Genomic DNA, 72,089 nt, shown 5'->3' with positions numbered 1-72,089 from the left:
TAATATTTGATGAAATCGGTAGATATTCTTGTTAATATCATAATAAATAAATAAAAAGTGTTATTCTAATGAAAAATAAGACACATGCTGCAACCAACAACACATTAACATATAACAAAAGGAACAGGTAGAGTTTCTAGGGCATACAAAGTATATTTAAATTATACAATGTGAGACTTGATAGAATTAAGAAATTTGTGTTGCCACTGTACTAAGATTCTTAATCAATGGGCTAAATTGAATTTAACTCAACCACCCCATGAGAACCCCTGTTTGACATGATTATGATCCAATCATCAAAGAAATTAAAATACAATTCGTGTAATTGAATTCATCGATCATATTAATGATATTACCCCGATCGACTATATTCAAGTTACTTTTAGGCAAATAATAAAAGTATATCAAATGCACAAAACAATGTTTATTATGAATAATCCAAAAAAAAAAAAAAATTGAAGCAGAAAGGGCTTTTATTGTTTAGTTGTTCAGAAAAGGACTTTTTGTTTTATATTTGGTTGGCATTTTTATTTTACTTTTTTTTTCTTTCGAAAACTTTTCTTTTTTCTTTTAAAAAAGTATAACAAAATCTGTTTATCTTTCAACTCAAAGGCCCAATATATAGTAGCATTGGCCCAATCTTTCTCGAAACCAAACCAAAATGGCCCAACTCGTTTGCTACTATTCAACTCTAGTGCCAGAAGCCCAGAACCCACCTCCTTTGCTACTTTCTCATTAATTGCTTTCACGATAGGCAGATTAATAAGTTTAAGAAAACCTAATGATAGAATTGTAAGAAGTAATTTATTCTAAATTTTTTTATTATTAGTTAAAATTTATTAAAACATTGAAAATTATAAGTGAGACTTATTGAACATGAAAATTCATCAAGAGTTAACTCAATTAGTTAAACAATGCGTGAGTAGTTATAACTCTGAGACTGTATTTGATTCTTACGGATAAAAAAGAACATCAAGACTCATAATATCATATTTCTCAATATAATTTAACGAATAAAAAAGTATTTTGAAAAGATTGTACTTAAAAATATATTTTAACATTCTCCATTAATACATTATCATTATGAATATAAAAAAAATATGACACAATTAGATAAATAAAAAAATAATAACTGTTGATAAAAGATAATAGTTAATTTTTTTCTGAGCTTCGTGATTTATTTAACATCTATATACATTTTATTTTAATTTTAAAAAGTATATTTTTAAGCAATAACTATTATTATTATTATAATTTGCTTTTTAAATTTCCGGGTGCTTTAGAAGAGTTAAATTTCACACAAATTTGGACGACTATATGGTAGTTTTCCTATTCAAATAATGTCACTTTGACAGTTTTGATTTGGTTCAAAATAATTATGAATTTATAAAATAAAAATTAATTACTTATATTTTTTTTCTTCAAAAAATGCAATTATTTATTATCACACTTAAATGTTTAATCCGTTACAATTGTACAATCTCTTTGAATAAAAAATATTTTAGTTAAAGTATATTATTTTTATCATAATAATATATATAGCTAATATTTTTTAAGGTTTAATATATCGGTAGCCCTGAATTTTTTTAGTTTTCAAAAAAAAAAATTCTTCTAATTTTTGTAATTGATTTTTTAGGGTTAATGATATGCTTACAACCATTAACTTTGACAGAAATTTTATGATCAATGTTGACATGTGAGACTAGATTAAGCTATACTTATTTATTTCAACTTTGTTGTGCAAGTATTCTTATATTTATCTCTCTTTCTCATATTAAATAATTATCTTATAGTCACTTTATTTTTATTACGAGCGATCTTTGAGAGGATAACTCAATGTTGGATCGATCACTCACGACGAGGAGATACAAAAGATATTACACATATACAGGTAAGTATTTAAGTGAGATTCACATATAAGATCAAAAATTCCCAAAGATGTTTATATATATATACCAAATTATCCCAAACAATTAAAAATTAATTCACTAAGTTATAAAATTCGTTTTAGACCAAAATTTACTAAAATTAATTCACTAAGTTATAAAATTCATTTTAGACCAAAATTTACTAACTGTATTACTTCTATTTTTAATTAATTAAAATGACACAATTATAATAATCATAAACGATGAAAACTTGTTTCCATTGTATATATATGACACCCCCACAACACTATATAAACTTGTTTCCATATTATATTGTACGTAGAGCACATATATATACAATAGAAATAAAATTTTGTTATATTGTTGAGGTGTCAATTACATTAGGTTACTTTTGTCAAATAATTTATTTTAAAAGTAAGGAGTTTAAATTTATATCATATATAAAAACGATAACATGATTTAATATACATATGTTTTAGGCAATTTTATTTTTAATTTTTAAATAATAAAAAATAATATTAAAAATTAATTATTTTAAAAAAAATTAAAATCTTGAAATTTAAAAAGATTAAACATAAATCATTTAATTTAATAAATATTGATAATTTTTAAATATTTTTATTAAATAAAATATAAAATTACAAGTATTTCGAATTCACTAACAATAACAACATGAGGAGTTTGGCATTGCATTTTCACCTTAGCAAATATAAACTTTGGGTTTTTTGGTACGAGTCCACCTAACTTGTGGTATTGTCTATGTGTTGGAAACAAACACCCATATAAACTACGAATAAAATATACTCCAGTTTGATTAATGTTTTCTGAAAACGCTTCTGCAATTTTAGTATCATCAAATGTAAACAACACGTGGGATTTTATATTTTAAATAAAATAAAACAAAATGAAAAATGTGGCAGTGAAAATGCTATTTAGACCACCATTTTTCACTGTTGACCGCCCTAGGTTGATAAACTCACATTTGAGTTACTAAGTGTTTGTTTTATCGTTCCAACTCTGTTTAACTGAGTTTTTTCACTTTTCAAGACAGAAATGGAGAAGAAAGTGATGTGTTGCTTTTGAGTTACATTCAAAGTAACTGAAAAACAAACATACCCTAAATCTAACAAGATTTGAGAAACTGAAAAACGTATGTTATTAAGAGAAAAAACACTTGTATATATACAAGAGATAACAGACAACTGTCCTAGAACTAATGAATTAATACAGGCTGTAATAAAATCAATAACTACCTTCTAATGTTAACTTTTATGGTCATTTCTTTTCCAACTTGACTATTCTTTTAAGTGATGATTCACATATGTTATTCTCACTGTCTCAGTTTGAAGCAAAAAAAAAAACAGTTAATTCTAGTTTTATCATTTGAAAAATGTCTTTAAATAATTGATATTTTTACTTTTTAATATAATTTTTTTAAAATTTGACTCTTCACTAATTATTCCACCAAAGTAATATATTTATTGAAGAGTGAAATTATTTTAATGAAATTATATTAAAATTAAAAGTAATATATTCATTTTTATTTTTAATTTGCATGTAAAAACTTTAAAATGTAGTAATTGAGATATGACGGAATAATATTTAACATGTGATTTTAACTGAAGGGCTAATATATTCATAATTGAAAGGAAAGAAAAAGGGTGGAGTTAATAAGGTGTTAAACTATGAACTATGAAGTTGAATACTATTTAGAAAAAAAGAAAATGTTTTATTTATTATTATGTTGGTGCTATGAACGATGTAAGCCATAATAACTGAGAATGAATTTTCAAGAAGAGTTGTTATGGAACTGGAAAGGATGATGTATGAAGAGAAACAAAAGAGAGATATTAAATGAGATATCCACCATCTTCAAACGAAAAAGTAAAAAAGAAAGGGGGAAAAAATTAAACAACATATAATAAAAGTACGTATATATATTAAACAACATATAATAGAAGTACTTATAATATTAAAGGGAAACAAAAGTGGGTCCAGTATATTAAAAACAACAAAGACCAGATAAAAGAGCTTGACTTAAAGAGAGAAAGACTAAATCGTGGATTTCTTTAGAGACAAAAAAAGTTATAATGATTTGTCATTAAAATCAAACTTAAATTTTCATGTTTTCACAATTGTAACTTTTTTCTCTGTAATACTAAATTCTAGTCATAAATCATGAAACTTATTAAAGATTAAATAATATATATTTAATTTCGTAAATAATTCCTTAACTAATTAGGAAATTATATATATATATATATATATATATATATATATATATATATATATATATATATAACTGAAACTATTACTATTAATGTATTTTTTTTTTCTGTTTGTCCCTGGCATATCTAGGACAGTGACTAATATCCTCACTACGTTGGATTGAAGCCTGACCTTGCTTAAGAATGAATCTACCCATACCGCTAAATCACACTATTAGAATTACTACTAATGTATTCTTATCATGATTTCTATTTTCTATACATCTTTTTGCTGTCAATATTTTTTTTCCCGATACTTCGTAATTTTAATATTTTATTTAATAATTGTTTAAGCAATGTCGTTGAGATATTCACTAACAGGATCTTATTAAAAGTTACAATTATATTATCCATTTTAAATTAAGTATTACACATTGAGAAAATAGAAAATAGATTATAGCATGAGAGTGTAAAATTGTTTGAAGAATTTCACAAAAACTTGAAATGATATTAAATAATAATAATTTTATAATTATTTTGACTAAAACATATTTTTACTGTCTTATTAGTGTTTTTCTTTTAAGTAAGAATAAATATCACAATCCTAATACAAAAATATATTTTAAAATAAATTGAAATATCACAAATATTTTTATTAACAAGGTTTACATATGAATTAAATGATAGAAAGGAAGGATGACACTTTCATCGTTAAGAAGTTAATAATATATTAAATTATTAGAAATCTTCAAATCAAATATTATTGACTACATTTTGTGAGTTATAAAATCATAATAAATGTCTAATTTTACTTATCAAATGGAGAACCGATATAGGTACCCTACAATACTTAATAAGGTTTACATATAATTTCACTTAATAAAATATTAAAAAAAAATATTTCTAGCATTAATTTGTTAAAGAACTTGGATTGAATATATTCATTATGTATAAATAAACCCTTGACCTCTGATCTCACGGTCCATGTTCATAACCATAATTTGATTGCTTTCGGAAAGTTTATTTAACTTTTTAATTTGATGGAAATTGTCATCATCATTCATTATGCAACACTGCAAGGGCTGGACAATGATAGAAATGAGGTTACAATATGGAGAAATATATGGGATAATTTCTTTAGACAAGGAACCAAAAATGGAGGTCTAAAAATGAAAAGAAAACTTATATCCATTTAAAGGGAACGATAAAGAAAGAAAAAGAGGATGAATGATTGATATAGGCGAAAGAGTAAGGATAAGTTCCAAATCCAATTTTAAAAAGCTTGACAATGATGCTTGCAGGCGAGTGGCTATATTAATTATAACTTGTATTTAGTTTTATGGGATAAGTGTTTATTTATATGCGATTAAAATTTATAATAAATCAATATTTCAATTATATAAATATATTTTAAATTTATAACAAATAATTTTAATAATGATATAAAAATTTAAAATTAAAATAGATAAAAAAAAAGTTAAATATACAAATAAAATAATAATTATGATGATTGAAAATTTAAAAGATAATTTTTTTTAATTGTGTGAAATATGCCTTCAATAGAAATATAGTGCAGAGAATATTTAATTGAGAGTATGATAAAAATCTCACTGTCAAAGTAGAGAATTATTATAATATCAACCATATTTTACCAAGTAAAAGAGACTAAACTTCAAAGTGACGAACAAAAATTTGAAGTTCTATTAAAAGAAGTATCTACATAGTTTTATTTGTATTTGATATAGAGTTATAATTCATTATTATTGAACGGTTTTTATAGGAATTTCAGTTGTGACTCTATGTCTAAACAAGAAAAGAGATTTCTAAAATAACATTGAGAATTAGTATAAAATTAAACAGCGATAATTTCTTGCCTAGTTTGATAATTTCTCATTATTCCACATTTTAAGAAAATTGTAATTGACTTAATTTTCTATAACTTTTGTAAGTTTTTGGAGTTAATTTATTGTTGCTTCAAACCACCACAAAATTAATAATTTGTAGCGATTTTACTAACTTTAATGTAATTATAAAATTTATAAAAGATCAAGATATAATTATAATTTTTTAGTTTAAAAATTTAATGAAATTTTTAAAAAAATTAAAAGACCCATCAAAATATTTAACCTTAATATAATATATAGTGTTAAAATAAATTAAATATTTACACAAGACAGAAATATGTTTGGTTCGTTGATAAAATCATAGTAAATCATCAAACATTATTTGACTCGATATTAATATAATTGCATAAGTTAGACAGTATGTACATGTTGTTGTGTTGGAATATGTTTTCTTTTATATATCTCTTATGAATAAAAAGAAATTCATATCAATATACTTGGTCGCTACTGTTAATTAATAATAATCAATGATAGACTGATATGGATCGTTACATACAACTATAAGCAGCTCTATTAATTTGATTGTAGCTGCGTGGACAAGGTTTTCCGTTTCCACGTCAATTGTACCTAACAGCATTGCATGTGTTTGAAAATGAAGCCAACAATTATCAAGAAGTTTTGACGCAATATAAACTTGTTGATTTTAATAAAATAAAATAAAATGAGAGGACACTTTTTTTTATTAACAAATGAGAGGACATTTGTTTTTGTACGATAACTATAGTGAAATTTAAATCTATAATCTCATATATATGATGACAATCTCATCATTAGACCGAATAATAAGTGAGTGTTTTATAACTTGAATATATGATATCATAACTAAAACTAAAATTGATTGATAAAAGTAAACTAATTTCTTCAGTACACTGTACGTGTAAATTTATAATTATGTAAGTTATAATTGAAATTATAATACTGTTAAATAAATTATACCGCTCAATTCTTATTTATTTTCTCTATTTAGTTTACTAATCTATTTTGAAACTACTTACAAAAATAATAGTAATTATTTTTTTCTTCTTTAATGCAGGCAAATAGTTGCCTTCTTTCCTAATGTTCTTTAAACAGATTTGAATTTAAATTTTCTTAACAAGATTTAGGTAGCTTAAGGATAACTTTTTTCCATCCAAACCGAGGTTATTTTGTAATTTTCTTTTTCTTTTTTATTTTCAATCTTATACGATATTTAAAACCCTTCTATTAATTTCCATATTATTCATTAGAACTTAGGATATCTAATTGAACAATTTTTCTTTTAACTAATTAAATTTTTAACTTTTAGTTGTCTTATGGGCTAATTTTAACAAACACATTCTTTCATTCTTAAAATTAGGGGTGGGTAAAAAAAATTGAACTGAACTGGTGGTAGTGAACTGAACTGAACTATACTATAAAAAGCTGAACTGTTTGTAAAAAAACTGAACTAAACTGTTTAAAAAAAAACTTAACTGAACTGAACTGTTAGAAAGTCAACTGTACTGAACTATAAAACTGAACTGAATTATTAAAATTGAACTATTTTTATAAAAGGATAAAAATTAAATGTGTCTAACATGCTATGTCTTAATGGATTAACTCGATAGTCTAATAACCAAAATTTTAGAAAAAAAAGTGATCCAAAAAAAATTGTATCAATTTTGTCGAATCTAACGGATCAATTGAGCTATATTTGACTACTTATTTTTAGGCTTAAAATTCACTGAGTTTGTTTGACTTAATTTTATATATTTTTTTTTGAAAAATTTAAATAAAATGGAAAATAAAGTAATGTTGGCAAATGTGTCGTATTTTGATAGATCAATGGGTCAAAATTGTTCAATTCAAAATATTATAACAGTTTAGTGCAGTTTAAATTGCAGTTCAGTTCAAGTTTTTATAGTATAGTTCAGTTCAGTTCAATGACACAAAAAAATAGTTCAGTTCAGTTCGTCTGAACTAATATTTAGTTTAGTTCAATTCATGAGAACTATTTTTAAGTTCAGTATAGTTTTTATAAGTTCAGTTCAGTTCGTTTTGCCTACCCCTACTTAAAATAACATGAAAACATCTATCATAAGAGAGATAAAGTCTTGGAATTTTTGTAAGCATCAATACTAATTCTTTAACCATATTAATTATTATTATTTTTTATCTCAGGAGTATACAAAAAGATTTTGTTGGAAAAATAAAACTCACTTGTCTGTCGGCTGTGGGTGCACATCAAAAATTCAAAAAAGAATAAAGAAGTGTCAGGGTTAATTTTGTCGCTTTAAATTTCCCCCTTCCTTATTCTCAAAGTAAAATCCGAAAGAAAACCATACGTCTCATTTATGCTCCTTTATTTATTTCCTCGTGTCTTTTGTTAAAACTTTGGTTTAGAATGCCTTAGGCGGAAGCTTTTTGATATCAAATTCTTTTATGTTTTTCAGCTTGCTAACCATGCAAGTTCAGTACAGCATCTAGCATCTCGTTGCTTTCAGAGCATCCAAATACTTCATTCCAGTCGTTAACTGAATCTAACAAAACACAAAACAAGGTTTCAGATCAACAGAGTATCCCCCAAGTCATCAATGAGGTGCCTCTTATAAAGACATACTGCCATATTTTGTCAGCAGAAAACATGTTCAAGTCACGGAGCAAGAAGAACAAGATTAAAGCTGTATTCAAACTGCAGTTTCAGGCAACTCAGGTAAAACGAAGACAAATAAATATTTATTCATTATATACTAAATGACAAAATGAGGTTGTCCTAGTAGTTACAAAGTTACAATATATTGCCAGGAAGTCTGAACTATATACAGAATTACATTGTATACTTGGGTAACTGAGTTTGATAACTTTCATATTTTGAGGAATTACGTGCCAATGTATTATTTTATCAGGTGCCAAAGATGAAAAAGTCTACAGTGATGATAGCTTTGGTGCCAGATGATGTTGGGAAGCCAAAGGTGAAACTAGAGAAAGTTTCTGTTCAGGATGGAACCTGTCTATGGGAAAAACCAATTTTTGAATCAGTTAAACTCGTCAGGGACACAAAATCAGGAAAACTTCAAGAGAAAATCTACCATTTTGTTGTTTCAACTGTAAGCAGTAGATTTAATCGCATCCTATCCTTTACCTGACTACGATGTTCACCAGAAAGTCTAATCTTAATAGGTTCTCGCAGGGATCTTCAAAATCTGGATTTCTTGGGGAATCCTCAATTGACTTAGCTGATTTTGCTGCAGAAACTGAGCCACTTACTGTGTCCCTACCCCTAAAGTTTGCCAATTCAGGTGCAATCCTACATGTTCGTACCTTGTATTTCCCTCTCCACCTAGTTTCTTGTCTTTCTCATCACATCATGCAAATGATTACTCATCTTTAAAAATCTGGACTTCATCAGAGCTTTTTCTTTCCATTCATATTCCATATTATTTAATATCATCAGATTACAAAAACCAAATATAATTCCTCAAATAAAAATGTTGAGACAGGTGACAATTCAGAATGTGGAAGGGGTACATATAGATCAAAGGTGAAAATGAACAATGCAGCCAGTTAATTTACATCTTCATATTTCCTTTTGTTTCTCGATTTTACTTCTTTTTACTTACCTGTTGCAGCACTTTCAGAAATGAGGAAGATAATGGAAATGGAAGCTTAAGACACCAACTGAGCATTTGCAGTGCAGATGAAGGTTCTCATAATGTTCACGTAAGGTCTCACCGTGGCTTTATACAACTAGCTTTTTCTATTGCACAAAGTTGAAAATTTCCTAAACAGAACCTTCTTATGATAGATTAAGAAAGTAAATAATTTATATTATAAGTTTTAGTAATTAATAATTATTAATAGCTTAAGTGTTGGAAACCAGACCAAGATCAGATCTGGGAACCTGACTTTTAAAGCATCTAATAGTATCACTCCTGTGGTAACTTCATGGCAGGATTTTCCCAAGCTACTACCCACCTTGAGGCAGAATTCAATGCCTTCAGGAACTATCGAGGCCATTGCAACAAAAGTTCATATGCATTGGGGGTCCATGGGTTCAGCTTCAGATAGGAGTTTAGGTAATTACTGGACAAACAGCCTGGAAGATACTCTTCCTCGAGAAAGATTACAAGAGCCTTCGGATAATGTCACTGAAAACCTCAAAAGTGAAATTGCTTCTCTAAAGAGGAAAGTTGAAGCATCAGAACTAGAGTTACAATCACTTCAGAAGCTGATGGAGAAGGAATGCAGTCGAGGACAAAGTATGTCAAGACAAATAATCAGCCTTAGAGAGGAGAGAAATATGATCAAAACTAAATATGAGCAACTCCTGTCCCAGCAAAACGTCAATGATAAGACCAAAACTTCAAAAGCCTTACAAAATGAGATTGAAGATGCTAGACTGAAGTTAGAAGCAATAAAGGAAGAGCTTGTTCATGAAAAAGAGTTTAGTTCTAATATTCAATTGCAACTCCAGAAGACACAAAACTCAAACTCCGAACTGCTTTTGGCAGTGAGAGAACTTGAAGCAATGCTGGAGCAAAAGAATAAGGAATTGTTGGACAATAAAGAGCATGATGCCACAGAATTAGGTACTTTGAAGCAGAAAATTGCAGACCAGAATGGTCAATTAGATATTTATTATAAGCAACGAGAAGAGCTAAATGATCATATAAAAGAGCTCAACTTTGAGTGTGAGCTTCTGAAAAAAGAAAATCTGAATATGTCTTTGAGATTAAAACATGGAGAAGCACAACATATTGTCTTACAAAATAAACATTCAGCTTCTTTGGCAACTATAGAACAACTTGAATCAGAAGTACAGAGATTAGAAGAAAAGATAAAGAAGCAGGCATATGATTTTTCAGACTCTTTGCTTTACATCAATGAACTTGAAAATCGAGTTGGTGATTTGGAAAAGCAAGCAGAAAAAATTGAAGAAGATTTCCATGCCATGAAATGCGCAAAACTTGAGCAGGAAGCACGGGCCATTCAGGCAGAGGAGACATTGATAAAGACAAGACACGATAATGGTCTCACATGTCAGCATTTTCAGGATGAATATAGGAGTCTTTCAGTTGAAATGACATTAAAAGTAGAAGAAAACGAAAAGAAGACCATGGAAGCTTATGCAGAAGCTGATGAATTGCGGAAGCAGAAGAAACATACGGAAGAAATGCTCCAGAAATGCAATCAAGAGCTTGGGCTCATTACAAATCAGAATGAACTGAAACTGCAACAACTCTTGAACCAAATAGATTCAAAAGAAAAGACAATAGAAATGATGTCAGAAAAACTAGAGGCCAAGTCCAAACAACTTGAAGATGTACAATGGCACATGGTAGAAAAGGACGAGGCACTAGCAAAGCAAATTCAATTTCTCAGAATTGAAATTAGAAAGCTGATAGCGGAGGAGCTTACACTGTCTAAAGCTGAGCCAGTTGAGTACATGACTACAATGTTAACGCAAGAGAACAATGATGAGGAGATAAGGCTTGGCACCCTAATGTCAGAAGTAGAAATCTTTAAGACCCAGCATAATGGATTAAAACACAACTTGCACATGGAACAAGCAGAGAAAGAAAATATGAAGAAAAAAATATCTCATTTAGAAGGAGAGCTGCAGAAGAAGCAAGAAGAACTAAGTGCTGTAGAAAAGAGGATGAATAATAGCAAAGGGCTAGCAACAGCCTCAAATATGGATTCATGGCACTACGAGAGTGCTGCATCAGAAACGCAGAAGGTAATTTCCCAGCTCCTATGCTTAGAATTAGAAGAGTCAAGAGTGTTAGTATTTCTGTTGCATATTGGATCAGGTTGCATGTAATCACAAGTTCACTACACAGGAAAGAGCAATGAGCAATCAAGTTAGGACCAATCAGATAGGCAAATTTTTTGAAATGAATTATTTTGCAACAAACCAGTGAATCATCATTTTCTGGTAAACTTATAAATTGTTAATACTACAACCATTTGACATTAACACATACTGAAAGAAATTGTCTGAGATACACATTATAATCAGTTTGGCCATACTTCCCATGGAGTGGTTCTCCTTAATGCTTTGGGAATGATGATGTCATTTTCAATTCTCGATACAACCATAGAAGGCATAGTCAACAAGTTGAAGATTTCTAGGGGCGGGCTTGACTCATAGTAGGGGATACCACAACGCAAAGTGGTTAAGTCATGGGATAATTTTCTGTGTTATTAGCTGTCTGATTATCAATGCACCAGACTAAAAATTTTGCACTTTCCTCCAATTGATAGGCGGCAAAGTTTACTGCAATAAATTTTGTGTAGTACATTGCTTGTTTTGCATGCAATAGAAACTGAAAGAGTAGAGGTCATAGGTCTTTTTCCCTTTTCTGTTCTGTGAACACAATTTTGTCCCCTGGTTAAGTAGGCAACAATAATCCAGAGTTCTGCGTTGTCCCTTGAGTTTTTTCTGTCTAATACTTAACTATTTTGAAAATCAAACAAAGTACAATTTTTTTGTTGGTGCCATCCTATCCCTCAATTTTAACAAATCAAACAAATTCTAAAACTTAATGCTCGCTAAAAGAAATATCCAATTAGCCAATGAGCTTGCAGCTCGATTGGCACCAGCCGAGGTCTTCAAGATTTGGATGTTATGTTAATATAAGAGGTTTTGTCCTCCACTATGTCATCTTTCCCTTTTCCTACCAACGTACTTGCACTTAATATGTAACCTTAAAAAAAAAGGAAAAAAGGAGAACATCTAATTAAAGTTTACTTTGGTTGATTTGCACACATCAGTTGATGACTTGATCAACATTAACTTGAATGTTGTTATATTTGTAACACAAAGGGAATGGATGATGCAAACACCCCTGTTGACAAGTCTGTAATAGGAAGAACGATGTGCAATTCAGATGAGAACAAAGCTTGTCTAGCAGCACATACTAGGTAAAAATCATATTCTTTTCTGCCTTCTGAATCTTCATTCTTCAGTTCCCTTGAACACAACCATTAACCTTCTTTTCATTCATTAATACTGTAATAAAAATTCTGTTCTTCAGGATCAGATATCAATTTTATATTATCCAAGATGTTATTTTTATTGAATGTTAGTATCTCCTCTTTACCCTGTCAGTGTAGTGCAAACTTGCTCGGAAAATGAGGCTATTCTCTTCAATTATGATCATGCAAGTGAGTGTCATACAAATAAAGTTTTGCAGATCCATTCTTTCCTATTCAAAGATCAACTCTTGTCTCTGTATGTTCACATTGACAATTCTTTACAGATGAAGAGATGTCAAGGGAACTTCTTACTTCTCAAGCAGATCTTAATGAAGTGACAATACTAAAGGAAAGGAACGAATATATGGGAACTCAGCTGAAAGAAATGGAAGAGAGATATTCAGAGATTAGTCTCAAGTTCGCTGAGGTAGAGGGAGAAAGACAACAGCTTGTTATGGCACTACGTAATCTCAGGAATGGTAAGAACTAGAATTCTTTACAGGCGTTATTGCTCCCACACAAAATACACATGGGTTATGAAACAAACAGGATATCATGGTCATATTGGTCGAATAAAATCGAGCTTAACCAGTGTTTTTCACTTCATTCGAGTCTTTTCATCTGCTCTCATTTAAATTTGCTGGGCCGCGAAGTTCAATAATTTTGGGTCTCAGATAGGCTATGTAGCAAATGGATTGTCATTTATCATCTATTTGAACAATTTTGGTGTACATATATTGCAAACAATATAGCCTATAAATAAGGCCTATGATGCTCCGAATCACATTTTATTGAAATTGTTAAATGTCAAAGAACAAGGCTACTGAATCTAGAAAACCTACCAAGTAGCTGTGGACTGTGGTACTAGTGCTTTTCAAAAACTGTTGGCTAATTTTAGATGCTCCAATTTCAATTTTTTAAATAATTAAAAAGGGATATGCGTTGTGTTGTTTATCATACGAAAAGCTAATTTTCAAAGCAGTTTGGTTCTTGAATAAATAAAAACTTTACATAGTTGAATATAATCGCGTGCAGTAATATTACTATTAGCATCATTTTGGGAATAGCAAAACATTACAGAATTTCTCATAATTTTGGCAAAAAAACAAAAAATATAGAAGCACCAACAATATTTAGGGTAAATTTTTTATCAATTATGCAATTTTTATTTGTTAGATACGTACGATCATATGCAACTTAACCGTAACGTTAAAACTAAAAATCCTACCCTAAACAGGTTCTTAGATCGCAAATCAATCATCATATAAACTCCCCATTCGCTCCAAAGATAGACTATCCAGTGTAGTATCTAACTTGTTCTGATTTTGAACTTCATTTTCATTATTAAAGCCACTTTCTCCCATAGTCCATTGATTCATTCTAGCACAGTATAGAAAGTATAGATGATATATACCAAGTCTAGAAAGGAACTGAATTAGAAGTTTCTTTATATGAAGAAATTAACCTGAGTAATGAAACCTAATTTGTATGAGAATTACTTTGTAACTATGGTTTCAAAGCAAAATACCTTTCAAAAGGTTAAAGCTACCGTCGTATATATAATATAAATTCTCCATTCTTTTCTCCAATGATGAATTACTGTGCCTGGTATGGATTTTTTTTATCACTCCAGACCAGCCTTGTCTGGCCTCCACTTCCGTTCCTCCCGAAGGTCAGTGTCTGCCAATGACCGAATTTGATTGTAAGTCTAAAATATCATAATTAATTACTATAATTATCATTATTTATAAAATTTATTTAATAAATCTAAAATATCATACTACCTAACCCCACCCACTAGGTATTGCACCCGTTATTTTCACTTTAACATAAAATGTAAGCGTACCTTCGTTGATTTCTTATCGATAGGAGTCCACGATGAAGTGGAATATCTCCCTTTTTTGACTGAGTTTGAAGAGGGTCCTGACTGCTTCTGTCTTTTCTGTCCCGAAACATTTCCAGATGTTCTATTAGGTTGGTACTTAAAGAAATCAATCACAGAAGGACTTCTTCTCTTAGAAGCTCTGGCCACGCTCCCTGGGTACCCAAAACACGGTCCAGAGTTCTCACATGATAATGATTTTTGACGCAATTTGCTCTTTTCTTTTACCTTATTAATAAATTCAGTTGTCCAGGGGGAATTCTTTAATAGACTAGCAGACCGACGGGCTAATGAGAGTGGAGTTTCGCCCAAATGTGACATTTCGTCCTTGAAGGGTAATTCTTCCATGTTTCTCATCGATACCTGAGTTAAACCAACGTTTCCACGGGGCTTGAAATCAAGAGGAAATACATCTTCTCCAAAATCTGGTTCGGGGTAGTCGTCGACTTTTCCTATTGTATCTTTTAAGGATCTCCATATTTTTGATGAGTTGGTTTCTAGGTGACTAGAATTATCGAATGACAATTTCCTTGAAATTTTATTCTTTCTCATCTGATCTTTCTCTGTCTCTGTCCCCAAACTAGTGAAGTACATGGAATCAGGAATGGCAAAGCTTTTATCAAATAAGGGGCTAACAGTCAAGTCCACAACCTCTCCTCTAATGTCTTCATGCGGCTTCTCAGAATTACTAAGGCTACGCCAATTCACACTTTTTCCCATTAAAGCAGTATCCAGTATTTCATTTTGAGCCAACTCTTTATTTTTCAAAGATAAACTTGGCTGTTTGAGTTGCTCTGATTTTTGGGGAACTTTGCATTTCCCTGATGAATAGGAGACTCCAGAAAGGTTTCTCATTGGAGCCGCACTGGTGCTTTGCCTTTGACCGAAAAACTCACTTATGGACAAACTCGCCTTTGCTGTTTCACTGGATCTCCAAACATTTTTTGACATACCAAAATCAAAAGGTTTTGGCAAGGTAGAGGAATCTGGGACAGCCTCAACTACTTGATTTAATGTCTCGAATTGCAACAATTCATCAAAACATAGTTCATCTATCTCATGACTACTTACATGATTTTTTCTTTTTCGTTCATTTTCAACTTGATATAAACATCTATCCGAATCCAGACCAGAAGATACCGAAGAGGAGCAGTCTGTCATTATGGATTTTGAATCCTCCCGTTCCCCATATCTGCAGAAAACACTGAATAGAGAAATACTTTCTTCTGGAACATGATACTTTTCTAAAACACGTATCCTTTGTTCATGTGACCACTCAAGAAACTCATTAAGCATGACCCCTGAAGATAGTATAGAGTGTGCTGTCAAAGGATTTATTCCAGGAAATTCCGTAAGAAATGACTCGGCAAGAGTTACCGAATCAGGCATTTTAGGATACAGACCCCTTGTCATATTGGTAGCACTCTTAATGCAACTTACCATAACTTCATTTGTCAACTCAGGTGAGTAAGAGTAGAATATCTGCAAATCAATTCCCAGGCTTGCTGCTGCAGCATAAAGTCCATCCGAGGATTCCATTACAGTTGAAAGAAAGTTAAATTCTCCTTCAAAGACCTGAAAAGGGAAGAAAACATATATAAACCAGCTCATTGTCCAAGTGATCAAGCTCAACAAACAAGTAACAACCACCAATCTACCGTCACATCGGCTCTCGTATCTTAATCATATTTTCGTTTATTATGATGTTTCTGTTCCCTCATATCTCATTAATCAGATACAAAAAACTAATTTTATTTGTTACCTTGTACTAAGAGCTTATATCTTCCAAGCATGTAATACAAAATGATGACTATGATTAAAATGCCTTAATTCCCCTTTCTGCAGGGTTTATATAAGAATGTTTTAACTCCTGTGATACATTAATCTTCCAAAGGGTCAAAAGGAAATTTCAAAAATGGAAAAGCTGAAGCCTTCTTCCGAGATTGACATTCTTTCCCCCCAAAGGCTTCTCAAATAACTCCTAACGAAACCACCTGGCCATGCCAAGTACCTTCATAAATTTTCTAGAGCACTACTCAACATTGAAGTATTTTATAGTAACAGTTAAATATATATATATATATATATATATATATATATATATCACAAGTGTAATTAATATAAAAAATTGAAATTACCAGAAAACAACCACGGAAGTAAAAACTGAGCAATGTTAGAACATCTGTGGCAATATTCTCAACACATAAGGGCAAGCTTGAGGACGCTTCAGTCGCTGGAGTTGCTTTCTTCCCAAGGTTAGTACTATCATACCATGCCAAGCAAATAGCAGAACTTAATATAATATCCGCGGGCAAATCTAAATCACGTTCAACAACTTGAATTCCTTCTTTCTCCATTGCAAGAATTAATTGGTAAGAGCTTCTTCTAGACATAATCATTTCCTTATCTACATTTTGAGTATTTACGATGATAACCGTTCCAGGAAAAACCTCCGTGCTCCTATGACAATGCCCAGCGTTCACAGCAGGAATTAGTGGCACAAGATTGTCTAATTCAGGTGCAACCTTTGAAGATTTTTTATCATAGCTTTGTTCCACAGGACAAAAGTTCAGTAGTCTATCCAAGTTCTGATTCATCATACTTTCCTTTTGATTGAAAATATGACGAGTATTACTTTCCTAGCAGACAATCATTGTTAGTTCCATGGGTGGAATTTTAATATGTTTGCATGTTGACTGGTAGACGATATATGAACTAGGAATTAAGAGTAATAATCAGTAGATGCAGCTAATTCAGTATCTCCAATTAAAATAGGCGACAGATGAAAGCATTTTATATCAAGATCAGTACCACAAATGTCTCAAGTTCGTTCACCATAATCACAATTGTTGTCACTCATATTCTATTGTGGAACTTGCAATTTTGTTAAACATATAAGATCTAGAATAACCTCAAAACACCTTTTGGTTCATAATTACCAGGCTAGCCATTAACCCACCACTCCCCCTTCAAATAAAAATTATTTTCCATTTCCATATCTGTTCAAATATAGTATCCCCACTCAAGCCTTCTGTTCGCTCTATTTTACACTGGCACAAATGCAGAGATACAGAAGCAAGAGCATGTCACAAGCAAGATACTGATACAGGCCAGTCCCTAAAATACAAAATAAGTAATACACCAAATAAGTTGATTAAATGACAAATATCGGTCAGTTAAATTTCTGAAATTACAAATTCTTTGAAATTACCAACAATCATTTTAGAATTCAGTCTCTGACATTACCTAACAAAATAAAGTGAGACTGTTGGTCATTTTGGTCCTTGACATGACAAAATAAAGACTAATTTGGTAATTTCAGGAACTAAAATGATACTTTTGTAATTTTAAGGATTAAATTGATTAATATTCTGAATTTTTGAATTTCGGGATGATTATTTGTTTCATGTTTTATCCTTTTGCTCTTAGTGTCTTCTACAGTATGTTGGATAGATCTAGATGCGTGATTTAAAAACCAATAATACTGCTAACATGTTACTGTGTTGTGTTTTCTCATAGTGAGACTGTTGGTTCTTGCTTCTCTGTAACAGCTCCAGACATTTTTGTACTCATAACTGAAGTAGCTCTATTAGAGAGAAACCACTACCCTATGTAATTTTTATTGGTTTAGCAGATTTTACATCTAATTTCGGAAATTTTATCCACAGTTTATCTAAGTATCATAAAAACCTATTCATGTATACCTATACTTATTTACATCCCAATACACGAGATACTTTACATTATATGATAACAGTAGAACGTCAACAAATAATTTCTTAATTTATTTGCAATACCATATAGTACCTAGAATATAGTTTCTATACTCATTATCCATGATCATACAGAGGCTTACCACTAACATTTCAGTGTTGGGGGCCATTTCGACACCTTCGCAGAGTGCTCTGAGAGCAACATGGCCATCCAATTCAACCCTCAAAAAGTGAAGATGAGGCAATCCAACTGAGTTTTGTGGAAGCTCAGATATCCTAGATGAGCCATATGGACCTCCATATTCCAAGATAATGTCAAATTTGTTGAATGGAAATAACGAAGAAACATGCCTTCAATCAAATACAGTTAACTTAGTTTCATGACAGAACAAGTATGGCCAAAAAATGGCACCAAAAGAATTATGGTTCGCATTGATGCTCACCAATGTAAGATTTGATTGACTTAACTGAGGAAATTGAAAGGAAATCAGTTTCATTTTAAAAATGTCAGTAGTGCCCTCATGTGCTATGTGCTCACCATTTTGGATTATTGCTGCTCCAAACCCAATTTACAAAAAGAAAATCCATGCATCTAGAATCGGCAAATTGAAAACATGCTAAACATATCTTGTACAAAGCGTACAATTCTATGTATGCAAGATAAAAAACATAACCCGAAACAAAAGCTTACTTGTGTGAAACCAACAAGCAGTCTGAAATCAGAAGTTCTTTCATTTTAGAATCAGTTTCCTCAGGCACGGTATTGGCATATGGCTGATTTCTATAAGAATCATTTAGCTCACTGAATGATAACCCCAGGGAAAGGAGGAGATTTTTCAACGAACACCAGAATAATTCTTCAACCACAATCAAAGTTTTCAAACTACTCCGGTTGATGTATGACTGTAAAATTTCCTTGACAATTGTTAATGACGGATGTGCCATTGTAACATTGTTGTCCACCTTCCCTTTTTCATCATTGATCAAAGATTGGAGGAAGCCTAACCTTGATTTCAAATAGTCCAAGTTTTGACATAATTTGTCTAAATACAAGAATGCTGGAGGGAGACCATAGAAACATAAGTACCAAGCAGCTTGTTTAATAGCACGTAACAAAATAAATGCCATATTGTTTGCATTTACATGGTATTCAATCAGCTTATGTTTTGGAAGACCCAGCAATTTTAAATAATCTACATCTGAGTTAAGCGTCTTTGTCATCTCTGTATCACTGTGCAAAATGGCTAGATAGCTTTTTTCAAAATATCCAGCAAGGGTCACTATATTATCGGACAACTTAACTCTATGCAGTACAGTATACAATCCTTGTGATTGTGTACCTACCTTCAATTCAGTGGATGTAACTTTTGGAATACTAACATTAGCATTAGTGGACTCTACTGCAAAATTACATTTCCCCTTACCTGTCGCTTTTTGAGGGTTTAAGAAATAATCAAAATTGCTGATTTCTGACATAGATTTAAATAACAACGAAGCCCTCTCAGCGTTTCCATCAGGTAATTGTTCTCTACTTCCTTGTTTAGAAGGTACATGTTCTAATATTTTGCCCGAAGCAAACTCTACAGGATGATTGTCAAGTAGAGGCATGCAATCAGAAAGCAACTTCTGCAAATCTTCATTTTGTTTAATGTCACATTCACCAACGGTATCATCACATAAAACTAGATCAAATACCAATTTTCCATCATCAAAAGATTTTCCTCCGAAATCTTGGTCGTTCAGATCTATCTTGCCCAATATGTTCTGGTACCAATTAGAAATTTTGCAATTACACTTATCTTCTTCAAGTAGATCCCAGTTTAAGTAAATTCCATCAGATGCGGAGAGGGGTCGAGTCTTCAAGCTAGAAAATTGTTCTCCAATGATGTCATGTAGAGTTATCATCTTTTTGTGATCAGAAATAATAGGTACAGGCAGGGATTTGAACGTGTCATCTGTTAGTGCTATCTCATTACTAACAATCAATTCATCAAAACTCTTGAAGTTAAACTCTTTCCTAAACATCCAGTCATTTGTTACTAGATCATCAGAAGCTTTTGTGGCATATAAAGCTTCAAAGGTTTGCATTAAGTCCTCATCAAGGAACACAAACTCCTGGAAGGTAACAAGATTCACTAACAGATCACTATTATCCTGTGATGTCCGTTGCAGGCCAGTATTCCTTTCAACATGTTCAGTTTCTAGCATATTCATAAAGTCCCTTTCAGGAAACACATCTGATAACTCCAGGCTTTTCTTTGATACACACTCATCCGAGAAAAACTCCATCATGTTATGCTTCATAGAACTCAAAAGTTCCTTTCCCTCTGTTACGGATTGATATCGCTCATCAAAATTTTCAGATCTGATATTTTCAAAATATGAGTCAACAATTTCTATCGAAGATAAGCACGTGGGAATTCCCAAACTTTCCTCATCCACTTCCAAAATAACAAATTTGTTTTGGTCAGACCGTGGCAGGTGCTGAACTGAAATATGATCTTCTAGAGAATATGCATTTTCCCCTATCAAGTACTCCGAAATTACATTTTCAACCAAAGATACAGATTCCAGAGCTTCGTAAGGGTACTGCTTTGATAATTCGGGCTTGAGCATTTCCTGTGAAAATAAAAGAACTTATTCCCTATGAAGTTCAGAGACAAACAAATGAACAGAGAAGATAAAAGTAAGAAAATTGAAATATTTCCTTGTGTACTATTACTCTAGGACCTAGGGAACTCCAAGTCCACTCTTATGCTTCAACAGTCCGTACTGAATGTGCAAAAACCTATCAACTTTCCAAGTATAAAACTAAAACAAAATCCATTTAGCTCCTTCATATTTCAAATTCAATAATTAAATGCATAAATTACAAGCCTGCGTATATACATTACAAATAATGACATGCATGAATATATTTTATACTTTGACAACACACGATCAAAGCTTACAACAAGCGAGTAATGTAACTACTCCAAATTTCCAATATCCGACGACTCATTTACCGAAACATACATATTTCGTATTAGTAAGTGTCTACAAATTATAACGTCGTTACCATGCTATTTTCAATCTCTGGAGTTCGAGACAGCATTTGCATCCTCTCCGTCTCGGTGACGCATACATTTTCCTTCGAAATACAAATAAATAAATAAAAACGAAGATACAAGATGAATGAAGTTGATTAAAACACATAAGGTTATATTACATATAACTACAAAATTAGAAAGAATCATCTCACCAAGAACGCGTCAAGCTCAGGTGTTTCGAATTGAATCGTCTCATAAACAACATCGTTCTTATCACTGAGAGCAATAGGTTTACTCTCCTGTGAACAACAAGGCTTAGATCTTAATTAAATAAAAAAAATGCAACAAACAACGAGTATTAATTAACTTAAGTAATTTAATTAATAAATATACATTCGAAAATTTTATATCAGCATCGGAGACACGATCTTCGAAGATAACCTCCGCCTCTCGCTGCAACGCAATCAAAACATCCAAAAAGCACGAGCACACTCAGGAACAGGAAGCTTTGCATGAAAGTAAGCAATGCACAAAACATAGAATCACCATTTAAGAGTGAAAATTCTAACAACGACAAACGCAAACTCAATGCACGTTGCGATTTCGAGTCTCGGCGCTTACGGTGAGATCGCGAGAGTGGATGCGGATCCGGTGAGGGAGGACGGCGGAGAGGAAGGCGGAGAGGGCGGCGTCGACGGGGAAGGGATCGAGGTGGAGGGAGAGTTGGAGCGGCGGATCGAAGCGGAGGTGGTGGTGGACGGCGGAGAGTGGCGGCGGAGGGAGGCGAGGAACGGGGAGGTGGAGGAAGGGGAGGGTTTGCGGTGGAGGGAGAGCGAAGTAGTCGTTGTTGAGAAAGCGAGTTCGCATTTTTCTTTTGAAGGAGAAGAAGGTGCTAACGGACTAGGAAATTGAATTTGGCGCCATAGGTTTGGTATTTATAGCATGTGAAATTTGAACTTTGCATGGAGCGGTGTATGAACCGAACCATGAGAGGTTCGCTCCGATGACCCGAAATTTGGATCCGAGGCTTCTTTTTTATAATTCCCACACCGCCAGAAGCAAACTTGACAAGAGCCTAAACACATTTTTGTGTTTATTTTTTTCTCGATTTCTCTTGTTGTTTCTGTGTTTGTGTGCTACGAAGGATTTTTAACAGTCTTCTCGTGAAGTTGTTTACTTATCACTAATTTTTTAGGAAAAAAAAAATTGTTTAACGTGTACAAATTCAAATGATCGATTATGGGAACCAAATTAAATGTAACCTTCAAATGAAATAAGTAATGAGAGCTTAGATAATATTGTAGAAGGAACATTGTGGTTCGTAGAAAGGAGCATTCCAATAGTAAAATTTCTTTACATGGATATATAAGCCGGGAAACACATGAGTAAATGTTATACATAGTTTATTATATTAATATTTGAATGTGAATCTCTTTTTAAAATAGATCCAACACTGACAAAATATCATATATTAACAATTTCACGTGGGATAACTAGTTATCCTCTATATAGTAATATTAATATTTCTAGCAAAAATTAATTGATAGTCTAAACACTAAATTGATCTGGTTAAGTTTTTGATGCCCCAAAGTTTGTTGGATTAATTTGAATTCACTAGGGAAAGATGAGACGAAGGTGCGGAGTAATTGCAGTGTTTTAATGTTCAAGTTAATAAATTAATCAATATAGTAACAATGTTTGAAAAATGTGTCTATTTGATGGTTCTTTACATGTATTAGGGAGTTAATCATTGTCAAGGCACCTAAGGGCAACCATGAGATAAATTCTTTAACATAAATTCTCTTAATTATAACTCAAAGTCTCAAATATTTATAGAACTTTTAGTGTAAAATGCATGTATGATAGGGTGTTAAGGGCTTTTTGTTAGGTAAGAAAGCAGAAACATGTTAATAAAACCAGCCATTTAGGCGGATCCAGCCATATAGGCGGCAACAAATAAATAAAACTAGCTAGATGATGATAGACAAAGAAAGAAAAGAAAGTAGACAACACAAGAATTTTACGTGGTTCACCCTTACACTAGGGCTACATCCACGGGACCAACTCCGAAAATATTTTATTACCACCTTCCACAAATTGTGGGAATACAGAACTCTTCACTCAACAAACACTCACTCTACAAGAGGAAACTTGTGTTTTTGAGTAATTTCTGAGTTGATTTACAAGTGAAATGGGGAGGCCTATTTATAGTTGAAGCTCCAAGGACAATCTCGTAAATATCCTAAAGCTTAGGGGCAAAATCGTAATTTTCCCTTTTGATTTTTTTCTTCTCCACCGAAAGATCTTTTGTCTTGTTTTGGTGGCTGGATTCTTCTACAAATCTCCCCCTCCAGCCATATTTTCCAAACATTCTAAACAGTCATTCCGACAAGCTCGATACATTGTCTGAGCTTTTCTCTGGTCACATTCTTTGTTAGCATATCAGCAGCATTTCTATCTGTATGAATCTTCTTTAACTGGAATAACTGTTTTTCAATGGCCAATCTGATCCAGTGATACCTTACATCAATATGTTTAGTCCGAGAGTGGTACATAGTATTCTTGCTCAAGTCTAAAGCACTTTGACTATCGCAATAAACTATGTATTCCTCTTGCTTCAACCCTAGTTCTTGAAGAAATTTCTTCATCCACAACATCTCCTTTCCAGCTTCAGTAGCCGCAACATATTCTGCTTCAGTTGTGGATAAGGAAATGCATTTTTGCAACTTAGATTGCCATGATATAGCTCCCCCTGAAAAAGTAAATATATATCCTGAAGTGGATTTTCTATCATCAAGGTCTCCAGCCATATATGCATCTGTATAGCCTTCAAGAATTGGTTTGGCTCCTCCAAATCTTAAACACAGTTTGGATGTTCCTCTCAAGTATCTCAAGATCCATTTTACTGCTTCCCAATGTGTCTTCCCGGGATTTGATAAATATCTACTCACGACGCCAACAGCATGAGCGATATCTGGTCTTGTACACACCATAGCGTACATTAAGCTTCCGACTGCTGAAGAGTATGGAATTGTTGACATTTTCTCCCTTATTATTGGACATGATTTCTTGCTGAGTTTGAAATGCCCAACAAGTGGTGTAATAACAGGCTTAGCATTTTTCATATTGAACCTCTCTAGAACCCGTTCAATATATCTTTCTTGTGATAACCACAATTTTCCAGCTTTCCTATCTCTGATGATGTCCATTCCTAAGATATGCTTTGCTGCGCCCATGTCCTTCATGTCAAATGCCTTTGACAATTCTACTTTCAGATTTTTGATCATTTGAACATCTTGGCCTACAATTAGCATATCATCCACATATAGGAGAAGGATAAGGAATTTACCATTTGGATATCTGTTGATATACACACAAGGATCTGCATCTGTTCTTTTGAAACCTTGACTCTTTATGAATGAGTCAAACTTCTTATACCATTGTCGTGGAGCTTGTTTTAATCCATACAAGCTCTTTTTCAACTTGCAAACCATATCCTCTTTTCCTTTGACCTCAAAGCCTTCAGGTTGCTCCATATAGATCTCTTCATCTAAATCACCATGCAAAAATGCTGTCTTTACATCAAGCTGCTCCAACTCCAGATCCATGCTTGCTACTAGTCCTAGTATGACTCTGATAGAACACATTTTAACAACTGGAGAAAAAATTTCTTCAAAGTCAATACCTTGCTTTTGGCTGAAACCCTTTACCACGAGTCTCGCTTTATGTCTGACTAGCTTATCACCATCTTTCTTTAGTTTGAATACCCATTTATTTTTGAGTACTCTTCTTCCTTTTGGCAGCTGTACTAATTCATATGTATTGTTCCTTTTTAAAGAATCCATCTCCTCTTGCATTGCCTTCACCCAGCAGCCTTTGTCTTTATGAGACTGCACTTCTTGGAAGCTTTCAGGCTCTCCCTCATCAGCAATGAGGATGTATTCAGAACTGGGGTACTTTGTAGATGGTTGGCGTTCTCTGGTAGATCTTCTTATTTGTGGTTCTACTTGCCCAGAGGTATAGGATGGCTCCCCCTGCTCATTAGCCTCTGTATCAGGTACAACAACTTCTTCATCTACGCTTTCTTCATCCCCAAAAACTGGCTCTTCTGTCTCATGTTCTGGTTCTTGGGTTTGTCTTCCATCAGTGGCACATTCTGATGGAACATGAGATGTTGGATTAACACCATCTTCCATAGGTTTTGCAGCTTCCCCACCTTTTAGATCTTCTATCGTCTCGTGCTCATGGAATATTACGTCTCTGCTTCTGACAATTCTCTTCCTTTCTGGATCCCATAGCTTGTAACCAAATTCCTCATTTCCGTATCCAACAAAAACACAAGGAATGGCTTTATCATCCAGCTTTGATCTTTGTTCCTTTGGCACGTGCATAAATGCTTTGCAGCCAAAGACTTTCAGATGAGAGTAACTTACTTCTTTTCCTGCCCAAACTCTCTCTGGAATATCAAAACCCAATGGTACTGATGGTAATCTGTTGATGAGATAGACAGCAGTCTGTACAGCTTCTCCCCAAAATGGCTTTGGTAGTTTAGCCATTCTGAGCATACATCGTACCTTCTCCACAATTGTACGATTCATCCGTTCTGCAATGCCATTGTGTTGAGGTGTGCCAGGAACAGTTTTCTCGTGACGAATACCATACTTGGAGCAATAATCTTTAAACTCCTTTGAGATGTATTCTCCACCATTATCTGTTCGGATACACTTCAACTGTTTTCCTGTTTCCCTTTCTACCATGGCATGAAACTGCTGAAAACATTGGAATACCTGACTTTTTGCTTGTAGCAGGTATACCCATGTCTTTCGTGAAGCATCATCAATAAATGTGACAAAGTATTTATTGCCACCAAGTGATTCTACCTCCATGGGACCACATACATCAGAATGTACTAGCTCCAACTTATTCTTTTTCCGATTGGAGCTCTTTTTGAATGATACTCTATGATGCTTACCGAATACGCAATAATCACAAGGGTTCAAAAAATCTCCTTTGGCTTGAGGAATAAGGGACTGCTTGGCCAAAAGTTGTAATCCTTTCTCACTTATGTGCGCCAGTCGTCTGTGCCATAAATTAGGTGAAGCATCATTTTCCACTGCATTTAGTTGTCCTTTACACACCTTTACATATGTCTTGTAAAGCGTGCAACATAACTTCCCTTTTGCTACCACCAAGCTTCCCTTGGTGAGTTTCCATCTGCCACCTTTCATGGAATGTTCATATCCTTCCTTGTCCAGCACATTCACAGAAATCAGGTTCAAACGTATATCTGGAATATGCCGCACATCTTTTAGTATTAATGTGCACCCAACACCAGTTTGTAAGTGGATGTCACCAATTCCCACTATTTGTGAAGTACTTTTGTTCCCCATGTTCACGTGGCCAAAATCTCCTTTTCTGTAGGTGGTAAAGTATTCCCTCTTGGGAACACAATGGTATGAGGCAGCCGAGTCGATAATCCATTCCTCATCTGGTTCTGCAATATGACAACACTCTCCTTGATTACATAAGAGTGTTATTTCATCATCACTGGCTGATGTTGCTGCTGCAGTGTTTCTGTCATTTGCCTGATTCTTGTCCTGGATTTCCTTCTTCAGGAATCTACAATTTTTCTTGAGATGGCCTGGCTTGCCACAGTTGTAGCAACTGCGTCTCTCCCTGGACTTGGAATGATCTCTATGCCCTCTTGGTGTTCTGCTTTTACTTCGACTCCTGCGTTCTGTGACAAGAGCATGAGTCTCATTTTTGACAGCATCTCTTCTTCGGATCTCCTCATTGAGTATGCTATTTCTTACCATATTCAATGATACTTTGCCTTCTGGTGCAGAATTACTTAAGGATACCACTAAAGTATCCCAACTGTCTGGTAATGACCCCAAGAGTAGCAATGCTTGCATCTCATCTTCAAGCGTTAAGCCTGCTGAAATTAGTTGCATGACTAGGCCTTCGAAGTCATTCAGGTGCTCCGCTACGGCTCGTCCTTCTTGTAGTTTCAAATTCATGAGCTTTCGCATCATGAATATTTTTGATTGAGCATTCTTTGTCTCGTACATACTCTCTAGCTTCTTCCAAAGAACTTGGGGATCTGTTTCTTTGGACACTTGATTATAGAGAGTAATATCCACCCATTGACGGATGGTACTTAAAGTCTTCTTCTTTAATTTCTTCCAATCACCATCGGACATCTTTTCGGGCTTCGATCCATCGCCTTCAATTGGATCGTAAAGGTCCAATAAATTAAGACGATCCTCCATCATTGACTTCCACAATGAATAATTTGTTGCCGTCAATTTCACCATGGTGCCTGTGTTGCTCTCCATGACTTATCTGCTTCTTCTCGGATCGCTTCTGCAAACTTCTGCCAAATTGGTGATGAAGACCAATTTGCACTATTCACTATTCACGTAAATAGTATTTTTTTTTTTTCACAAAATACTATTTACTTGAACAGTACTCTCGCCAGCTGTTTAGCAGAAACAACCGGCTCTGATACCAGTTGTTGGGAAAGAAAGCAGAAACATGTTAATAAAACCAGCCATTTAGGCGGATCCAGCCATATAGGCGGCAACAAATAAATAAAACTAGCTAGATGATGATAGACAAAGAAAGAAAAGAAAGTAGACAACACAAGAATTTTACGTGGTTCACCCTTACACTAGGGCTACATCCACGGGACCAACTCCGAAAATATTTTATTACCACCTTCCACAAATTGTGGGAATACAGAACTCTTCACTCAACAAACACTCACTCTACAAGAGGAAACTTGTGTTTTTGAGTAATTTCTGAGTTGATTTACAAGTGAAATGGGGAGGCCTATTTATAGTTGAAGCTCCAAGGACAATCTCGTAAATATCCTAAAGCTTAGGGGCAAAATCGTAATTTTCCCTTTTGATTTTTTTTCACTTTTTAGAATGGAACATTGGTGTGCAATTATTTATTATTTGCTAACATTTTATAGTTTTTTATAAGGACCATTGAACACCGACATATCTGCCATTTCATTATCTCAGTGAATTAAGGGGAAAAAATGTGGATTAAGGTGTAAAAAAATGAAACAACTTGAACTTTGTTCAACTTCTAAACTCCAAAGAATATTTCCATGGGTAAAACGTGGGTTTCGTATCTGCCAGACTGCTACATTAGGATTTGTTGGCGTCCTTCTAAATACAGCATTGTATTGACAGAAGTAGAAACATTTATCCATTATCCTTATCTATTACATATCTAATATCTAAGACGCTCGAACGGTTTAGTTCCTATTTCAAAAATCGGTGGTGTATAAAAATGAGCCACGTGCCTAAAGCTAGTCAACACGTGTCAAGTTACAAAGATGTGTCGGTTATTGTCACACACGTGTCACTCATTTAGAGATGCACAGCCATGCAAAGGTGGCAAAACACGGCGGCGTGACCTTCTTATATAAACATTGTTAGGAGGTGTTTTCTCTAGCAACCGAGCACAAGCAGTTACCTTATCAATCAATCATGGACGTTCAACATCATCATAATTCTCACAATGTTGGGTCTCAAGAAGGTACAAAATGAATATCATTTAATTGGAATTTTTGGAAGTTTGATTTGATTTACAAGAACCTCTTTTTGCTTCCTCTAGTGGTTGTGCAACTGTGCATTAATTTTTATTTGAATTTGTTTGATATTTTGCTTCAAATTTTGGATGTAGTGGCACATGGTGAAGGATACGGCCACCATGACCCCGAGAAGAAGTCAGTTTTGAAGAAAGTCAAGCAAAAGGCTAAGAAAATTAAGGACACAATCACAAAGCATGGCCATCATGACAATGAACATGGCCATCAGGAGTATCACTATGAAGATCAGCATATCCCTGATGATCATGACTTGGATGAAGAAGACGAGGATGAAGATATGGTAGTAGACCCAGAAGTCCATGGAGCACCAAGTAAGTTCTTTTTAGCACATTACTATTATATGTTCTATTCTTTCCAATTGAAAACTCTCACACCAATTGAACAATTTTATGATGTCACTTTTAAGATGAAATTTATTTGAGTATTGGAGCATATAGTCTATCTCAGCTTACATATCTATTGGGCAACTTTGGTTTAAGATGAATTTTAATCCTCTAAGTATTCGGGAAGAAATTAAATTGGAACCTCTTAAATGAAAGGAATCAGGAAAAATATGATTTCTTGGGTTAGATAAGATAACTAACTTGATTTTTCTGTAGTTTATGACAGTGCTGCTGTTAGAAGTGCAGCACCGGGGCAAGTCAATATTTTAGGGAGGCATGGAGGTACAACAGTTCTGGGAGAAGAACCTCAACATGATCCAAGAGTGATAGTTGTTTCTCCAACTACTGGAATTAGTCAAAGCAGAACCACAATTGTGGAGGTAGAGAAAATCGTGAATCACAAGGTCAATTTGGAGAGACCGATGCACTTGGAGGAGGATCCCAACGCACCACGAAGTATCGCTGGAGCACATGCTCCAGCCAATTATCAAACCAAAGTCACTGATCCAACTGGGGCAGGTATGTTGAACAAATCAATTTTCTATGATCTGTTATGGCCTATGGAATATGGATTTCTTGATGTATATAAGTAACGTGTTAATAGCGGGCTAAATACTTAAATTGATAAAATGGATAGTTAATAATTCAAATATATAAAAGTGAATATGTTACGTACACTATGTTCTATCATCTTAAAATTGAATATATTCACATGAAGTATATTTGAGTACCATGAGATTTAACATTTTCAATTTTTGACTTTTTATAATTGGAGTCATTCATCATAGAATGCGGTGATTCTTGTTAACAAGTAGGAACCAAAGTCTTGTATGATTCTAATATATTCTCTTCCATTTTTTACATGTCTTATGGCTGACAGGAGGGGCAGAAATTGACATTACCCCAGTTGAGAAATCTTTCACTAGGATGACTGTTCATAATGAGCCAAAAACATACACAGAACCAAAACTCTTTCCAACGGGTGCTGAAACCCACCACCATTCTGCTGGAATCCACTCCCAATTCGCACCAGAGCTGTCTGCTGCAACCAAAACTCACTACCCATCAGTTGAAAGCTATGGTCAAAACAAGCCAGAACTATCTGCTGAAGTTAAAACTCAATATCCCCAAAGCCATAATCAGTTTACCCCAACACCAACTAAAACTCTTTATCCTCCTACCAAAATGCATGACCAATACTTCCCACAACAATCAAGTTCAACAAAAGCTCAGTACCCTTTATCTGGAAGCCATGACCAGTTTGCACCAGAATCTCAGTACCCTTCTACCAAAATCCATGACCAACATTTGCCACAATATTCAAGTGCAACAAAATCTCAATACACTTCATCTGGAAGCCATGATCAGTTTGCACCAGAATCTCAGCACCCTTCTACCAAAATCCATGACCAACACTTCCCACAACATTCGAGTGCAACAAAATCTCAATACACTTCAACTGGAAGCCATGATCAATTTGGAAGTCATGATCAGTTTGCACCAGAATCTCGGTACCCTTCTACCAAAATTCATGACCAACACTTCCCACAACATTCAACTGCCACGAAATCTCAATACACTTCATCTGGAAGCCATGATCAGTTTGCACCAGAATCTCGGTACCCTTCTACCAAAATCCATGACCAACACTTCCCACAACATTCAACTGCCACAAAATCTCAATACACTTCATCTGGAAGCCATGATCAGTTTGCACCAGAATCTCGGTACCCTTCTACCAAAATCCATGACCAACACTTGCCACAACATTCAAGTGCCACAAAATCTCAATACACTTCATCAGGAAGCCATGATCAGTTTGAACCTGAATCTCGGAACCCTTCTACCAAAATCCATGACCAACACTTCCCACAACATTCAACTGCCACAAAATCTCAATACCCTTCATCTGGAAGCCATGATCATTTTGCACCAGAATCTCGGTATCCTTCTACCAAAATCCATGACCAACACATCCCACAACATTCAACTGCCACAAAACCTCAATACCCTTCATCTGGAAGCCATGATCAGTTTGCACCAGAATCTCAGTACCCTTCTACCAAAATCCATGACCAACACTTCCCACAGCATTCCAGTGCAACAAAATCTCAATACCCTTCATCTGGAAGCCATGATCAGTTTGCACCAGTGTTATCTACTGAACCTAACATTCACCACCCTCATACCGGAATCCATGACCACCACTTCCCTCAACAAACTAGTGCAACCAATCCTCAATACCCTTCATCCAGAAGCCACGATCAATTTCAACCGGAATTTTCATCACAACCCAAAGCCCCACAAACCTACAACCCCATGGATAAACCATCCAACGAGAGCAGTTACACAGACAAAATCTCCTCAGCAACGTCCGCAGTAGCTGACAAAGCGATCACCGCAAAAAACGTCGTCGCTTCAAAGCTCGGATACGGCAACACAGACGAGAATGAAACAACAGAAACAAAGCACCACCAAGAGAACACAGGAAATGAAAAGCCATCAACAATCTCATCAGCAACAGGTGCAATAGCCGACAAAGCCGTCACAGCCAAAAACGCCGTCGCTTCGAAGCTCGGATACAACACAAACGAGAACGAAACAACTCAAACAAACACAGGAAATGAAAAACATTCAACAATCTCATCAGCAACAGGTGCAATAGCTGACAAAGCCGTCACAGCCAAAAACGTCGTTGCTTCAAAGCTCGGATACGACACAAATAATGAAACAACTCAAACAAATGAGAAACCTTCAACAATCTCATCTGCAACAGGTGCAATAGCTGACAAAGCCGTCACAGCGAAAAACGCCGTCGCTTCGAAGCTCGGATACAACACAAACGAGAACGAATCAACTCAAACAAATAAAAAACCTTCAACAATCTCATCAGCAACAGGTGCAATAGCTGACAAAGCCGTCAACGCCAAAAACGCCGTGGCTTCGAAGTTGGGATACAACACAAACGAGAATGAAACAACTCAAACAAATGAAAAACCTTCAACAATAACATCAGCAACAACAGCAATAGCTGATAAAGCCGCCACAGCCAAAAACGCCGTCGCTTCGAAGCTAGGATACGGCGACACAAACGAGAACGAAACAAAGCATCATCACGAGGTGAACAGAAGCAATGAAAAACCGTCAACGCTCTCATCAGCAACCACTGCAGTGGCTGACAAAGCCGTCTCAGCTAAAAACACTGTAGCTTCCAAGCTAGGTTTCGGAGACAACACAACAACAACACATGAAGAGAAGAGAAGCGACCATGCAGCTTATCCAACGGAATACGGAAAGAGTGTTGCTGAATCTCTGACAGATAAACTTGCTGTTGCTGGTGTGGATGCGAGGTCCAAAGTGGAACAAGACAAGGGTGTTTCTGTGAAGGAGTATTTGGTGGAAAAACTGAGGCCTGGTGTAGACGATAAGGCTCTCTCTGAAGTGATATCAGAGACTCTGCATAAGGAGGAGCGGGAGCCAGTGGAGGGTACTACTGGGGAAGGTGCGAGGAAGGTGGTTTCTGATGCGGTGCATAAGAGAGAGGATGAACCTGAGAGAAGAGTGGAGCGTGGTAGGGTACTTGGGAAGGTGACGGAGTCAGAAGAAGTGAAGAGGAGGTTGGGGAGTGAAGATTTAAAGACGGAGAAAAGGTACGAGGAGATGTATGTGAATAGCCCTGGGACAGGTGTGGTTGATAAGCTTAAGGGGATGGTGGGGTCTTTGTTAACTGGGGAGACTCAACCATCAAAAGGTAATCAAATTCATGCTTTTTATTTGTTTAGTTCAAGATGAACACACTTGTTTTGTTTGTATAATGTTGAATTTGTGGTTATTTTGTTGTGGTTGCATGTGGCGAAGATTCCTCTTCGAATTATGAGGCGGAAGTGCAACAGGTTAACCAAGGTTCAGGTGGAAGAAGACTGCAGGAGTCATCAAATTGAAGAATGAGTTTCAAGGAATATTTGCTTTGGATCTTTGTGTATATCTTTGTTTGTCTGTGTTTTCTTCTTTGTTGGAAGAAAGTTGGGATGAATGTTTGAGTCTGCATAATAATTTGTTCTTTTTTATTTTTATTTTTATAACGTCTGTAATAATTTTTCAAATCGATCAGTGTACTTCATAGAAGTTGTGTTTGTATGTATAATAAAAACAGTCTGTGTTTGTATTATGACATTATCATGTTGTTATGTAAAGTGTGTGTTAATATGTCTGTTTATCGTGTATAATTTTTCTTTGAACAAAAATATTTTATTTTATATTAAATAATTTATATGAAAGTATTTTATAAAACAAATATGAAATTATAGGATTTAAATGTTTAAATTATGTGATTGAATTTATTTAATCATTACAGATAACATACTAGTGTGTTTTAAAGAATTGAATATCTCTATCAAATCAAAATTGAATTTATTAAGAAGATCTGAAAACAAAAGATGTACAGAAATATTTCTGTTGTGAAAATTTGAGGCTTTTTTTTACTTTTCCTGTTGGTATAATTATCGGCCCTATCATCTTATACATAAAATTAGTATTTCTAATTGGAATTAGTATTTTTAATTGCAATTTCCTATTAAAAGAAGAAATTAAACTTCTTCCAGACTCGAAGGATCTAGGCTTACAGTAGTCTAAATTGGATTATAAATTAGAATAATTTTATGTTTTTTAAAACTCTTCATATCCTTTCACATTTATTTTCAGTTTCTTTCGTGAGGATTTTTCATATCTAATGATCTATATATATTTACTTTTACTGGACAAGCTAAAAGTTCAACAATTTAACAAATCAAATAAATCAAGTTTGACTATTTTTAAAACATAAGGTTTTCTTTAAATACATTTTTAATGAAAAATAAATGAAACTAGTTTTGGGTAAGTTAGATAATTTATAGTATATTTTTTTAATTTTAAAACATTAAGGTTTTGTTTACATATATATAGGGAGGAGGATATCTGCAACAATTTTCTGTGATTTTTTTTTTCAGCAACAAATTCGCAAGAAGTAATATTCTGTAAAACAATTTTATAAATTGATCCATGAAAAACTGGTAAGAAAATATTGGATGTAATTTTAATCCACGAAAAAATAAAAACTTTGTTTAAAAAAATTATAAGTTTAAAAATTAAAAACATTTTATTTAACAAAATACTATTTACTAAATTATTTATAAATATTTCATTAAAATTAATTTTTAAATAATTTAAAATGAGTAAATTAAATATTTATTTTAATTAAATATATAAATTAATGATAATGAGAGACGAATTTTAATTTAACGATAGTTTCCAATGTATGTATATGGTTGAAGTTAGATTAAATGGTGAAGAAAAAAGGATTTTTAATGTATGTTACTTGTTGAAATATATTTTTTTACATGTTGGAGAATTCTGGATTTGAGGTGGATTAAGGGAATTTTTGTGATCTAGAGTGTAGATTTTTGATATCATGTTGGACATGTCACGGTAGGTGCAATTTCAATTAGGGATTTTTGTCTCATTCATATCAGGCCCAAGATCGGTGACACCAAGCATGGGAAAAGAGACTTGTTTTGGATTAGGAAGGCCCAAGATCAGTGACACCAAGCATGGGAAAAGAGACTTGTTTTGGATTAGGATGGCATCGGGCATGAGAGCATGGGAAGCCTCTAACTTCATGACGTCGTTGGCCCCAATTGGTGGTGCCATGGGTGATCAAGGAAAAGGCTCCCTACCCTGAATGATGTTGAGTGCCATTGAGGTGACATCAAGTGTCAGTCGGGTAAAGACTCACTGCTTAATATGAGGTTGTGCATGGGTTTTGCCACGCCAAGCGTGAAGTCTTAGGGGGTCTCCACCTTGGTCACCCTAGGCACAGATAAAATGGCGTTGAGCGTGAGCAAGGTAGAAGTTCCCTTCCTCAATGGCACCAAGTACGAGTTATGTTGTGTTGGGCGCGGGATGTTTAGGTGATATGTTGACACTTTGGTGTGTTTATATGATAAACATTAGTTAATTATTTTATTCTATTGCATCTAATATGGTGTATGAGAATTGTAGTTCTATTTATATTTATCTAGGATGATATATATATATATATATATATATATATATATATATAAATAGATAGATACTTGTATGATATATGATTTTCAAAGAGCATTGATATGTCATTTATTAATGATGTTGTTGATCTCTATATGAATTGATTGGATGTGATATATATGTCTGATGTATATTGAGGTGAAAATGTTGAGAATGTAATATGTCATTAAGACATGATTGACTAATTTAGGACTTGAGGAGAGGAAATTATTTTTGAAATCTGAAGATCTCATATAGGGAGTCTTGGAGTGGTGCTCGAGTAGACCACTATTAGAAAACCCTCCATGAATAGTGTGTCTCTTGGAGTGGATGTTGAGATGTGTTAGATCGTCTCTAAGTCCTTAGTTAGTTGTTGAGTAAGATAGGAAGTTGAGAGTTACAAACCTTAACCAAATACTTGGAAAGATTGTATGGTTCCTTAAAGATAATTAGTGAGAGAATTTTATATTTGACTTCGTAATACATGTCAAAGTCATGGTAAGCTTATACCTAGTTGTACTATTCCTAATGGTGGAATCAGACTTTTCTAGTGTAAATGATAAAACATGAGAAGTCAGAGGAGAAATTGTTATCCAATTTTATTGTGATTGAGTTAATGCTTTGAGTACGAAAATGATTTGGTTGATTCAGTAGGGTAGAGTCGCTTAGATTGCTCATGGTTAGGATATTTCCGTAGGTGAATTCATAATAAAACATTATTTGAGGTGTATTCATATGATGTATGTTGTGGTGTGTTCATATGCATTGTTGGATGTCTTACTAACATGGTTAGATGAGATATATGTTAACTTTCGAGTATTTAGCTTTCATATATATATATATATATGAGGAGGGTTCAAGCGATACCGGTGTAACTTTTACTAAGTGTTACGTTACTCAACAACTTTATATTAATTTTGAATTTTAAAAATTCAACCGTTAGATAAAAGTTCATATCTCTTAGATCATATATACAAAATTTTATATTAATTCAAGATGATTTGATACTTCATTCTCATAAAATAAAATTGACGTAATATATTCATTTTAAAATATATTAAAATATGAACACTTTGATTACCTTCAAGTTGTTCAAATTTAACAAAATTTGATATATATGATCTAAGAGATATGAACTTTCAATCTAACGGTTGAATTTTCAAAATTCAAAATTAATATAAAGTTATTGAGTGGCGTAACACTTAGTAAAAGTTACACTGGTATCATTTGAACCCTTCTCTCTCTCTCTCTCTCTCTCTATATATATATATATATATATTTGGTATAATGTTGTATGATATATAATTGTTTTTTATGCTTACATGTTTTCAAATTCTAACTTACCCTTTTTTCATGTGATTTGGACTATGATGATTATACGTTATATGAGAGCAGATCAAGACTAGGCTGGAGGAGTAATTGTAGTCAGGTGGAAGGACCCTTTTGTTGATGTCAGTGTTACTTTATGTAACTTGTATAGATGTGTTCAATCGATACTAAGTTATATAGTTTACCTTTGAGACTATTGTATATACATGTATATAATTTTATATCAGTACGATGGTTGCACTTTTATATTCATATTATATATATATTCATATATTTAGTTAAACTTTTATAATTCTGGTAAACTATAGTTTTCACTACTAGTAATGATTCCACATAGTATAGTGATCATGACAGGTCATTACATTAGATGTAATTTACCTATAATCAAATATAAAAATAACAAAAGTTATTTGGAAATTAATAAGGACCTAACTTACAAATTAACGAGCTTGATATAAAAAGCAAGATACCATAAAAGACAACAAGGTATGATGAATTGTAGCATAAATTAATTGATGAGTTTGTGTAGGTAAAGTGGTTCATATTAGAATAAATCTAAGACGATTTTATAGGGTAATTCACGATATAAGAGTTCACGAGATTATGAATCAAATGGAGCATTTAAAAGAAAATGACTGAAGAATTATTAATAGTAATTTAAAACTCACAATTATGGTAGAATTTCTTGTGAATTTGAAATTCACTAGAAATTTAGAAAAATAATGCACAAAAATTACTTATAGATTTAAATTTACAAGAAAGATTCTTACTAATAAATAATTCATAGGAAACTTTTTGTCATAACTTCTATTTTATTTTTTTTGCAAGAAATTGTCTTACAGAATTTTTGGCGAAAAAATCTATAGTCTTACAAAAATTTTGGCAAAAAAATCTATAAGAAACTTCTTATAGATATTTTTTTACCGGAAAATTTTATATCGATTTTAAAATTTACGAAAATAAATTATCCACCAAGAAGTTACCCGAGGATAAAATTTTCTAGAAAAATTTACAGTAGACATGTTTCTCGCAAATCTTTATGGAAAATCTGCATGAAAATTTATATGTAATAAGAGAGAATTCTAATATTACGAGTCCTTCACAAAAGCCTTTCACTTTTATTCCTTCTCCTGTGAACTCACAACTCTTGAACGTCTTTTCACTAGTACACAAAGGGTCTTTTACGTCGCCTATTTTGAGCCTTTTACGTCGGAAAAGGTTCCGACGTTAATACGGGAGACGTAAATTTACGTCGCCTCTGAAAGGCGACGTAAATTTACGTCGCCTCTGAAAGGCGACGTAAATTTACGTCGGGGATTCTCACAGACCGACGTAAAAAGGGACAAAAAACATGCCACAATTTTACGTCGGACATGGCCTGGTCCGACGTAAATTTACGTCGGCCATTGCAAGGCCCGACGTAAATTTACGTCGGACAAAGCCATGTCCGACGTAAATTGTGGCAGTTTTTTTTTTTAAACGTTTATAAATTTTTGATATACCCAACACTTGCATATAAATATAGTCCAAAATACCAAATCTAAACCAGGCAGTCCAGAATATAAATTCAAATTATATTTCAAAATTGAATGGCAAAAAGAAAATAATATATAAATCTTAAAAAACATAAATTATGACAATGTAAATCCTATTATCCTAAAAAAACTATAAAACATATGTTTGTCAATGCTATCTAACTAACTAAACTAACTAACTATCAAACTATAAACATAATATCTAACTAACTAAACTTAGAAAAAAAGTTGTCCATTGTTCTCTTATCTTGAGCAACTCATCTTCGGGCAATGAAGATGGATCTTGAAAGACCTAAAACATTAATTTAAGTGTCATTAATATGCAATGTTAATTATCCTAAAGGTAAATATAGTTAAATAAATTTTGATATGAATTACCTGCGCCCAAGAATCAATAATACCCGCAGAAACTATGGCTCTCATCCAATACATGATGTAATAGCCACATTCAAACGAGTCTTGTTGCTTATTACACTAAAATGAGAAACAAATAACTATTATTTCCAAAGTCAATAAATTTAAATATTATTGACTGTATGAATTAATTTGCTAACCTTAGGGTATATGAAATGTAATGACTTTGATGATCTGGCTCTTCCACTTAAAATATTAGCTCCACACACGATTCTAATTAATTGAAATAAAAACAAATGTTAGCCAATATATATAATTACAGTTTTAAAACATAATGAAAAAATTTAGTTACCCTTGTAATTGACATTTAATTTCGTGGCTTGGTTTTTGATGTAGTGAACAAAACCACACCACGGTGTATTCCTTAGGAATGATTACCATTAACTGCCAATGGGACCTACATTGTATGACAAACAAATTAGTTATAAAATTACCATGATTAAAATACCAATTAAAAAACTAACCCGTCAATGTATGGAGCCATGTATATATCTCTTCTTGAGTCACTCATCCATGTTTGCATATATTGCTGGATCTGGACCTGAGTGTTTCCTGATTTTTGGATTGATTGAGGCTCAATAAATTCATATACTTCTGCTTGTGCTTGCTCTACACTCAATTTGTCCATGTACCTAACACAAATAATTATTATAAGTTAAATGTAATTATTGTAAATTTAGACTCATAAAAGAAAATATGACTTAATTACATGACCCACAGCTATATGATAGATATATTTAACATGGAGTTTCCCCCAACAATCTCTAATGCATCAGGCAGAGATATGTATAGTGGAACATCAGAGCTATCAACTCCAAAAACTCTAATGTCCCACTGCAATTGAATTGGCTTCTTCTTTAATCGTGGTAATATGATTAGAAGCTTAGATATGGGATCACCCTCAGCTTCTGCGATATGAGCATCATCAACATGAGGTTCTCTGATGACCTCCTTACCACGATTGATAAAATCCTAAATAAATAATGAAAATTAGTTAAACAATAATAGAATTATAAGAATATAAAAGAGCAATAATATAATTACCTTTGCCCGTGCTGAAAGCGGCATGACCAAACGTTTTGGCCAAGCTAAGAATGTGTCGGTTTCCTGCCCCACTAGTTGAACCTCTGTATTGGGCAAAGGCACTGGAGCAGTAACATCTTGAACTTGGTCAACCACAACCCGTGTCCAGTCTGGCTGTAGAGGGACACCATGGATGGTTGAGCCACCCTCAAATACTCGGCCAATTGCCACTAACCGTGGGGGGTCATCCTCAACATATAACTCACACTGGTTTGGTACATCAGTGTGAGTCTGATCCGGTGAGGGATTTGGAGCAGCACAACTCCCTTTAGTGTTGACTCGAACACCATCATGAGCAACTGCAGTCTATTGCTGAGAACGAGCCAAAAGTTCAAACTTCTGTTCAAACTATTTTTGAATATTCTTCAATCTCTCTTCAAACTGACTCTCCAATCTCTGCTCCAATCTCTGCATAACCTCTTGACTGCAAGAGTCAACAGTGCTCCTCGATGATCGGGAACCAAAAAAATCTCGGTGGCTCCAAGAACCACCAACACCACGCACACGGCCTCCGTGCTCTGGCCTTCCTATGGCCGTTGTGAGGATATCATTCCGACCATCGGAAACTAATGAGCCCTGGGTGCTCTGCTCAACTAAACCCTCCTACAACATATTAACAATAAGTATACCCTAAACTACACTTATTAATTAAATGAGTTGAAATGAAGAGTGTTAGTTTGTATATTTTTACTTACTATTTTATCCGCAACGACCCTTGCAGACTCAGAAGTCATTTGCCCATCTGATTTTGTCCGGGCTGCTATCCACATCTCATGGCGGGGAGGTGACTCCACACGGTCAGCAGACTCAACCCTTGCTGCCTCTGCCCTAGCCTTCTTCATTTCCTTTTTTTTCTTTCATATCCCCCTCTTGACAATAGATGGGGTGCATCATTCTTGGCCTGTCGTTCTTGGGCAGCTATTCTTTTAGCCTGCAATAATACAAAAAAGAAAATAAGATTAATTAAAATATACCTTAAGTATTTGTGTCAATGTAAGAGTTATCAATAACTAACCTACCACGAAGGGTCCAATCGAGTGGCACGAAATTGCATCCACTCCTCATCAGTGATCTGGTACTTTAGACAGGGAGTCTCATTTTGTCGCTCTCCAAATACATACTTGTAGACCCCTAAAATTGTCCGGGTCGGAAATAAGACTCGAAGACTCTCAAAGATCAAAGGAAAGTCATCCAGAAGGACTCCCAGAAGACCATAGGATGACTATCTGTAGGTTTAGAGGTCTTAGAGTAGCCTAAAATAAGAAAGTGGGAGGTTTGGAGCTCAATACGACCTCCTTGGAATTCAGTACGGCCGTACTGCACATTTTGTACTACAATACGGCCGTACTGAAACCAATACGGCCGTATTGAAGTTTCTGTATTTCAATACGGCCGTACTGAATTCAATACGGCCGTATTGAAGTACAAAAACTCAATACGGGCCGTATTGATCCCAGGGGCCGTACTGCGCCTCATCCCTATAAATAGGACGTCATTTGGACGTCATTTGACACTTTTCCACACAGTTTGGACTCTCTCCTTGAGTATTCTGGGGTTTTTGAGTAGTGTTCTGCCCTAGAAATCGCTCTGAGAGTCAATCCGACGAAGTTCTTGAGTCACGAGCCATTTGCTTGAGTCTCGAACTTAGTCGAAGGGAAATCTTTTGGATTTCCATAGTCAAAAATTATTTTTTAGGAAGGAGCGAGCGAGCTTGTAGAGGGAGGGAGCGCCAAAAAGCCTCCTAACATCTGTTTAGATATATAAAAGCACGCTTCAAGAGGTTTTTCTTAAAATCCCTTCGTTTATTGCTTTCTGATTGTCGCATATTTAATATTGTCATCATGTAGATATTTAATTTATAATCATTTATAATAAATAGGGGTAATTTAGTAATTTTACACTGTTATTTATGAAATAATCCGTCATAGGGAACCCGAAAGGGGCGTTGTGGGGTGCTAACACCTTCCCCGCACGTAACCGACTCCCTTACCCAACTCTGGTTGTAATGGCCAAGGTTGATTTATAAAATTAATTGCCTTAAATCTTTTTCCAATGTTTTGAGTAAAACATTGGTGGCGACTCCAAGAACCCTACCTTTTGCGAAAACCACTAATCCATGGAGGGTCCCGCTTGGGGTTAACATGGATTGGTGAACCATTTTAATAAAATTGTTAGTTCGACAAGGTCTCAGTTTGAGAATAAGTCATTCTAACAATCCACCACTTTCCAAAACTTTAAAACGAGTCATGACCATCGTCGCGAATGCCAAGGTCCGTTTCGGCGGGTGGCGACAGATGGCGACTCCACTGGGGAAGCCTCGAGAGTCAGTCCCATTTAGTGATGGATTCTTTTCAAAAATAATAGTTTAAAATTACTTTATTACCCCTTACTTGTATGATAACATGCTTTATCTATTTGGCTTTAAATAACTGTTGTATGTTTAAATTCTCGCAATTGTTTGAAATACAAACTGCACACGAACCTTTGCACACAACAGTTCCCTCTATACCCGGGGGCATGAGTGGTAAGCCATAGGGAGTGGATGTTAGTACGGCCGGTTGTCGAATGGGTCTATAGGTGCCCGTAGACCGTTGTCGAAAAGCATCACTCAAGGTGATAACCATGAACTCAAGTCCGACAGTGCGTTGGAACTTTCCATCGACTTACGACGAGAGGAATTGGGTCCCTATAATGGGGGCACCTTGGGGGCCTCAGACCAGTGAGAACAGTTAGAACCTCCTTGAATATGCACTTTTCTGCAGGATACCCCTACCTCGTGATTCGCTCGTGACTGATCGTGGATGAGTGAATTGTGTGTGCATTGTTTATGTGACATTGTTTGAGCATACATTGCATTATTTAAACATACAACATTCCTTTTAAATAAGAATAAATAGGAATAAGAATCTTCCATTACATGGTGTTAACATCTACCTTCATCACATTCATGTAGGTAGTTTCCATTTTTTCACCAAAAAAATAATAATACAAAAAAAATACTCAAAGAAAAAAAAGAAAAATATATTTATCCAAACCAAGCAATATCATGCATCATCTTAGGAGCATCCCGAAAACATGATAATGCTTAGTTGAATAAACACAATGCATGCATATTCAACGCCATCATCTCATATCATGCATTCTTATCAAAGATCATGGAGGGATCTAGGTTTGCATTTCATACATCCCTCCTAGTAATTCATTAATAAACATAAAAAGAAAGGATTAAATCGATGCGTATGTTCAGAATGGATCGCACGCCATTTGTTATTAAGTGTAAGCCAACAACCGTGCCAAGCGAACACACGTCAACTCCGTTGTTGGTAATCAAGACTAACAAAGGGGAAGGTCCAACACCGTTAAGGATCACTACTCCAAGGCCTTTTCCCTACGAATCAAATAAGGCTGTGCCATGGATATACGACATCCATTCTTCTGCCGACAGCGATATCTCTAACATCGCTGGACTTGGGGGCATGACTAGGAGTGGCAGGATCTACACTCCCGAAAATCTTCATGATAAAGCTCCCAAGAATAAAGGAAAAGAAAAAGAAAAAGAAAAAACCGAGGAAAACAAAGAATCCAAGGAGGAGACTGATAAGCTGTTAAAATATATCCGACAGAGCGAGTACTCCATCGTGGATCAACTTCATAAGACGCCAGCAAAGATTACTCTGTTGTCGTTGATCCTATGCTCCGAACCGCATCGACAAGCTCTGTTGAAAGTCTTGAACGAGGCATACGTGTCGCACACTATCTCCCAAGACAAGTTTGAGGGGATTGTTAGTCACATCACGGCTAATGATCACCTCACTTTCACCGATGAAGAAATCCCCGCTGAGGGACCGAACCACAACAAGCCCTTGCACATCTCTGTAAAGTGCAAGGAGTATCACATCGCTAAAGTCTTGGTAGACAATGGATCTTCCTTGAATGTGATGCCAAAAAGAACGTTCGATCAAATGACAATCAAGGGAATCCAAATGCGCCCGAGCAATATGATCGTTCGAGCTTTCGACGGTTCTAAAAGAGAAGTGGTGGGAGAAGTCAATCTCCCAATCCAAATTGGACCCACCATCTTCAACGTCGAATTTCAAGTGATGGACATTACTCCCGCATACAGCTGTCTCCTCGGCCGACCTTGGATTCATGATGCGAAAGCTGTTCCTTCTACGCTCCACCAGAAAGTCAAATTCACAGTGGGTGACAAGCTGGTGACTGTACAAGCTGAAGATGACATACTCATCAGTAAGCCATCCACCATACCTTACGTGGATGCAGCAGAGGAAGCTCTAGAAACCGCCTTCCAAGCATTGGAGATTGCCAATGTTGAAACGTTTCCCCGAGAAATGAAGAAGGTAGCCTCCATGCTCACCAAGAACGGATACTTGCCAGGACAAGGACTTGGCAAGGATTCCCAAGGAATTCCCGAGCTACCTATTATCAAGGATAATCCGGGGAAACAAGGGTTAGGATACAACCCTAATAAAGATCAAAGGACGAAGAGGAACCAAGATCCTTCTCGACGTTCTTTAAGCCAGATCTTTAGGAAGGCCGGTTCACAAGCGTCAAGGCCGGTCGTCGTCATCAAGTGCTCTTCTCCTTTCGATAGGGACATATAGACCTGATGACTATTAGAGATCACTCCTCGGGGACAGTCCGACCCCCGAGCCTCGATAGGGCACATGTTTCCATTATGATTATAATAAAATCATTCTTTATCATTTCTTACTGCTTCTCTTCTTGCTTACAATAAATTTCTAAACCGCATTATTTTTAACCCTGTTTGAATAAACATGAATGAGGTTAAAATCATCTTAATAACAATAAACCCACATCATTTTTATGTGGAAGTGTGTATGACAACTTGGAGCACCTTCCCTTGGCCTCGACAAGTGCCATCATGGATAAAAAGAAATCCTTTAAAATAAAAGAAGCTCGGCAGGAAACCCAAAAAGGGGGCTGCGCAAAAATAAGAGCAAAAGACCCGCTAGGAATCCCACGAAAGGGTGACCTAGGCAAAAATTAGGGTTGCAAAAATAAAAACAAAAGTCCTCTAAAACGCCACAGAAGGGTGTTTTAGGCAAAAATAAGGACAATCAAAAAACAAAAGAAATCCATGATGGTACCATGAACCGAATTCAAAAAGAAAGGTTCAAGAGAAGCTATCCAAGTTGTCAAAATCACAACGTCAATAAACAAGATTTTATTAACTTCATAAGTGTTTAATCAAACAAGCCTAAACACATAAGCCTACCTTGGCCAACCATTCTTACAAAAACCATTTTCGAAAAATAAATCCCCTCTAAAACACAAACTTCAGAACAAAAATATCTTTCCCTTCTTTTCTCTCTTGTCCCAAACGATTTTAGGATAATCTAGTGGAAACATGGAGATATAGTGGTCAATAGGAGGGTTGACACGTCTTCTAAAGGAAGGGGAAGATCACTGGGTTGATGACGCCCGTCTCAATATAACACGCATCATTCCTCGGTTACAGAAATCGGCATCGCACAGCCCGTCTGGAGGAATGGCAAAATTCAAACAGAGAAACGCATCGGTTAATTCTTTTGAAAAAATAAATCAAATAGAATTAGGTGCATCATACCGCATACATGCATACAGATGATAGGTGTACTGGAAGATCACTTATTCTCTGTTTATTGAAAAAAAAACAAAAAAAAAAAACAACAAAAAAAAAACAAAAAAAAAAACAAAAAAACAAAAAATATAAACTTCAGAAAAAACAAATGCGCCCGTATCATGTTCAGTACACCCGTACTAAAAATAGGGTTATGAACAAATTTTCAACTCAATACGGGCGTACTGAAATGGATATGGCCGTATTAGCCACAAAGAAATTTTCAAAGACCTCTTCATGAGGCAATTGCATAAAATAGAAAAATAGGAAAAATTGCTTGTGTATGGCAGCGGTCAACAGAAAAAGCCGCAAATCGACAGAAAAAGCAATCAAATACAGAAAAAGCCAAAAAATGACAAAAAAGGCAAAAATACAAAAAAAGTCAAAATTCGACAAAAAAGGCAAAGATTCCGCATCGTACAGAATAACTGAGCCTGGAGAGGCTTGCCAAAATAATACTCTCTCAGAATAACTGAGCCTGGAGAGGCTCGCCGAAATAATACTCCCTCATCAGAATAATTGAGCCTGGAGAGGCTTACCGAAATAATACTCCCCAGAGATATCTCAGCTTCCACTCACGGGCCAAATTCCCCAGTGAGAGCTATCAAACCAAGATCAGCAAGATTCCCCAAGGAAGGCTTGATCATCCAAACAGAATATCCAAGTCGAAAGGACTCATACTTCCTCAGTGGAGAATAGCTTTCCAACTCAAGCAATGAGTGAAGCTAAGCCTGAAGAGGCTTTCTAAATAATACTCTGGGATACATAAGAACTTCAAATCCCCAGTCGCCTACTCAGAGGCACCCCTTCAAAAAAAAAATCACAAAAGACAAATAAACATTCCCCAAGTGGAATCCGGCTCTCAGCCAAACATCAAGCGTCAAGATGATCTGCCTAACAGAAGAGGCTAATCACAATCAATGACAAAATCCCTCAGCGGATAATAGCCTACACAGAGGCAACAAAATCAGAAAAACAAAAAGAGTCACCCGAATAAGGATAACCGGGATACTCCACCAACGTCGAAAGGACGTCAGCCAATCATAAGGCATCGCTCACATCAGAAAAGAGCATCTTTGTGTCTACACCCCAAGGAATCAGAAATTCCTCAATGGGCACCAATTACGCAATGCAAAATTGGGACACAAGAACCTATGAGTAACTGCACATCCCCTAGACGGATCCCTGCGTTATCCAGCCCTCAGCGGCACCAAAATCAAAAACAAATCGTCGAAGCAGCATCGTGGACTGTGGAGACAAAACCATCACAGATCCCTGGAGAGGGCAAACTCACATTGCCAGTGTCGTCAAGAACACGCTGGTATAGCCTGGAGAGGCGGTACTCGGCTACCCCGAGGTTGTCAAGAACACGGAGGTATGCAACTACCACGAGGTTGTCAAGAACACGTTGGTATAGCCTGGAGAGGCGGTACTCGGCTACCCCGAGGTTGTCAAGAACACGGAGGTATGCAACTGCCAGTGTCGTCAAGAACACGCTGGTATAGCCTGGAGAGGCGGTACTCGGCTACCCCGAGGTTGTCAAGAACACGGAGGTATGCAACTACCACGAGGTTGTCAAGAACACGTTGGTATAGCCTGGAGAGGCGGTACTCGGCTACCCCGAGGTTGTCAAGAACACGGAGGTATGCAACTACCACGAGGTTGTCAAGAACACGTTGGTATAGCCTGGAGAGGCGGTACTCGGCTACCCCGAGGTTGTCAAGAACACGGAGGTATGCAACTACCACGAGGTTGTCAAGAACACGTTGGTATAGCCTGGAGAGGCGGTACTCAGCTACCCCGAGGTTATCAAGAACACGGAGGTATGCATGAGCCTGGAGAGGCGACGACTAATACTCAACCTGGAGAGGCTACTCAACAATTTTCCACCGGAAGACACTACAAGTCAGAAGGATGGCCTACTCCCCGGACAATTGGGTCAACTCCTTTACTTGTCAACCGGTACACTAAAAAGCCGCTTGACTAAGTAAAGGGGGGGCAGCTGTAGACCCCTAAAATTGTCCGGGTCGGAAATAAGACTCGAAGACTCTCAAAGATCAAAGGAAAGTCAGCCAGAAGGACTCCCAGAAGACCATAGGATGACTATATGTAGGTTTAGAGGTCTTAGAGTAGCCAAAAATAAGAAAGTGGGAGGTTTGGAGCTCAATACGGGCTCCTTGGAATTCAGTACGGCCGTACTGCACATTTTGTACTACAATACGGCCGTACTGAAACCAATACGGCCGTATTGAAGTTTCTGTATTTCAATACGACCGTACTGAATTCAATACGGCCGTATTGAAGTACAAAAACTCAATACGGGCCGTATTGATCCCAGGGGCCGTACTGCGCCTCATCCCTATAAATAGGACGTCATTTGGACGTCATTTGACACTTTTCCACACAGTTTTGACTCTCTCCTTGAGTATTCTGGGGTTTTTGAGCAGTGTTCTGCCCTAGAAATCGCTCTGAGAGTCAATCCGACGAAGTTCTTGAGTCACGAGCCATTTGCTTGAGTCTCGAACTTAGTCGAAGGGAAATCTTTTGGATTTCCATAGTCAAAAATTATTTTTTAGGAAGGAGCGAGCGAGCTTGTAGAGGGAGGGAGCGCCAAAAAGCCTCCTAACATCTATTTAGATATATAAAAGCACGCTTCAAGAGGTTTTTCTTAAAATCCCTTCTTTTATTGCTTTCTGATTGTCGCATATTTAATATTGTCATCATGTAGATATTTAATTTATAATCGTTTATAATAAATAGGGGTAATTTAGTAATTTTACACTGTTATTTATGAAATAATCCGTCATAGGGAACCCGAAAGGGGCGTTGTGGGGTGCTAACACCTTCCCCGCACGTAACCGACTCCCTTACCCAACTCTGGTTGTAATGGCCAAGGTTGATTTATAAAATCAATTGCCTTAAATCTTTTTCCAATGTTTTGAGTAAAACATTGGTGGCGACTCCAAGAACCCTACCTTTTGCGAAAACCACTAATCCATGGAGGGTCCCGCTTGGGGTTAACATGGATTGGTGAACCATTTTAATAAAATTGTTAGTTCGACAAGGTCTCAGTTTGAGAATAAGTCGTTCTAACAATCCACCACTTTCCAAAACTTTAAAATGAGTCATGACCATCGTCGCGAATGCCAAGGTCCGTTTCGGCGGGTGGCGACAATACTCCCGTGTCAAGAAAGTCTTGAAGTCTCTCCACCTGGTGGCCAGGGCAGATAACATCTTCCTCCTCATGACCTCAGTATTGGGAATATCAAAATTTTGCTATGAAAATAACAACAATTAATAAATAATGTATTTAAGTTATATAATATTCAAGGGATGTGAAAGTATATACCTGAATATCCTGCCACATGAGGTTCTTGTCAACCTTCTGAACGTCATCCCATGATGGAATGATAATAGAAACATGTCGTCGAGCTAGGACTCCCAAATAGCTCTTAAACTTGGCAGCATTTGGGCCTGATGCCTTGCCAGAACGAGGATCCACCTCAACCGGTGTCCTCTCCTTGGCAATGCGCCCATCTGTCAACCCAGACAATTGGGTGACAGATCTACCTTCCTTCCTTTCACTGCCAGACCCAGAATCCTCCATAATCCTGAAAAAATTAAACTCTCATAATTAAAACAATGAATTAACTGAATAGACAAACAAAGTAAAAAACATAATAACAATATAGCAACATAATAACTAATAAAAAAACAAATAATACACAAACAGAAACCTATTAGGTTGGAATGTTTTCCCATATTCCTTCATCATGATCACTTCGAATAGCATGTATTTCGTCCACTTCATGGTCCGCAATAGGACCAAATGATCTGCTTGAGAAAGACGATGTCTCATGCATATCTAGAGACTCATCTTCGTGAGTTCTATGCATGGTTCTTCCTTCGAGGACCACTGACCATTTCTCATTACATGGATCCCTGACATAAAAAATTTGTCTTGCTTGATATGTCATAATAAAAGGTTCATCCTTATAGCCGACCTTATTCAAATCAACCAAAGTAAATCCTAAATCATCTGTCTGCACACCCGTATTGTCATCAACCCATTTACACTTGAACACAGGCACTCTAAACATAACATAATCAATTTCCCATATGTCTTCTATGACTCCGAAATAACTCATGGATGCTGTAATGAGATTTTTATCTTTTGAACTAGCAAAGTGCACAGCCTCAGCTTGAATTGTAACCCCACTATTTTGTACTCTACTTTTGTCATCTTCTGTCTTTGTATAGAAACAATATTTGTTAATGTCATACCCACCAAATGTAATGACATCGTTGTTAGGCCCACGCGCGAGTCTCAAAAGTGTATCAGAAGCATTAACCTCACCATAAACCTTTTTCTTAAACCAAGCTAAGAAACTCTTGTTATGTTCATTCAATACCCATTTCTCATTCATTCGGGGGTGTGCTATCTTGATTTCATCTATGTGTTCAGATATGTAAGGAATTACTTCATCAGTGTTGTTCAATATGTACAAATGTGCTTGGTCAACTTCTGTTCGACTCACAGTTCTAATCTTTAAACTTCGAGTACCCTTACCAAATTGTTTCCCATCATGTCGAGTCTTGGGAATTCCTATTGGTTCTGATTTTGACATGTACCCTAAACAAAACTCAATGGCTTCTTCTGTAATGTATCTCTCCACAATAGAGGCTTCTGGGCGGTATTGATTCTTGACATATCCTTTTAAGATCTTCATGTATCTCTCAAGAGGGTACATCCATCTAAGATAAACCGGGCCACACAATCGAATCTCCCTAACCAAATGAACTATCAAATGCACCATGATATCAAAAAATGAAGGTGGAAAATACATTTCCAATTGACACAAGATTGTGATTGCTTCATTTTCTAACTCATCTAACTTTACAGGGTCAATTACTTTGTTTCAAATGGCATTGAAGAATAAACACAATCGAGTAATAGCAACTCTAACAGAAGATGGTAAAATGTTACGAATAGCCACAGGCAAAAGTTGTTGCATTAACACATGACAATCGTGAGACTTTAAACCAATCAACTTCAAATCTTGCATAAACACCAGACTCTTAACATTTGAGGAGTACCCATGTGGAACTTTCACACTACTTAAGCACTCACAAAAACTTTTTTTTTCTTTCTTTGATAGAGTATGACAAGCTGGAGGCAAGTAAGTGTGTCTTCCAATAGACAGAGGATGTAACTCAGAACGTATACCCATGTCCACCAAATCTTGTCGTGCTTTCACTCCATCTTTAGTCTTTCCTTTGATGTTTAACAATGTCCCAATTACACTATCACAAACATTTTTCTCCACATGCATCACATCTATGCAGTGTCTAACATCTAGCTTGCACTAGTGTTAAGTCTCAATTTTACCTCTTTTTGGATGAGACTTATTGAACAAATTCCACTCATCCTTTGAACCATTGCAATATAATTGTTCTCTTTTTGGTTCATTTTGTGTGCAGATATAACTAACCCAAATTCATCTAACAATACCTTAATACACCTCATTTTTTGTGCAGGTATTGAGCTAGTGACTTGAGGATTGAAGACTCTTAGGATTCGAAACCTAAGAAGCTAAGGAGCAGAGAAGAGGTTCTGCGCCGGGCTCAATATAACCTGCGCTGGGCGTGACAAAAACAGAGTATTTCATCTCTGCCAGTTATATTGCGCCGGGCGCAAAAGGAATTGCGCCGGGCTTGTGTTGAGACAGAGAGTGCTTAACTTCTCTGGAAGAACTTGCGCCGGGCGCGAAGAATTGTGCGCCGGGCGCGGAACCCTAATCTGATCTCCCAGGCTCGTATTTGAAGCCATTTTCGGGGATCTTTCTCTCCATTCTCACATTGGGCGTCTCCAGGAGCTGCGGAAGGGATTCCCAGGGCTTGGGATCGTCCGTGTGCGGATCTTTCCTTCGGTTCTTCATCCTCCTTTCATCTCTATTTTGTATTTGCCCTCTTTGTTGAGTGGTTTCACCCATTTTGTGGGGTTAGATGTAGCCAACATACTCTATTGTAATCCTTACGTTTTCAATGATATATATATTTGTTGTTTCATTCATTGTTGTGTTTGTTTCTTTGCTTAATGCTTGCTTTGGATTGATCACCCTTTGCATGATTTAAGGTTCCATGGGTATTGGAAAATAACCTTTGAAACTAGTTCTGAAACATATGCCTAGTGGTGATTGTATCTAGGGATAGAGCTTGACCCATTAGTAGTCTTAAACCCTAGCCCGTAATGCGGGTGTAGATATTGGGTACTCAAGGGATTGATATTCAATATCCGCACCTAGGCTCTTTCTCTAAGGGATTAGGTTTGAGTAAACTCTTGGGTTGACTAAGCAATGAATTCAACAAGAGATTAAGGATACATTAGTGTTACGTTTGGTGAAATCTGACCCCCACAACCTCACAATACCACAATACCATTCCTTACCTTTTCCACTCACAAAACAATATTTATTTACAGCTTTCATTCCAATAGTCACAACTTTGCATTCACTGCACAAACTATGAAATTGGAATTATTCTTTAGTCATGAATAGTCAATAAATGCTTATATTACCTTCTAATCCCTGTGGATACGATATTTTTACTACTTGAACGGCCGGTATACTTGCCGTGTTTGAGACCGTTGATAGAATTAAACGAATTTATAAATATTAACAAAAGTGTTTCAACGGAAATCTCAACAAGTTTTTGGCGCCGTTGCCGGGGATTAGAATGACGATTTAGTATTTATAGCTATTTGTGATTTAATCCTTTATTGTTTTTGTTATTTTTTGTTAGCAATGAATTGATGAAGCTAACTTGTGTACTCTAGTCTTCAGCTTTCTCTTGTATGCAAGGTACTGTTCAAATTAGAATGACCAATCCTTCTGAGCCGTTGTTGAGCAATCATGAGGTTGAACACAGGGCAAAGGGGAACAAGAGCAATAGGAGGAGAAGGAGAGTAGAGCACTTCAAGTTGGTCACCGTCAGGCTCGGGACAGTAAACAAGCGCTTCCTGGGAGGCAACCCAGAGATCTGACTTTGTTTATGTGTTTGTCCTTTCATTCTGTTGTAGATTTTAGTGTTAATGTTTGTTATGCATGATTGTTTTGTGTACACGTTGTTTGTGTTATATGTTGGTTTGTGGTATGTATTATTTTGTGTTAGATGTTGATTGTTAGAATCATGCTTGAGTGGGTAAATATAGGGTACATCTTGTTGGGAGTGTGAGGAAGAGGTAACTCTGTATCTAGGTGGAAATCAGGCCTTATCTCAAAGTAAATTTAGGCAAAACTGACCATATCAGGGTTATGCGCCCGGCGCGCTTCACCTCGCGCCCAGCGTAAGACTCGAATTGTGGTCTCTGGAACCCACCACGCCGGGCACGTTTAACGCAAGCCCGGCGCGATATCAGATTTTGAAGCCTTGTTGAATTTTACTGATATGAAGCCCGGCGCATCTGTGTTGTGCCCGGCGTAGGACATTCCTGACAGCCCATATTTATCTGTTTTCAATCATGTTTCTTTATGTTCTGTTGTATGTTGTATGTTTGTGTGCTTTATGTTGCATTGTTATAGTTCATTTCCGTGTGCATGCATGTTGTGCTTAATTTTGGTCTAAGGATATTCCCCATTTTTGCTACATTTGCTTGGTCATCACTGTGTATAAATTTTGTGCTCACCATGTTCTTTCATGATTACACTCTGCAATCACTTCTGGTTACTAGGACTTTCAGGCATATACTGATTGGCCTGGGGACCAGGCTCCTAAGTTTGGGGGAGTAGTGGAGCTGTTGATGCTAATGGAGTTGATTATGGTGGAGCAGCTCTTGGAGATGATGATGACTAGACCCCACAGATGGAAGCAGATGGAGTTTACCTTAGTTTATCTTTGTTATTGCAATTTACTTTTCTGTCTTTTAATTTCAGTATTTTAACTGTTTTTATATTTAGTTCTTTTTTGGTGATTACTTTGTTGGTTCTTTTGTGAATAGTCTGCTTTAGCACAGGTTTTAATCTTGTTGATACTTGCGTTGCTTGTGGTCAATTCTGGATTATAGTTTGCTTGATGTTTATGGTGTGTGTACCTTAGACATTTTCAAGTCACATTAGATCTTTAGTTCATAACTAGTTGCATACGGGTTTCAATGTTGATCATAGAACTGAGCTGAGTTCGATAATTTATGGATGCATAGCCGGGTGAGGTTTGAGCCTAAAACACTTATGAGTGAACTACACTTAGGTTGCATGATAGACTTTGCTTGAGTTTCCCTGGTGGTTTGCTTATGTTGTGCACTTATATGATCAAGGCATTCATACTCCTCTATTTTGTAACCATCTAAGCCAAAAAGCCATCTCCACTCTTCACTTGACCCATACCTTTCTAAGCCTAAACACCACACCTTCCACTTGTCCCAAACCATGAAAAATTAACCATAACCCTTGCTTTGGTTAAGAGAGCAAACTGATGACATCAAATAAGTTTGGGGGAGTTGAAGAATGGGGAATTTTGGGAAGAAGAAAGTATGTGGTCAGCCATTACAAAAAAAAATAAAAAAAAAAAGAGAAAAAAAAAGCAAAACAAAAACAAAAATATTAAGATGCAAAAATGAAAATATGCATCTCATAAAGGCTAATGGCTTGGATCAGGTAAAGGGCATGTGCCAAAATGTTGTATTGGGGTATGGAGAGGGGTATCAATGTAAAATCTTATTTGCTCTCTTAAGCTATAGCACCTTCAATCCTTGAAAAACCATAAAACTGCTACCGCTTGACCCTGCTTGACCCAGATTGCCCTAATAAAGACCTTGTGATAAGTGTCTGCATTTGTTTTACCACTGGTTTCATTTGGAAACGAAGAGCAAAGTTGAATTATGTGGCGTGAGTAGTAGACTAGAGAGAAACACTCACCCTGATACACTAGTGTGCATAGAGAGAAACATTTTCCTAGTGAGGATGCATACACAGATAGTCATTACTCTTCTCAGCTCTTTGATCTCTTTTGAAACCTTTGTTTGCACCTTGTCATGTTCTATTGCAATAATTGTGATTGGAAATTCATCTGAGGTTCATGCTTGCGAAAAGAAGATACAAGTAAACTAGGATGTAGAAATTGACTCACTTGCATTGCTTGTTATCTGCTAGATTAATTACCTTTTGCTTGAGGACAAGCAAGGTTCTAAGTTTGGGGGAGTTGTTAAGTCTCAATTTTACCTCTTTTTGGATGAGACTTATTGAACAAATTCCACTCATCCTTTGAACCATTGCAATATAATTGTTCTCTTTTTGGTTCATTTTGTGTGCAGATATAACTAACCCAAATTCATCTAACAATACCTTAATACACCTCATTTTTTGTGCAGGTATTGAGCTAGTGACTTGAGGATTGAAGACTCTTAGGATTGGAAACCTAAGAAGCTAAGGAGCAGAGAAGAGGTTCTGCGCCGGGCTCAATATAACCTGCGCTGGGCGTGACAAAAACAGAGTATTTCATCTCTGCCAGTTATATTGCGCCGGGCTTGTGTTGAGACAGAGAGTGCTTGACTTCTCTGGAAGAACTTGCGCCGGGCGCGAAGAATTGTGCGCCGGGCGCGGAACCCTAATCTGATCTCCCAGGCTCGTATTTGAAGCCATTTTCGGGGATCTTTCTCTCCATTCTCACATTGGGCGTCTCCAGGAGCTGCGGAAGGGATTCCCAGGGCTTGGGATCGTCCGTGTGCGGATCTTTCCTTCGGTTCTTCATCCTCCTTTCATCTCTATTTTGTATTTGCCCTCTTTGTTGAGTGGTTTCACCCATTTTGTGGGGTTAGATGTAGCCAACATACTCTATTGTAATCCTTACGTTTTCAATGATATATATATTTGTTGTTTCATTCATTGTTGTGTTTGTTTCTTTGCTTAATGCTTGCTTTGGATTGATCACCCTTTGCATGATTTAAGGTTCCATGGGTATTGGAAAATAACCTTTGAAACTAGTTCTGAAACATATGCCTAGTGGTGATTGTATCTAGGGATAGAGTTTGACCCATTAGTAGTCTTAAACCCTAGCCCGTAATGCGGGTGTAGATATTGGGTACTCAAGGGATTGATATTCAATATCCGCACCTAGGCTCTTTCTCTAAGGGATTAGGTTTGAGTAAACTCTTGGGTTGACTAAGCAATGAATTCAACAAGAGATTAAGGATACATTAGTGTTACGTTTGGTGAAATCTGACCCCCACAACCTCACAATACCACAATACCATTCCTTACCTTTTCCACTCACAAAACAATATTTATTTACAGCTTTCATTCCAATAGTCACAACTTTGCATTCACTGCACAAACTATGAAATTGGAATTATTCTTTAGTCACGAATAGTCAATAAATGCTTATATTACCTTCTAATCCCTGTGGATACGATATTTTTACTACTTGAACGGCCGGTATACTTGCCGTGTTTGAGACCGTTGATAGAATTAAACGAATTTATAAATATTAACAAAAGTGTTTCAACGGAAATCTCAACAAGTTTTTGAGGAAGATTAAAGAATATTGATCGTTTCTTCCAGATATTTCTCTCAGCTGACTTCTTTTGCGTCTTTCCGAACACAATGTTAATGTTCTTCACCCGTTGATATACTTCTTCACCATTGCGCGGTGTCGAGGCAATTTCATCCTCCTGACATCCATTGAATGCTTTCTTCAATCTACGGTATGGATGACTACGAACAAGAAACTTACGATGCCTAGTGTACGCAGTCTTTTGCCCATGTTTCAATTGGGTATAACTTGTGTTTTCTTCACATATAGGACATGCATAATGACCCTTCACACTATACCCACTCAAGTTACCATATGCTGAAAAATCATTTATTGTGCAAAATAACATTGCACGCATGCTAAATTTTTCTTCACGATATGCATCAAAGACCTCCACTCCTGTGTCCCACAACATTTTCAAGTCATCAATCAATGGACTAAGATACACATCAATGTCATTTCCTGGTTGTCGGGGACCTGATATCATCATAGACAACATAATATATTTTCTCTTCATGCATAGCCAAGGAGGCAAATTATAAATGACCAACAAAACTGGCCATGAACTGTGTTTACTACTTAAGTTCCCATAAGGATTCATGCCATCTGTAGCTAAACCAATTCTTAAGTTTCTTGACTCTGCACCAAATTCTGGAAATGTTTCATCAATCATCCTCCATTGCGGAGAATCAGCTGGATGTCGAAGAAAGTTGTCACATTTTCTACCATTTTCATGCCATGGGAGGTTTTTTGCATCCTCTTTAATGGCAAACAATATTTTAAACCTAGGTATTATTGGCAAATACCATAAGACCTTAGCAGGGGGACCCTCTATTTCTTCCTCACCACTACTTCCATCAGTTTTCTTTTTGAACCGCGACAATCCACATGTGGGACACACTTTCAGTGTAGCAAAATCATTTGTATACAATATGCAATCATTAGAGCACGCGTGTATCTTCTTATACTCCAAACCCATCGGACATAGTATCTTTTTTGCCTCATAGTTGCGATTAGGTAACGTATTATCTTCTGGAAGCATCTCCTTCAATAACTCCAACAATTCTGTGAAACTTTTATCAGTCCAGCCATTTCTTGCTTTTAAATTAAACAATTTTAAAGTTGCTGATAATCTTGTAAACATACTGCATCCTGGGTACAATGGTTGCTCAAAATCAGACTTTAAGGTATCATACACATGTGCTCTTTCAAAATTTTCTTCACCAACATCACGTATCATCTCTTCTAAGTTATCGTCCATCCCTTCAAAATTTTCAGTTATTGACACTGTTGGAATGTCTAATATTTCTCCGTGCCATGTCCATACTATATAACTCTTCACAATACCATATATAAACAGGTGATCACGTATTTCTCCAACTTCTTGACGTATCTGATTCAAACATCGAACACATGAACAATAATATGCCCCTTTGATGGGTTTCCCATTTTCTCTTGCAAATTGTAAGAACTCTTCAACTCCATTTCTGTACTCTTGACTAATGCGACTTGCATTCATCCAACTTCGATTCCTTATCTATATATTAACACAAATTAACTATTGACTCAGTTATTCATAATTTTTCTAACCTAAACTACAAACCTAAAAAATTGATAATAATTTCGAATAAAATCCATAAATATTTCTACTAATACGATGGTAAACTAAAGGTCAATCCTAAAAAAGTCAATATTTAATGCATCTGGAACAGCCCGTACCGAAATCAAAACGGGCCGTTCCAGATCAACAATTTACGAAGCCAGTAATTTAAGGAGAACGACCCGTTCTACAAGGAGAACGACCTGTTCTCCTTGGAGAACTGCCAGTTCTGCATGGAGAACGGCCCGTTCTCCAAGGAGAACGACCCGTTCTGCATGGAGAACGGGCCATTTTCCATGCAGAACGGGCCGTTCCAGAGGAACAAATAGCAAAAAAAAAACAAAAAAATTACGTGGACAACCAACTAACCTCAAACGACCAACGTGCAGACACTTAGAGACTTGGATACGTTGAATGTAGCAATAAACGATGTGGGAGACTCAGAAATTCAGAGGATTTCGTATAAACGGTGAGCGCGGGAATGGAAAATGATAAGTTGGGGGAATATAGTGGAATTATTACGTCGGATTATGCTGCTCAGACGTAAATTTACGTCGGCCTTAGGGGGGTCCGACGTAAATTTACGTCGGACTAGGGTGGGCCCGACGTAAATTTACGTCGGAATAGAGGGGCCAGACGTAAATTACCTAATTTACTTCGGACTACGAGAGGTCCGACGTAAATTAGTCTCCACTTATTTACGAAACTTCCACCGCGTTTTTACAACGTCGGTGTTTGTGGTTTGCGACGTAAATTGGGTGACGTAAATACCCTTTTTTGCACTAGTGTTTGTACTCTACAATGATGTTAGGTAGTAAATAATAATAATCATAACTAGTTAGTGCTCCAACCCTCTTCACGTTCTTTTGAACGTCTTTCATTTTCGTTTTCATCTCAAGATTGAATACATTGTCGTATAAAGCTTCCAACCCCCTTTATATTCTAATATTGTGTCTCTTTCTAAGGTTTACATTGACACTTCATAGAGTTGCCATAGTCCCTCCTTTTAAGAGTAACCATAAACACTTTTTTCCTAAGCACACATCACGTCCTTTTTCCATACTTGTCCATCATCGTCCTTCGACGGTCTTGGTGAGCAAAGGGAATCATATATCGTGACTTAACTTTCATCTTACAAGTTTATTTTGTAAGATTGAGTTAATCCTATAATTTACTATTCTAAGTTAGTATCAGATTACTGTTGAGTTTTCGTTGAAGTTAGTTTTTCTTCTTGTTACAATTTCTTATAATTCTAACTACGGACTCGAACACGAAAAATAAACTGGTCATACAAGTAGTAAATCGAGATCGTATCCACAAGGACTAGTTCAGGTAAAATAAGCATTTAATGACTATTAGTGACTAAAGAATGATTCCAATTTTTTATAGGTTGTGATGCATGTAAAGGTAAGTATTATAAATCACTGAAGTCTTAAATTTAGAAAACAGTTTATATGTGTGGAAGGGGTAGAAAATGATATTGTGAATTTGTGAGATTGTGGGGGTTAGATGTCACCAAACTTCACTCTGATGGATTATTGTTCTCTTATTGCATCCATTGTTCAATCAACCCAAAAGTCTACTCAAACTTAATCCCTTAGAGCAAGAACCTAGGGGAATATATTGAATATCAATCCATTGAGTATCCAATATATGAACCTGCATTACAGGTTAGGGTTTAGGACTACTATTGGGTCAAGCTCCATCCTTAGATACATTTCTCACTAGGTATTTTGTTTCAGAGCTAGTTTCAAAGGCTATTTTCCAATACCCCAAGACCCTATATCAAGCAATGGAGAATCAATCCAAAGCAATCATTAATAATAGAAACATAACACAACAATAAATGAAATAAGCATATATCATTAATAGGATGAAGATTACACAAGAGTTCAGTTGGTTACATCTAACCCCACAAAATATTGGGTAGAACGACTCAAAACAATGAAGGTAAAACAAAAAATAGAGATGGAAGAAAAGATGGAAGAATCGAAGAAAAGACCAACACACAGCACGGTCCCAAGCACCGGGAATCCCTTCCACAGCTCCTAGAAGTCGCTCTATGTGTGAATGAGGAAGGAAGCCTCGAAGATTTGATCAAATACAAGCTGAATGAGTCAGGATAGGGTTTACACGCTCGGCGCGTTATACTTCGTTCCCGGCACAGTGTCTTCCAGAGAGTCAGGATATAGTTGCTCTCTGTCTCGAAGCACGCCTAGCGCAATAATGAGTTGCAAAGAATGTTGCTCTCTGCCTTGAGCAAGCTCGACGCAGGTACTCTCGTGTCCGACATGAGCTACCTTCTCCTACTCCTTGGCTCTTTCAAATTCCAATCCCATGGGTCTTCAACTTCAATTCTTCAACTCAATACCTGGACAAAAAATGAGGTGTATCAAGGTATTCTCAGATAATTTTTGGGTTAGTTATATCTGCACAAAATTGAATCAAAAGATAACAATTATATTGCAAGAGTGCATGGAGTGGGTGGAATTGTTTAATAATTCATATCCGAAAATAAGTATAAATGAGGCTTAACAATTACTCATCATTACCAAACACAATAGTGCTAAACTTGAAGGGGTGTATTGGGAAAAATAGAACAACTCTCACCTTGCAAGTTCTACATCTTTTAAGAAATAAGATAATTAAAAAAATAAGAAAAAATTCAAGTCTCACATTGACTATAGATAAAATAATTAATTAAGAGATAAAATAATTAAAAAAATAAAGAAATTAAAGAATATATAAATAGATGACAACTCTCATCTTACAAATTTCACATGAGATAAGATAATTAAAAAAGTATTATTAAACATTTCTTAAACTTTTAGTAGCAAGAGCAAAAAATATTAAATTCCTGTAAAAAAAATGTCACAAAAACTTATATTTTTTTTAACTATTATAAGGATCTTTACCAGCATGCAGAATAATTGTCAATAAATGTTTTAGCGACATTGCATATAATGATTAATGTGAAAATGCTAATAAAAGATTTTGTAACAATTTTTATTATTACTAAAAGTTATATTAAATGTCATTAAAAATTTATTTTGTTGTAGTGAACGACTACAATTAATAAATTAAGACTTGAACTACAATATCGTGAGAATTTCACCATTTACATTCTATTTTCATTTTTTTAGATTAAAAGTTATTAATCGTTTTGATATGTGTTATATATTTTCTATTGCAAAATAAATATTTTGTAATTTGTCACGCACACACATATACATATATATATATATATATATATATATAAAGTCATGATTTTAGTCTCTAAAAAAAATCATTTCTATACACTAGTGGAATTTTTTTTAAAAATAAGTTATTTTTTATTTTTAAAATTAATTATTTAACCAATTTTTATAAATCATGACTTTTAAAATCAATTGTTATCGATTTTAAAAGTTATGACTTTTAAAATCGATTATTTAATAATTGACGACTTTTAAGATCAATTATCTAATAACTGATCTTAAAAATTTAACTTTTTATAAAAATATTATTTTCATCTCTCAAATACATCACTACAATTTTTTTTTTTTGTTAATAATAACAGTGAGACATCATTAATCAATAACTTGTAACGATGATATCCATCAATGGCCACAACTCCATTGCTTCCATCCGTATCTTTTCTACATATCAATTCAAAATTCACATGCATATTGTAAATTAAATTATTCTTACAATATTAACCAAACTATGTGTAAAAGACAATAGGTCAATCATCTCATTCCCATACATCTCATTTTCTTTTCACGTGTATCTTTTAAATAAAATAAAAAATAAAAAACTACATATATAATATATATACTTGGATAATCTTGGGAGAAGGTATCCTATATTCCTTTACCACTTGCTTGTCGCACCTTCCAACTATATACTTACATGCATCAGGAGCACAACATAATTAAGATAATATCTAATAAGTAAAATGAACAAATAAACATTATACCTTTTAGAAATAAATACTTGTATTATTTTTCTCTTGTCTAAGTGAACAATATAATGTGCGTTCTAAATTTTAGAGTATCCCATGTGCAGAAAACATTTAAACTTTATTTCAAATCTTTACTTTTTTTTTCTGGCACCTTGAGTTATCATATCATTAAACTTTTTAATTTCTATTTTAAAAAATACACATTACACCATTAATTTATAAAGTTATTTATTCAACAAGTACACTAGATTCCTTGCCACCAAACTAAGTATAGAAAAGCATGATGCCAAAGCAAAAATACTTGCGAGTGGATGAAGTATAGTGCGACTCATGTAAGCAACTAAATTTAGACATAGCAAAATTTAGACAATGCACTGATGATAATTAATTAATTTAAATTGGTTATTTCATACCCGGGCAGAAGGGGCACTGGTGTGGCAAAGAGGACAGTAGAAACAGCTCCCATAAGCACAAATGCAATTGAGACCCTTTTGGTGCTTGGAAAAAGCCTCTAATCCACCTTGTCTTTTTCAACTTCCTTGCTTTTAATTTCAATCTTGATATTGAATCCATAGTTTTCTCAATACCTTTGTGGAACTAGCAACACAGAAGAGTCCAAGAGAAAGCTGAGAGGCAACACTTGATCCATGAAAGGGGAGTAGGATTTATGGAATGAAATTGGGCAAAACCTTGAGGAAATTAAAGTGGAAAGGAGCTTGTTAATATCAAATTTTGTAGTTTCAAGCAACTAATATGTCACTTTGCTAAGTTGGCTTAGCCTAATCATCTTGAAGTAGTAAATGACGCCTTATAGAACTTGATACTATTCATGTCACCCTCTTGCTTGGCCTGAGAATTCTCAAGAGCTTGTCATCATAATTATCATATACTTATCTCATCATTGTGATTGTTTCTTTTAATTGTCTTTCTCCTGCTCAGTATATGTAAAATAACCCTATGAGAAACAATGAAAATTGTCATCAGTGTTAGAAACAGAAACCTTTCTGTGATATATTATTACACAATTTTTGTCGTAAAATTTACCAAAAGATTAAACAAAAATTGTTGTATTATTATCTAAGAAATGTTTTTATTTTCTATAGCAAATAAAAGAAATAGATTATAAAAAATATAATTTATTTGTTTTGTGCATATGAAGAAATAGAAGAAAAAAATCCTAAATGATCAGAAGATAACTAAAAAATCCTAAAAATAACCAAACAATGGATAACTAGTAAACAACAAAGTAGAAAATCCTAAAAACCCTAAGCCAATAGAGTTTGTTATTTATTTGAAATTCATTTCTACTATGAATCTGTTTTATGTTTAATTTTGCATTTTCTACATAAAAGAGTTGATTAATTATTTGAAATTCACTTTTACAACGAGTCCTTTTTCGTACTATTTATCCACACCAATTTTAGACATTTTTTACAAAAAAATCTATAAAAATTATTGTTATATTTCAAATCTTTGTAAATATAAAGCAAAATAGTTCTTAAATTTATTTTTTCACTCAAATTGTCATATTAAAAAATATAAAAGTATATTTGTACAAATTTTTTTGAAACTGCAAAGTTCATGAATAATGTAATTACTCTCATGTGCACAATGCACATTATCTATTTATTTATTTTGAAAACTACCATACCATACTAATTATTAGGTATTGTAAAATGATGTTTTGAATGTCTATTCATATCCCTCTTATTGAACATATATAAAAATATCAAAAACAATTCAATAAGAATAATTTCTTAGTTAGCAAAAGTTGAGAAGAAAGACTGTCCTATTTCAAAAGTAACACCTACAAAAGAATTCAAACAGGATAATTGTGAAAATTGAACCTATCAATTAAAAAGTGATTTTTATTGTATAAATATCTTTACATCATTCATATTGGCACCAATTACGGGGATCATTGGTATACATCTTCACAATGTCAATTTTGAACTTAATTGAGTAAAATTTTGATGACATACACTCTACTTCCTATATAAATATTGACTTTGATCTTATTTTGACTTTATGTAAAATAAAGCTTAGTTTGATTCACAACTTCTCAGTGAGTTCCTAGATAAGTTAATCAAGTTGCTCATCATACTTTAACAAGAGTGTATAGATTTGATGCTTGTCCACAATTAGTCATGTACTCATATTATCAATTCTATTATGGTTAATGAAATGATATAATCATCTTGAAATAAAATGTGTACATTACATTATTTTGTGATTTCCTTTTTGATGAATGACGAAATACTATGTTTCTTTTATATATTAACATTTTATCAATAACAAAAATATATTCTAAAATTTTTAAAATCCAAAATGATTTCAATGTGTAATTAGTTTTACACATCTTTTAACAATCAGTATATATTATCATTAAGGATGGAAATAAAATAGGTCTTAAACAAAGACCTATGACCTGATCTCTTTAAAATATGATCTATTTAATAAAAAAGTTAAATTTAATTTTTTAAAAAAATCTATTTATATAAAAAGGTCAAGTTTAAACTTATAAAAAAACATGTTAACCTTGATAGGTTAGCCTATTTATTTATATAATATAATACAAAAATTAATATATATTATTAAAAATATAAATAAATAAATAAATTTATAAAATAAAAATAAATTATCAATATTTAAAATATTTTTTATACAATTATTTTTTCATTATATATTTATATATTTATGGTTTGTGCATGAGTGTGCATCAACATACATAGTTACGCATGAATTGCTCTTTCAATAGAAAATAATTTAATTTTTTTCTATATTTTTTAAAATTTAATATTATTAAATAAAATATATTTTAAAAATAATTTTGTTAATTTAAAAAAATTAAGTTTATTGACCTAATTAACTAATAATTCAAATAGATTTTTAAATAAGTTAATAGGTTGAGCCAGACTTTAAAAAGGTCAGACCAGACTTGTAAAAAAAAATTTCATAATAAATATAATAAGTCAAACTTATATTTTAATTTTGTAGAACAGACACAACCTATATATTTAAAGCCTGACTTGACTTGATTTAATTATCATCCCTAATTATCATAAAGAAACTTATGCATTTTTGAATGAAAATATTGACTTATATTTTAATAAATTGAATTGCATTTTTATATTTTATTTCTTCCAATATGTAACAATTGTATACCATTATATTTTCAATATATTTTCATATACTTCTCCTATACAACATATAATTGAGGATAAATGTTTAATTAATTTAAATTATGAACAAGAATTTAATTGTGCAACAAATATTTAATTTTTCAGCCTAATTATTGTTGATAGACATAATATAAGCTAAATTATGAATATTTTTAAAAAAATCTTAAATATTGATTGTGATTCAATTTCTAAGTTAAATTTAATTAAAAAAATACCTCACCCTATCAAATTGACATGAATATTTTAAGACTTCACTTAATAAAAGTAAATGTAAAGAAAAATAAATAAAGAATCACGTACCAAAAATACTATAATTAAATAAATAATACATAAAAAAAAATAGGTTAAAAAAACATATGAAAACAAAAAATATTGAAAATAAAAATAAAAATAAATTGAATGTGATTTAAAAACGTGCATATGAAAATTAACTTATTTCAAAAGAAATACCTACAAAAGAATTGAAAAAAATAAATTGTGAAGATTGATCCTACTAATTAAAAATTATTTTTATCATATAAATATCTGAGATGTTCTCAAGTTAATATATTATTATTATTATTATTTGTTTCGATTAATACATTAGAGTATTTTATGATTTTATTTGTGATGAAGTGCAATTTATGTTTGTTTCATATATTAACCTTTTATCAATGATGAAAATATTATAAAGGTTTTGAAAATCTAAATAAAGGTTTCAATGTGTAAGTATTTATACACATCTGTTGACTATCAATATATTATCATAAACAAACTTTACGTTTTTAAACAAAAATAATAAGACTTGACATTTTAATAAATTCAATTACACTTTTATATTTTATGTCAACAAGACACAGTTGTCATCTATTAGATTTTTAAAGTATTTGTCTATATTTTCCTATATAACATATAATTGAAGATAAATATTCAATTATCTTAAATAATAAACGAGAATCTAATTAAAAGACAAATATTTAATTTTTCAGCCTAGTGTTACTAGGCTTAATATAAATTAAGTTATGAATGTTTTAAAAATATGTTAAATATCAGTTGTGATTGAATTTATAATTTAAATTTAATAAAAGTGCATTTCACATTTTCAAATTGACATGAATATTTGAAAGTTTCAATTAATAAAAATAAACGTAAAGAAAAGTAAATAAATAATCAATTATAAAAAATGTTATGATTAAATAAAGAAGATAAATAAAGAATACATAAAAGAGAAAATTAGTTAAAAAAATATGAAGACAAAAAATATTGACAATAATTATAAAAATAAATTGAATTTGATTAAAAAAACGTGCATTTGAAGAAGTAAAAAATTTCAAATTCAAAATCATTATAATAATAACACATAGAATATAATAGAGAAAAACTTACTTTCAATTATCAATTATAATTTATATTTTTTTGTTAAAAATATTTATAAATAAGGTCAATTAAAATTGTTATAATATGATTAGTTTTTTTCTGTCATGAACACTATTCACAACCTGTTTCAAGATGATTGTTTTTTTTATTTATAATATTTATTGATTAAAGACATCTTTAAAATTATAAAATTTGTATTTGGTTAAATTTTTTATTGTTTTAAAAAATACTATTTTTTATATAATATTAATGTGTCATTTATTTAATTAAAAATAAAGTAATTATGAAGTCAATATTTTGTTTAATAATAAAAATTTATTAGTCACAATATAAAAAAGCTATTGAAATATTTGTATTATTTAAAATATTCGAGATTATTATAATATTTTTATTAAATAAATAAATAAAATAAAAGTCATTCACTTTTATTCTTTCTCCTGGGAACTCACCAGTCACACTATTCAAGAACGTTTTTTGCACTCTGCAAAGACGTTATTAGCTAGTAAATGATAATTATGACTATCGTATTTACTGTTCTACACTTTCTAATTCAAAAACAGCTTTTCATTTGAATCCATTTGTTCTACTTAGGAACTGGGCACTCCACTGTAGAATTCTCAAGCCAAATAACCATGGTATTTTTTACATAACTTCTTCCCTCAAATAATTTTTAACTATTCATTTGTTGATATTGCATGATAAAAAGAATACTTAAAAAAAATTTATTATCACTCAAGGTTATTAATATCTCTTTTACCATAAAAATCTGCATGTCAAGTATTTATTTCGTGAGCCAGACATCAATAAAAAAAAAAAAAAAAAAAAAGTTGGTAGAAAAAATTGGAGGGGCTGAGCTTACATAAAAGCAAAATGGAAAGACGACAAAAACAGGTCGGGTGAGATGCCCTAGCTTGTTTTACTTTTCTGAAACATACCTTACGTGTATATTCAAAGTCTGATACTGGTCCCTACTCTGCAAGACATTAGCTGGTAATAGTGATATTTACTGCACCACGCATTATAATTCAAAAGCATCTGTTCACGTGAATCCATCGATTCTATTTTGTAACTGGTTTTTCGCTCTAGAATCAGATCTGCTGAATCCTCAAGCCAAGCCAAGGTGGTATTTTTGACATAACCTCTTCCTTGAATAGTTTTTAGCTCTTCACTTGTTGATATTGCATGATAAACAAGATATTTGATTTTTTTTGTCTTTTTAGATTATCACTCAAGGTTATCAATAGAAGGAACAGAAAAAGAAGGGAAGTTGGTGGGGAAGATGGAGAGGCTAAGCTTATGTAGAAGAAATAGGAGAGATGACAAAGACAGGTTGAGTGAGTTGCCTAACAACTTGCTGCTTCACATTATGAGTTTTATGGAGACAAGGGATGCTATTCAAACTTGTGTTTTGGCTAAAAGATGGAAGAACCTGTGCAAACGTCTCAATAATCTCTCTTTCAATTTCGAGTATAGCAGAAGCCGTAACAATTTTCAAGATTTTGTATACTGGACTTTGTTTAGACGAGATCACTCAATTTCATTGCTGAAGCTTCGGATATATTCTTATTTCTCCTGTTACAGACAGCTTGAACTCTTATACTGTGTCATGGAATATGCTGCCATGCACAATGTCCAGCACTTGGACATAGATATGGACGTAGATATAGAATTAATTGGTCGTTTCAGCTTTGAGTTTGACCCTTTTGTTTATTTCTATCCATCTTTGACAACTCTACGGCTTTCTGGGGATATATTTTGCCCTACTCCTACTCTAAAACTCCCTAAAATTCTCAAGTCACCTGTTTCATTAGAAACCTTGCGTCTCGTCTATGTATCTTTTACTACAAGTGAGAATAACATCGCTGATCCATTTTCAAATTGTAACTTTTTGAATACCTTGGTCCTTGTCCTATGTTCTTTGGACAAGGATGAGAATGATAAATTCTTTCACATATCTAATTCTAATCTCTCCAATTTGGTACTGGTTGGCTCTACATGTGATGTTTTCAAAATTGTCCTTTCTACTCCAAATCTTAGATCTCTCACTCTCAACCAAATCTGTTCTGATCGAATTTCCTTTGCATGTAACCTCTTATTTCTTGAAGAAATAATTATTGACTCCTGTCTGTATAATCCTGTTTGCTCCATCTGGCTAGATGTGTTCAGTAATGTTAAGAAGATGACTATCACTACCTGTACCCTTGATACTGTACTAGATGTAAGTTTTTATCATGTTAATTTTTAATTTTTATTTATGTATTAATTTTTGTTTTAATAATCTTTATATTACATTATATTCTTTGTAATATATCTCTAGTGCACTGTAATTGTGTAGGATCTAGCAGGTCTTGAAATAAGAATTACTCAATCTCCTCGCTTTGCTAGATTGGAGTCACTGATCGTGAAAAAGGATCCATGCATGGAATTTTCTGATGTAAAAGTGAATCGGATACTGAAGTATATACTTCAGAACTCTCCATTAGCTAGGGTTGATCTCGTGAAGAATGGAAAGTTATATCCCTATTCCATTCTTAATTATAGGTAAGTATTTTTTACAAATTATGTTTTTGCTTTATTTTATTTTTTATTTTTTCCTTCAAGCTTTATCTGTGCAGCAACAAATTATAAGATTTTATATGGTGATTGACATATTTACATCGTTTATTATGTGTTTTCATATATGTTTTACTTCGATAGATGAAAATTGTGTATTTTAAGAAATAATCTGTGTCGAATGTGTTTGAAAAATGTGTTTATCATTTCTTTTGACATGTTTAGAAAATGTTATGCTTGGAATCTCTATATGGATGTTTTTAACATATTATATTTATTAAGTTTTTTCTCTTAATTTTCTGATTTTTGTCTCCCATGTTCTCTTTTAATTATTACCAATAATTATTTGCAATATTGTGAGTGTTTTATTTTTATTTATATTCTTTATTCATTTTTGTACGTTGTTATACTATTAGATTTAACATGTGAAAATTATAAATTTAGGAAATTATCATTGTAGGGAATGGGGGGTGACAAATAAAGTATTTTTATTAATAGAAGGTTACACTTATTGTTGGTGATGCAGGAATAACATTGATAATATACATGGTTTTGTATGGAGATAAAATTGGATGAAATAAAGAGACATGATTAAATAATACTATTTATAAGGCCAGTACATAGGGAAGAATTAATAGGGAACATCATTGAAGTCTTTGTAAGACTAGTTTCTCTACATACTCCAAAACAGAAATGAGATTCTACATTATTATTGAAGGAAATAGACGTGTTTATTGAAAATGCATGGTTAATATGCTAAATTTTTTTTCAAATAATTTTATAAATATAAATTTGGATGGCGGACTTAGATCTTAAAAATGTCCAAAACCGGGAATGCAAATCAACACAAGATAATTCACCAAAAAAGAGAGAGATGGAATTACAGTCATACATGCCAAAAATGTGTGTAAAGTTAATTAAATTAAGTTTATAAGTTAAGTACAGTATTCATTTACTATCTGGATCTGTCGATTCCACCAATAGTTGATTAGTTGTAAAATATTAATTGAAAATTTACAGTCTTTTGCAATTGTTTTTTCTGTATTGTTATAATTAAATAATGTGTCAATTCCATATTTTATGCGCTTGTAAGCATTTTATTAATTGAGTTTTTCGGTATATTTAGGCATCCGTGAAAGAAATGCAGCACTGGGAAAATTTAAGTTCAAGAGGAGGTCGAAGAGTAACACAGATAGAAATGAGGACAAGGGAATGATCGTGAGAACTGAATTTGTTCTGCTTCTTATGACGAAATTTAATAGTTTAATTAATCTTTATGTTTTGTATGAGTTCATACATTGACATCCTATTATAGCTTATTGTGTTGTTGTGAGTTTCTTGTTTATCTCCTTTTAGAATTTAGTTTGTTGTTTTGAATGAATTAAAACTCTTATGTTATCGTTGTTTTGAATGATGTGCTTGAGCTTATTATTATGTTTCAAATCTTTTTTTTTTTCTTCTTTTATTTGGTCTTTACAACGAAAATAGAGAAGTACTCACAAAGTATTAATGCGTAAATGTCTAACTTGATAATAGATTTTGCTGATTCACTACAAGAAAATTGTCATATAGTGACACATATCTTATAGTGACACAATACGTGTCACTAAAAATTACTTTTACTAATACAATAAATATAATATATGTTGGTATATATATTGTTAAAATGTGTAGGTATAGACTATAATGACACTCAAAATATGTTGTTAAATCTTATTCAAAATCAACACTAAAATTGTATGTAACTATATGTCAAATAGGTGTATATACCTACATATATTATATCTATAGTGACACTTTTCGTATATCACTATATGGAAAATTTTTTATAGGAATTGTAGAATGAATAAGATAAATGCTAATAACTACACCAATTGCGTAGGATGTTATTTCAAATATACTGTTTATTATTAATAAAAAAAAATACAAATGTATGTAAGTTTTATTCTTTATATTAAGTCATGTTTGATATAATTTCATAGTTCAAGGTTTTTTAACGGGTGAATTAAATTATAATTTTCAAGGATTTTAAAAGATTTATTTATTAATATTTTATTTTGTGCAATGTAAATACATGTTTTGAGTCATTATCATTTAAGTTATCTTTTTTTATTAATTATATTATTTTTTTAAAAAATTATATTACCCTTTGAAATTTTATAAAATCTTTTTAAATCTTACAAATTCTTATTATATAAATTCATTGAACATATTACAAAATATTTTATAAAAGTTTTTTAAAAGAAATTCATCAATATTCTTTATGTTAATAATAATGCATTTTTCCTTCACATGTTCCAATTTCTTATAATGTTCACATTTTAGTCTATTTCCTGTTTTGTTTTGTGAGTGATTAATCCTTTGCTCAATATTCTTTGTGTTCCTATAAACAAATGTAGCAACCTAAATATTTGGGCTCTTAAGGTGATCGTTAATTGCTTTTCCTCCTTGAAACTGTTGGGTATGTCTCGGACAAGCTGGAAAATGGCTACCTAGTCAGAATTTGTAAACTGACTACTCTGTAACAATCATCAAGTCTCATAGTCTCATTAAAAATCATAGCTACCTTTTTGTTTCACACTTACTAATCAACTCTGTTCTTGCGTAGAAACACTCTTCTTGTCGTTCTTCCTTCTTCGCCTTCAGGGTCCTTGGTGCCGACCGAATACTGTCTCGAAGGGGTGGGGAGGGTACCTGCAAAGGCACTCCAACGATCAAGTGAGTATTCGGTATAGAGCAATAAGTGCTTTTATATTGGATAATAACGTACCTCATTTATGTCACATCACTTGTGTATTTATAGTGACACAATTGGGCCTGGTGGGCCTTCAGTCTTGGGAGATGAGTAACACTTGAGTTAACCTTAATCTCTTCTTAATCTGTCATAATAATTAATGCATAATAAGCATCTAACTTGCCGCGTGTTCTTTGTTCTGTCCTTTGTTGAAGTCTTCGGCTAGGCACAAGGCCGAAAGGGTGTTCGGCCTACAATAAGGCCGAGGAGGTGTTCGGCCTAGGTCAAGGCTGAAGAGGTGTTCGGCCTAGGTCAAGGCCGAGGAGGTGTTCGTCCAAGATCAAGGCCGAGGAAGGGATATTTGGCTCGTCCTTGATTGGGGTGTTCGGCTGATCCGAAGACCGAGGGGGTGTTCGGCCTATGTCCATGCCGAGAAGGTGTTTGGCTCAGCTTAACCCCGAGAGGTTTTGTTGGGTGTTCACTTCTAGAGGTAAGGGAGTCCTGGGGTACTCCTTTGGCCGGGATCCGAAGGGGTTGTGTCTTTGTCGGCTCGGGCACCCCT

At 34.3% G+C, this 72,089-nt stretch overlaps 4 protein-coding genes and 1 long non-coding RNA gene across 15 annotated transcripts; 3 read left to right on the top strand and 2 right to left on the bottom strand.

Annotated features, from left to right (window-relative positions):
- The first annotated feature begins 8,493 nt into the window (after positions 1 to 8,493).
- Positions 8,494 to 18,604, top strand: LOC109818750 (uncharacterized). Of its 11 annotated transcripts, XM_083075426.1 has the most exons (12): positions 8,494 to 8,671; positions 8,865 to 9,065; positions 9,149 to 9,271; positions 9,459 to 9,499; positions 9,588 to 9,678; positions 9,911 to 11,698; positions 12,788 to 12,885; positions 13,073 to 13,128; positions 13,224 to 14,641; positions 14,902 to 16,828; positions 16,963 to 17,076; positions 17,265 to 18,604. In XM_083075426.1, the coding sequence occupies exons 1-9, from the start codon at positions 8,603 to 8,605 to the stop codon at positions 13,427 to 13,429; spliced, it is 2,673 nt and encodes an 890-aa protein (XP_082931552.1). In that variant the 5' UTR covers positions 8,494 to 8,602; the 3' UTR covers positions 13,430 to 14,641; positions 14,902 to 16,828; positions 16,963 to 17,076; positions 17,265 to 18,604. The 11 variants fall into 11 exon arrangements, with proteins under 11 accessions (XP_082931552.1, XP_082931550.1, XP_082931549.1 ...); XM_083075424.1 differs by lacking the exon at positions 17,265 to 18,604 and having other exon boundaries at positions 14,902 to 14,980; positions 15,075 to 17,077; XM_083075423.1 differs by lacking the exon at positions 17,265 to 18,604 and having other exon boundaries at positions 14,902 to 14,994; positions 15,075 to 17,077.
- On the bottom strand, positions 14,485 to 22,728 carry SHOC1 (shortage in chiasmata 1). Its single transcript, XM_083077267.1, has 10 exons — positions 22,158 to 22,728; positions 21,957 to 22,016; positions 21,776 to 21,862; positions 21,593 to 21,664; positions 21,408 to 21,411; positions 19,226 to 21,170; positions 18,678 to 18,885; positions 16,960 to 17,460; positions 14,786 to 16,396; positions 14,485 to 14,619 (listed from the first exon to the last, which is right to left on the bottom strand). The coding sequence occupies exons 1-10, from the start codon at positions 22,428 to 22,430 to the stop codon at positions 14,536 to 14,538; spliced, it is 4,845 nt and encodes a 1,614-aa protein (XP_082933393.1). The 5' UTR covers positions 22,431 to 22,728; the 3' UTR covers positions 14,485 to 14,535.
- A 6,241-nt stretch (positions 22,729 to 28,969) lies between these two features.
- Positions 28,970 to 33,744, top strand: LOC109818753 (uncharacterized). Its single transcript, XM_020384280.2, has 5 exons — positions 28,970 to 29,117; positions 29,265 to 29,501; positions 29,790 to 30,092; positions 30,454 to 33,324; positions 33,432 to 33,744. The coding sequence occupies exons 1-5, from the start codon at positions 29,069 to 29,071 to the stop codon at positions 33,512 to 33,514; spliced, it is 3,543 nt and encodes a 1,180-aa protein (XP_020239869.2). The 5' UTR covers positions 28,970 to 29,068; the 3' UTR covers positions 33,515 to 33,744.
- A 5,367-nt stretch (positions 33,745 to 39,111) lies between these two features.
- LOC145953883 (uncharacterized) lies at positions 39,112 to 40,982 on the bottom strand. Its single transcript, XR_014431112.1, has 2 exons — positions 39,956 to 40,982; positions 39,112 to 39,883 (listed from the first exon to the last, which is right to left on the bottom strand). It is a non-coding gene; the product is annotated as an uncharacterized LOC145953883 (long non-coding RNA).
- Positions 40,983 to 67,108: 26,126 nt separating this feature from the next.
- Positions 67,109 to 70,361, top strand: LOC109818754 (F-box/LRR-repeat protein At3g26922). The gene is made up of 4 exons (XM_020384281.2): positions 67,109 to 67,360; positions 67,461 to 68,458; positions 68,576 to 68,781; positions 69,920 to 70,361. Exons 2-4 carry the CDS (start codon positions 67,520 to 67,522, stop codon positions 69,927 to 69,929), a joined length of 1,155 nt encoding a protein of 384 aa, XP_020239870.1. The 5' UTR covers positions 67,109 to 67,360; positions 67,461 to 67,519; the 3' UTR covers positions 69,930 to 70,361.
- Positions 70,362 to 72,089: the final 1,728 nt, after the last annotated feature.

The sequence above is a fragment of the Cajanus cajan genome, chromosome 1, assembly GCF_000230855.2.
Source record: "Cajanus cajan strain Asha chromosome 1, NIPB_CcT2T_4, whole genome shotgun sequence".
Lineage (NCBI taxonomy): Eukaryota > Viridiplantae > Streptophyta > Magnoliopsida > Fabales > Fabaceae > Cajanus > Cajanus cajan.
This window is presented reverse-complemented; position numbering and strand designations above follow the sequence as displayed.

Bases quoted from the DNA above. Each gene is read 5' to 3' on its own strand.
- LOC109818753 (XM_020384280.2), top strand. From the start codon at position 29,069: ATGGACGTTCAACATCATCATAATTCTCACAATGTTGGGTCTCAAGAA. The intron at 29,118-29,264 runs GTACAAAATGAA...TTTTGGATGTAG, and splicing joins CAATGTTGGGTCTCAAGAAG to TGGCACATGGTGAAGGATAC. The intron at 30,093-30,453 runs GTATGTTGAACA...TATGGCTGACAG, and splicing joins CACTGATCCAACTGGGGCAG to GAGGGGCAGAAATTGACATT.
- LOC109818750 (XM_083075426.1), top strand. From the start codon at position 8,603: ATGTTCAAGTCACGGAGCAAGAAGAACAAGATTAAAGCTGTATTCAAA. The intron at 9,500-9,587 runs GTGAAAATGAAC...TACCTGTTGCAG, and splicing joins GGGGTACATATAGATCAAAG to CACTTTCAGAAATGAGGAAG. The intron at 13,129-13,223 runs GTGAGTGTCATA...AATTCTTTACAG, and splicing joins CTTCAATTATGATCATGCAA to ATGAAGAGATGTCAAGGGAA.
- SHOC1 (XM_083077267.1), bottom strand. From the start codon at position 22,430: ATGCGAACTCGCTTTCTCAACAACGACTACTTCGCTCTCCCTCCACCG. The intron at 21,863-21,956 runs GTATATTTATTA...TGTTGTTCACAG, and splicing joins CTGATATAAAATTTTCGAAT to GAGAGTAAACCTATTGCTCT. The intron at 17,461-18,677 runs GTAAGCCTCTGT...ATTGTCTGCTAG, and splicing joins CCAACACTGAAATGTTAGTG to GAAAGTAATACTCGTCATAT.
- LOC109818754 (XM_020384281.2), top strand. From the start codon at position 67,520: ATGGAGAGGCTAAGCTTATGTAGAAGAAATAGGAGAGATGACAAAGAC. The intron at 68,459-68,575 runs GTAAGTTTTTAT...GTAATTGTGTAG, and splicing joins CCCTTGATACTGTACTAGAT to GATCTAGCAGGTCTTGAAAT.